The sequence below is a fragment of the Strongylocentrotus purpuratus genome, unplaced genomic scaffold (genome assembly GCF_000002235.5).
Source record: "Strongylocentrotus purpuratus isolate Spur 01 unplaced genomic scaffold, Spur_5.0 spur5_scaffold_18, whole genome shotgun sequence".
Classification (NCBI taxonomy): Eukaryota; Metazoa; Echinodermata; class Echinoidea; order Camarodonta; family Strongylocentrotidae; genus Strongylocentrotus; species Strongylocentrotus purpuratus.
The window spans coordinates 25869447-25941535 of NW_022145603.1; the positions used below are offsets into that span (position 1 = coordinate 25869447).

Here is a 72089-nt window from a genome sequence, read left to right on the forward strand (position 1 = left end):
CAGGTCTACGGTCTACACTCTATTGGGGGAAATGAGTATGGTAAAACCGGTCAATCAAAGTCAAACTGAGTCAAAGATTTTCACTTTTTTGAAACACTTCCTTTTCGTTTTTCGTAGGGCTTCAAAATTCAATCACAATCACACTCACTACTCAGCTCACTGAGCTGATATGATAACACGCAGACCCTATATACATGTATACGTAATATGTATCGCATCTCAGACTTGATTTGTACTAAAACTGCAAACATAATATTATAAACAAAGTCAATGCCTTTAAAAGTTTAAATACACTCACACACTTATGCGATAACGCAAAATCTCCAACAAACTAATAAGAAAGGATTCACGATAAAGTAATACAATAGCAACAACCGAATTCTTACCAAAACTAAGCTAGCAATCAGCACAACAGCACAACTATAAAACAGCAGTACTCAGAACTCATATGACCATGATCATGAGAATGTGCATGCAATTCGAATCGGCCAAAATCTTGGTCAGATTAAATTCGCCCTACAGACAATTCGCCCAGTATATTTCTCGTGCATATAATATTTCTCACGAAATGCATGATTTTGCGTGTTTAAGGGAAAAGGAATGTCAAAACAATGGATATCTGATACCTTGTCGTTTAGGCCATGTAAAAAGAATATACATGTTTAGCGTCCCCGCCCGCTTCCTTTTTGGGGGCCGCCTCCTATTATTTTTTTGATTATTATTATTTATTTTTTTTGATTTTTTTTTTTTTTTAGAGAAAAAAAAACATAAAATGTCGGCGGCCATCTTGAAAAGTAGCCCGACTGACAGGGAAAATGTACCGAGCAGCCATTTTGAGCGGCCATTTTGAAAGAAAAAAAAAAAAAAAAAGGGCCTCCCCCTTCCTATTTTTCCTAAAAACAGGACGCTAAACATTTTTTTTTTTTTTATTTGGCCTTATTCCATTGCTCCTTAATTTTCTCTAGCTCTTTCCGTTGCCTAGCTTTGGCTAGCTTTGTATTCTTATTTCACGTGCGTATACCTACCACCATTTCCTTATCCTCGATCTCCCGCTAGCTCTCTCCTTCCAAGATATGCGCATTTCTGATTCCTCGATCTTTCATCCCTCTGTCCAGCTCATGTATTTTTACATGACTATAACGTACCGTCTTCCTCTTTCCTTCTCTTTATTTATATCTCACCATTTTTCATTTTGATGACGTCATCATAGTGAAAATTTCGATTAAATGCGACATGTCAGAATTTTCGTAATTTGCGTGTCATGCCTACCGAAGGTGACTTTTTCTGAAATCTGGATTCTACATTCCTGTCTTTTGCGAGCAATATCGCCATTATTTCTGCTTGGTTTTTGTTGATTTTTGAGTATGTTGTAGCTGAGACTATATGTTATCTAAATGTTCCCTCATTTTTTCAATCAGATGTCAGGATCACGCTCATGATCATCATTATCTTAATGATGATGATCATCATCATCATGGTCTGAAATCTGGATTCTACATTCCTGTCTTTGGCGAGCAATATCGCCATTATTTCTGCTTGGTTTTTGTTGATTTTTGAGTATGTTGTAGCTGAGACTATATGTTATCTAAATGTCCCCTCATTTTTTCAATCAGATGTCAGGATCACGCTCATGAATGATCATCATCGATCACTATCATGATGATCATCATCAATACCATCATGATCATCATCATCATATCATCATCAAAATCATCAGGATCATGATCATGCATGATCATCAACATCATCATCATCATCATTAACATTATCATTATAATCATCATCATCATCATCACCATTACTATCAAGATCATCATCTTCATCATCATTATGATCATCATTGTTTACATGTACATGTCTATATAATTTCTCTCTTAATTTCTCTATATGGGAGATGACTTTTCTCAAATCTGGATTCTACATTCCGTTCTTTTGCGAGTAATATCGCTGTTATTTCCACTTGGTTTTTGTTGATTTTTAAGTATTTTGTAGCTGAGACTATAATGCTATCTAAATGCATGTCTCCCTCATTTTTTCAATCAGATGTCAGCATGATCATGATCATCATCAATATATTATATCATCATCATCATCACGGGCGTCTCCAACAATTTTTCTTCTTCCCTTTCTTTTTCTTTTTGACCTTTCACTGTACCATCTCCTTTGAATATTAACACGTATATCGCAAATAATGTAATAAACAACCATATTTACTTTATTATTACCCTATTATCACTTGATCCATTACTTTTTGCGTGTAATCCTTATGGGAGATGACTTTGTCTCAAAATCTCTACATTCTTGTCTTTTGCGAGCAATATCGCCTTTATTTTGGCTTGATTTTTGTTGATTTTTGAGTATGTTGAAGCTGAGACTATATACTATCTAAATGTTCTCTCATTTTTTTCAGTCTGTCATCATGGTCTAGCTGTTGATGATAATCATCAACAACATCATGATCATCATCATCATCATCGATCGTCATCATCATCACTATCAAGATCATCATCATCATGATCATCATGATGATGATCATTCTTTACATGTCTATATAACTTCTCCCTTTCTCAATATACAAAATATTATAATCTATCATAAGACTTGAAAACAGACCACCTTAATCGTCCTCGTGACGATTTAAAATCTAGTTTATTTATTATTATTATTATTATTTATTTTTATTTCTTCCCGTTTTTTGTTTATCGGTTAACTCAAGATCGGTTGTTTTAATTTCTTTCAATTTTGACACAGTCATAGGTCATTGTCATGAGACGTGACAGGAACATTTTCAAGGTCATCAGGTTATCGTGACGTCATCCAGGCGCCATTTTGTGAAATCACGTTATCCATCATATCTTCGTGATGCATAAGCAAAGGTCATTCATATTCATATCACATATACTTCAGGTCAAGGGTCAACAGGTCATGTCATCAAAGGTCACATAAAGTTCACGACGCGCGCGTACGCGTGCGTCAAAATATTAAAATGCTCAAAATCACTTAACTATCAAAGGAGAGTACGAATCAGGTCATTTTAAGCATTTCAACATTTTCCGTCCGTAAGTGTCCCCGCGCGCGTTGCGCGCGCTCACAACGCGCGGAAAAGGTCAAATTCATTTGTTTTACATGATTTATATTCCTCTTACCGTAAATGACAATTTACATTAATTTCAGTCACTCTTGACCTTTCATAAGGCCGTGAGCGCGCGTCAAAGTTCAAAATCCGCGCGTGCTGCTATGGGCACTATAATGCAAATTTGATCAAAAACATCCCATTTTAAAAATCAAAATAGCTCTTCAGATAGTCAATTGACCCCAACTTTTATATCATGGTTGGAAAAAACATGAGTTGGAGATATGATTTCATGTGTCATTTGACCCTCAATTAACTCATGACGCCATCATAATGGCCTCCGAACTCAAAATTTCAATTTGCATATTATGACGTCAACATATTTTTATAAAATTGATTGTATCTCTGTAAATATTAATTCATTTTCTTTCAAATTTTGATATGTTCTACCTGAGAATATTGTCTACAAATGCAGTAACCACGATATTTCATTTTGACAAGGGCATCATGGCGTATTTTTTGCGATTAAAGCAGGCATGTCAATTTTTCACATTTTGCGTGTATTCCCTATGAGACATGACTTTTTCTCAAAACTGGATTCTACATTCTCGTCTTTCGCGAGCAATATCTCCATCGTTTTATCTTTGTTTATGCTGAGCTTTGAGTATGATGTAGCTGAGAGAATGAGCTATCACGAGTGTGCCCTTTATTTTTCGATCAGATGCCGGGATCATGCTCATATTTCACTTATAAAGTAGGATTTGTGAATTCTATTTTCCGTTTACGTGTAATCTCTATGGGAAATGTTTTGGCATATCGGTAACGCACTTGACTTCCGACCTCGAGGTCCCTGGTTCGAGTCCGGGAGTCTCCAACAATTTTTTTCTTTTCTTTTTTTTTTCTTTTTTGACTTTTCAATGATCATAAAATTGAAAACAGACCACCTAATTCGTCCCCATGACGAATTAAATTTCTAGTTTATTCTTTATTTTTATTTCTTCCCGTTTTTTGTTTATCGTTTAACTCAAGATCAGTTGTCTTAATTTCGTTCAATTTTGACACAGTCATAGGTCTTTGTCATGAGACGTGACAGGAACATTTTCAAGGTCATCAAATTATCGTGACGTCATCCAGGCGCCATTTTGTGAAATCACATTATCCATCATATCTTCATGATGCATCAGCAAAGGTCATTCATATTCATATCACATATACTTTAGGTCAAGGGTCAACAGGTCATGTCATCAAAGGTCACATAAAGGTCACGACGCGCGCGTACGCGTGCGTCAAAATTTAAAAATGCTCAAAATCACTTAACTATTAAAGGAGAGTACGAATCAGGTCATTTTAAGCATTTCAAAATTTTCCGTCCGTACGTGTCAACGCGCGCGTTGCGCGCGCTCACAACGCGCGTAAAAGGTCAAATTCAAATGGTTTGCATGATTTAGATTCCTCTTACCGTAAATGACAATTTACATTAATTTCAGTCACTCTTGACTTTTCATAAGGCCGTGAGCGCGCGTCAAAGTTCAAAATCCGCGCGTACTGCTATGGGCAATATAATGGAAATTTGATCAAAAACATCCCATTTTAAAAATCAAAATAGCTCTTCAGATAGTCAATTGACCCCAACTTTTATATCATTGTTGGAAAAAGCATGAGTTGGAGATATGATTTCATGTCTCATTTGACCCTCAATTAAGTCATGACGTCATCATAAAGGCCTCCAAACTCAAAATTTTAATTTTCATATTATGACGTCAGCAGATTTTTGGAAAATTGATTGTATCTCTGTAAATGTTGATCACTTTTCTTTCAAATTTTGATATGTTCTACCTGAGAATATTCTCTACAAAGGCAGTATCCACAATATTTCATTTTGACAAAGGTATCATGGCGTATTTTTGCGATTAAAGGAGGCATGTCAATTTTTCACATTTTGCGTGTATTCTCTATGGGACATGACTTTTTCTCAAAACTGGATTCTACATTCTCGTCTTTCGCGAGCAATATCTCCGTCGTTTTATCTTTGTTTACGCTGAGCTTTGAGTATGTTGTAGCTGAGACAATAAGCTATCACAAGTGTGCCCTTTATTTTTCGATCAGATGCCGGGATCATGCTCATATTTCACTTACAAAGTGGGATTCGACAATTCTATTTTCCGTTTACGTGTAATCTCTATGGGAAATGTTTTGGTATATCGGTAACGCACTTGACTTCCGACCTCGAGGTCCCTGGTTCGAGTCAGGGCGTCTCCAACAATTTTTTTTCTTCACTTTTTTTTCTTTTTGACCTTTCACTGTACCATCTCTTTTGAATATTAAAACACATGCAATCGCAAATAATGTAATAAACAACCATATTTACTTTATTATTACCCTATTATCACTTGTTCCATTATTCTTCATTCATCAATTCATATCTCAATACATCATTTTACATTAACATCATTTTATTGGCTAATTGAATTGAAGATGAGCATGATCATAAGAATTAAAGACAGACCACCTAATTCGTCCCCATGACGAATTAAATTTCTAGTTTATTATTATTATTATTATTTATTTTTATTTCTTCCCGTTTTTTGTTTATCGGTTAACTCAAGATCGGTTGTGTTAATTTCTTTCAATTTCGACACAGTCATAGGTCATTGTCATGAAACGTGACAGTAACCTTTTCAAGGTCATCAGCTCATCGTGACGTCATCCAGGCGCAATTTGGTGAAATCACGTTATCCATCATATCTTCATGATGCATAAGCAAAGGTCATTCATATTCATATCACATATACTTCAGGTCAAGGGTCAACAAGTCATGTCATCAAAGGTCACATAAAGGTCATGACGCGCACGTGCGCGCGCGTCAAAATTTTAAAAAGCTCAAAATCACTTAACTACTAAAGGAGAGTACGAATCAGGTCATTTTAAGCATTTCAAAATTTTCCGTCCGTACATGTCCCCGCGCGCGTTGCGCGCACTCATGACGCGCGGAAAAAGTCAAATTCAAAATGTTTACATGATTTGGATTTCTCTTAACGTAATTGACAATTTACATTAATTTCAGTCACTCTTCATATTTCATTAGGCCGTGAGCGTGCGTCAAAGTTCAAAATCCGCGCGTGCTGCTATGGGCAATATAATGCAAATTTGATCAAAAACATGCCATTTTAAAAATCGAAATAGCTCTTCAGATAGTCCATCGACCCCCGATTTTTATATCATGGTTGGAGAAAGCATGAGTTGGTAATATGATTTCATACCACCCTGACTCGTACAAAGAGAAATAAAGTCATCATATTGGCATCTAAACTCAAACAAATGTATTTTGTTGATGACGTCATTTTTGTCTTTGTTCAATTGAGATTATCTCACTTATCTGTGATCAATTTTCTCTCAAATTTTGATATGTTGTAGCTGAGATAATTCTCTATCAAAAATATGCCATTTATTGTTCATTTCGATGACGTCATCATAGTTAAATATTCCATTAAAGGCGATAATGCATAATTTGTCATATTTGCGTGTTATGTCTATGGGAGGTCACTTTTTTCAAAACATGAATCTGCATGACAATGTGTTTTGACCAGTGTCTCGGTTGTTATTCATAACAGTTTTCAACCAAATCTTAATATGTTGTAGCTGAGACTTTATGCTATCTAAATATTTCCTCATTCTTTCAATCAGATGTCAGGATCATGCTCATACTCATCATCGTCATCATCATCATCAATATGATCATCATCATCATCATCATCAATGTCACCACCATCATCATCATCATGGTCTGAAGATGATCAACATTTCATCATGATCATGATCATTATCATCATCATTAACATTATCGTTTTTATCATCATATAACATTATCATTATCATCATCATCACCTTTACTATCATGACCATCATCATGTTCATCATGATCATCATTGTTTACATGGTATATATATTTTCTCCCATTCTCAAATCTATCATGAGACTTAGACAGACCACCTTATTCGTCTTCGTGACGAATTAAATTTCTAGTTATTATTTATTTTTATTTCTTCCCGTTTTTTGTTCATCGGTTAACTCAAGATCGGTTGTGTTAATTTCTTTCAATTTTGACACAGTCATAGGTCATTGTCATGAGACGTGACAGTAACCTTTTCAAGGTCATCAGGTCATCGTGACGTCATCCAGGCGCCATTTTGTGAAATCACGTTATCCATCATATCTTCATGATGCGTAAGCAAAGGTCATTCATATTAATATCACATATACTTCAGGTTAAGGGTCAACAGGTCATTTCATCAAAGGTCACATAAAGGTCATGACGCGCGCGTACGTGTGCGTCAAAATTTAAAAAAGCTCAAAATCACTTAACTACTAAAGTAGAGTACGAATCAGGTCATTTTAAGCATTTCAAAATTTTCCGTCCGTACGTGTCCCTGCGCGCGTTGTGCGCGCTCACAGCGCGCGGAAAAGGTCAAATTCAAAATGTTTACATGATTTGGATTCCTCTTAACGTAATTGACAATTTATATTAATTTCAGTCACTTTTCATATTTCATAAGGCCGTGAGCGTGCGTCAAAGTTCAAAATCCGCGCGCACTGCTATGGGCAATATAATGCAAATTTGATCAAAAACATGCCATTTTAAAAATCGAAATAGCTCTTCAGATAGTCCATTGACCCCCAATTTTTATATCATGGTTGGAAAAAGCATGAGTTGTAGATATGATTTCATACCACCCTGACTCGTACAAAGTGAAATAAAGTCATCATATTGGCATCTAAACTCAAACAAATGTATTTTGTTGATGACGTCATTTTTGTCTTTGTTTAATTGAGATTATCTCACTTATTAGTGATCAATTTTCTCCCAGATTTTGATATGTTGTAGCTGAGATAATTCTCTATCAGAAATATGTTATTTATTTTTCATTTAGATGACATCATCATAGTGAAATATTCGATTAAAGGCGACAATGCATAATTTGTCATATTTGCGTGTTATGTCTATGGGAGGTCACTTTTTTCAAAACATGAATCTGCATGACAAGGTGTTTTGACCAGTATCTCGGTTGTTATTCAACAGTTTTCTCCCAAATTTTAGTATGTTGTAGCTGAGACTATTTGCTATTTAAATATATCCTCATTTTTTTCAATCAGATGTCAGGATCATGCTTATGGTCATCATAATCATTAACATTATCGTTTTTATCATCATATAACATTATCATTATCATCATCATCACCTTTACTATCATGATTATCATCATGTTCATCATGATCATCATTGTTTACATGTCTATATAACTTCTCCTATTCTCAAATCTGTCATAAGACATAGACAGACCACCTTATTCGTCTTCGTGACGAATTAAATTCTAGTTAGGTGGTCTGTCAACGACAGACCACCTATTGTTTTCGTCAGAATTTTCTTTCTTTATTTATTAGGTGGTCTGTCAACGACAGATCACCTATTGTTTTCGTCAGAATTTTCTTTCTTTATTTATTTATTTATTTATTATTATTATTTATTTTTATTTCTCCCCGTTTTTTGTTCATCGGTTAACTCAAGATCGGTTGTGTTAATTTCTTTCAATTTTGACACAGTCATAGGTCATTGTCATGAGACGTGACAGTAACCTTTTCAAGGTCATCAGGTCATCGTGACGTCATCCAGGCGCCATTTTGTGAAATCACGTTATCCATCATATCTTCATGATGCCTAAGCAAAGGTCATTCATATTCATATCACATATACTTCAGGTCAAGGGTCAACAGGTCATGTCATCAAAGGTCACATTAAGGTCATGACGCGCGCGTATGTGCGCGTCAAAATTTTAAATTGCTCAAAATCACCAAACTATTAAACGAAAATACGAATCAGGTCATTTTAAGCATTTCAAAATTTTCCGTCCGTAAGTGTCCCCGCGCGCGGTGTGCGCGCTCACAGCGCGCGGAAAAGGTCAAATTAAAAATGTTTACATGATTTGGATTCCTCTTAACATAATTGACAATTTACATTAATTTCAGTCACTCTTCATATTTCATAAGGCCGTGAGCGTGCGTCAAAGTTCAAAATCCGCGCGTACTGCTATGGGCAATATAGTGCAAATTTGATCAAAAACATGCCATTTTAAAAATCGAAATAGCTCTTCAGATAGTCCATTGACCCCCAATTTTTATATCATGGTTGGAGAAAGCATGAGTTGGAGATATGATTTCATACCAACCTGACTCGTACAAAGTGAAATAAAGTCATCATATTGGCATCTAAACTCAAACAAATGTATTTTGTTGATGATGTCATTTTCATCTTTGTTTACTTTAGATTATCTCGCTTATTGGTGATCGATTTTCTCCAAGATTTCGATATGTTGTAGCTGAGATAATTCTGTACCAGAAATATGCCATTTATTTTTCAATTGGATGACGTCATCATAGTTAAATATTCGATTAAAGGCGACAATGCATAATTTGTCATATTTGCGTGTTGTGTCTATGGGAGGTCACTTTTTTCAAAACATGAATCTGCATGACGATGTGTTTTGACCAGTATCTCGGTTTTTATTCTACAGTTTTCTCCCAAATTGTAGTATGTTGTAGCTGAGACTATATGTTATCTAAATCAACCCTCATTTTTCCGATAAGATGTAAGAATCACGCTAATGGTCATGATCTTCAACATTATCATGATGATAATCATCCTCATCCACATCATCATCACCACTACTATCATGATCATCATCATGTTCATCATGATCATCATTGTTTACATGTCTATATAACTTCTCCCATTCTCAAATCTATCATAAGACTTAGACAGACCACCTTATTCGTCTTCGTGACGAATTAAATTCTAGTTTATTTATTATTATTATTTATTTTTATTTCTCCCCGTTTTTTGTTCACAGGATAACTCAAGATCGATTCAATCAATTTCCTTCAATTTTGACACAGTCATAGGTCATTGTCATGAGACGTGACAGTAACATTTTCAAGGTCATCAAATCTTCATGACGTCATCCAGGCGCCATTTTGTGTTTTTGGGGGTACTTTTTACTCATGATCATATCTTCATAACGGTAAAGCATTTCTCATTCATATTTATCATGATAAAGGTCAATATCCGTCCGGTCAATTAAAAAAAAAAAAAACGCGCGCGCATACGTACGTCCGCGCGTCAGCCCGCGCGCAAAATTTCAAAATGCTCAAAATCATATCAAATTAATTTTGCATAGGTTTTCGGCCATTTTAAGCATTTTGCAAAAAAAACGCGCACACGCACGTGCGTGCGCGTTTTCGCGCGTACTTGCATTTCGCAACATAGAATCGCGAAATTATCACAGCACAACGTAATATCTAGGGGCCGGGAGAGAAAGAGGTGAGAGGTATAAGGGGTAGCAGGGGTAGCAGCTCATGTTCAGAAAAGCATGGGTTATCGATCGCTTTGCAAATATGGGTACCCCCCCCCTCCCTGGTGTGCAATGCGCCAAAAATAACGCTCTGTGAATCCATCTGTTGTTTTTTTTTTCATGGGAGAGACCAACAGATAGAAGGAAGAGTAGGAGGGGGAGGGAGGAAGAGAGAGAGAGAGAGAGAGTGAAGTAGAGAGAGAGAGAGAGAGAGGGGAAAAGGGCGGGGAGATATATAGAGACAGAGAGGGGTGAAAGGATGACATCGAAGGGACAGGTGAAAACAACAAATACAGATGACAGGACCCTTTGCCGTAGCCCAGTGGTTAACCTGTTTATTAATTTCTATTTCATTGATTAAGAAATTATAATCCCCCTTGATACCAGTGTTTCGCCAGTATGATTTTGACATGCCCCTGCTCTCTTTCACATTTTCGAACCTGCCCCATGCATTTATTTCCCCCCTCTCTCTCTCTTCTCTTTCTCTCTCTGTCTTGTTCCTTCTGTACAAATATTGTAGCCTGATCTGAATCTAAGAACAAAGTTCTAGCTAATCCTTTTTTTTTATAGCGGTTTTAACAATTATCTTCAGATTAGTATACTAATACCTTTGTCAAACGTTTCAAAACAGGCTCACATGAAGAATTAGTATGAGGTTTTTAGGTTTATTAAAACGTATATGAAATTAAGAATATTACATACATGTATTTAATTGCAACACACAATATTTATAAAAGATTTGATAAGTGTCATCTGCTTTTGTACCTCAAAATTTGCTTAGCTACGATCAGCTAACATATCAAGCTGGCCACTCATCTGGCTCAAGAACCAATCTCGAGGCCCTAGTCCACTACGCCACGTTGCCAATTTGACGAGCGCTGATCATTTCCAAGTCATGTGTCACAGGTATTAGAAATTATATCGCTCTTTTGTTCAAATATTAACAATGGGAACTTCATAACCTTCGTCAAAGTAGATTGTGTAAATCAATGTTCAAACCCGAGCTAAAAATAGCCAATTCGAATGAAAATTTGATAAATGGTAGTACCCATAACCACAACCTGAATTCTTTGTTCAGTCTTGTCAAATTGAAATTAACACGCAGGGAAGGATGAGCATACTGACTGTTATAAACATTACACCGATGTGTGTCGACGTTCTCCTAATTACGTTTTATTTCGGTTGTATCCTGGCGCTGTTCCATACCGTGAGAATGATTCTAATGAGCACCCTAAATAATATATTTAAACATTTGGAAACTTTTCCATACATTCAGTTAAACGAGAAATTGCATGTTTGTTTGGCGATATCTTATTAGTAATGATTGAAATATTCACTTTTTTGTTTTCTTCAAGTTCGCATTGTCCATACAATGCGGCAAACATATCGATCGTTTTTGTATTAAATAATAAGAATATTTTGTTGGATGTAGTCAATGTAGTCAATTAGTCAATAAATCGAGTTGGTACCACATTTGGGAGAAAGAGACACTGCAATAACATCGAATTGATAAAGCATTTGATGTAATAATAATATAATATAATAATAGCCTAATAGTCTACTCCAAATTTTATTAAACCGAAACGGAAATTCTTTTTGCCCAATTGATCGTGAGCCCGGCAGTCACTGAGCAGCGCCAGATCGACGTTGCTCTATCCTTTATTGTTGAACGCCAAACAAGGTAGCAACAACTCCCATCTTTTAACGTCTTTTGGTATGACGCGGCCGGGGTTCGAACCCACGACCTCCCGGTTGTGAGGCGGACGCTCCATACAATGCGGCAAACATATCGATCGTTTTTGTATTAAATAATAAGAATATTTTTTTGGATGTAGTCAATGTAGTCAATTAGTCAATAAATCGAGTTGGTACCACATTTGGGAGAAAGAGACACTGCAATAACATCGAATTGATATAATATAATATAATAATAGCCTAATAGTCTACTCCAAATTTTATTAAACCGAAACGGAAATTCTTTTTGCCCAATTGATCGTGAGCCCGGCAGTCACTGAGCAGCGCCAGATCGACGTTGCTCTATCCTTTATTGTTGAACGCCAAACAAGGTAGCAACAACTCCCATCTTTTAACGTCTTTTGGTATGACGCGGCCGGGGTTCGAACCCACGACCTCCCGGTTGTGAGCTCCATACAATGCGGCAAACATATCGATCGTTTTTGTATTAAATAATAAGAATATTTTTTTGGATGTAGTCAATGTAGTCAATTAGTCAATAAATCGAGTTGGTACCACATTTGGGAGAAAGAGACACTGCAATAACATCGAATTGATAAAGCATTTGATGTAATAATAATATAATATAATAATAGCCTAATAGTCTACTCCAAATTTTATTAAACCGAAACGGAAATTCTTTTTGCCCAATTGATCGTGAGCCCGGCAGTCACTGAGCAGCGCCAGATCGACGTTGCTCTATCCTTTATTGTTGAACGCCAAACAAGGTAGCAACAACTCCCATCTTTTAACGTCTTTTGGTATGACGCGGCCGGGGTTCGAACCCACGACCTCCCGGTTGTGAGGCGGACGCTCTACTGACTGAGCCAACACTCCGATATGTGTACATGTAGATTCATTTACGTCATAATAAATGCCTGTAAAGCAAGAACAATAAAGTGATCAATATAGGTGGTATTGTAACCGGAAGCTCCCGGGCTCCAGACCATGGCAATTATGCAGTATCGCCCTGAGGTCAAGCATAACTCCTCATTACCAAGTCTATCGGAGAGGATTTAAAATTGTCGGTCCCCTGGTTGCTTATTTACAAGCAAATGCATGCTTCCATAGCATTTGGGGGAAAAAAAATCATCATCTAAATATGTTTTTTCAAGGCTTATATCATCTGAATATTTTTTTTTTATCTATGGAGGTCGAGTTTCCAGGGTTACACGATGGAATCCTTATTTTGTTGGAAATGGAAATAAAGGAAATGAAAAAAAAATGAAAATGAATCCTTTTTACGTAATAAAGGCTCTGGAAAAGGTTGGTGATCGAATTGAATTGAATTTATTTATTCACTACCATTGAAACATTGAAACAATAGTATAAATGTATAATGTCAATATAATATAAATACATGACATGAATTATAAAAATGTATGTTCTACAGCGATATCACATGTACATTATAACAAAATTAAAAATAGGTTTAAGTAATTTTAAAGTAAAGAGTTCGCGAATTTGTCATTCAAATTAATTTGTCTTGCGTTCAAATTCGACGGTTTTAGTGCAGTCAAGTATATTTCGGGTTCATATTCCTTTTTCTAGATTTCAAATTTATGGAATTTTCGTTAAAATCTACGTATGTTTCATTAAAATTAATGAACAATGTGCTTCTTTCGCTATTTGGTCATTCGATTTGGCGCAACACGATTAATATAAATAATAAATCTAACTTTATTCATCCACAATCTAGATTTCCTGAAACTTTCCTAACACCGGAAACACACTGAGTTGGGCCGGAGGGGAGAAGGGAGGGGGCACTTTAAAATTTTGATTTACTCTTTGAGTTCTATAATATTTTAGATATTGAAAATCGATAGTGTTTATATTGCGTAGCCTTAAATATTTATTTATACAACTAAACAATATGTCTTTCTATGTATTCACATTACGAGGTATAATGCATGGAAAAGTTAAAATCTTGAAACTCTTCATTGGCTTAAAGTGAAGAGCTTCTTGGTGCCTCAATATGGCTACGGATACATACTTTGTAAAGCTATTTTCTACAAACGATTTGGAATTTCGCTTTCTCACCATCTCGTACCCGAGAAAACAAAAAGAACGAGATTTGGGGTTTCGCCTTTTTACCTTCTTGTACCTGAGAATTCGAGAAGAGGAGATTTGAAATCTCGATTTCTCACCATTTGGTACCCGAGAAGTCGAGAAGACGAGATTTGGAATCTAGCCTTCTCGTCTTCTTGGACCCCAAAAGGCCGAAAAGACGAAATCGCGGTTCACGCCTTCTTGGACCAAAAAAGTAGAGAAGACGGAAAATTCATTATCTCGTCATCTCGGTGGCACTTTTAAGCTTCCGTAGTGGAGAGACCGCGCTGTGTGTGGGATCGATGCGTGTGATAGAAGAATAAAAACAAAGAACGGACTGAATCTGGACTATTTCCTTCGCGGCAGTGCTTTCTATTTTTCACGACGGTGCTTTTGTCGGTCACGTGACCAATGTTTGTGATCAGGTGACTAAATCAGGTACTAAATTCACAGTGCGCGAAAATCTGATAAGAAGAATGATATGAGGATGAGGGAAAGAGAAAGTGATAGAATGATAACAACAAAGAATAACATATTAAGAGAAGGTGATAGAAGGAAGAAACAAAGAATAACATAAGGAAAGAAAAAGAGAAAGTGATAGAACGATAAAAACAAAGAATAACATAAGAGAAGGTGGTAGAAGGAAGAAATAAAAAGAAATACTTTATCAGGAAAGACAGAATGAGAAAGTGATAGAATGATAAAAAAAAGAATAACATGAGAGAAGTTGATAGAAGGAAGAAACAAAGAACAACATAAGGAAAGACTGAAAGAGAAAATGATAGAATGATAAAAACAAAGAATAACATACAAAGAATGTGATAGAAGGAAGAAAAAAGGGAAGCGTAAGGAAAGAAAGGAAGAGAAATTAATAGAATAATAAGAACAAAGAATAACGTAAGAAAAGGTGATAGAAGAAGAAACAAAGATTAACATGATAGGAAAAATGGAAAGAAAAATGGTAGAATGATAACAACAGGGATTTCGAGGGAACTGCACCCACGTTGCCGTTTTCACACCGACGAGGATTCACGGAAATTGCCCCCGATTCCCGTCGTGTGATTTGGAAGAGAACGTGGGCCGAGAAGCTCGCCCATGCGCAGGGGGATAAATATGATGCCACGCGTATATAGTAGCCAGGCGCGTACGTAGCATTTTTTTCAAGGGGGGGGGGGGGGGGGGGGGTAAGAGGACACTTTTTGTTTGTTCTTTTGGTCCCTAAAAATCGCAACGACTCAGCCGACCGCTGAACAAGCGGGAGGGGGGGGGGGAGGGGGTAAGAGGACACTTTTTTTTTTTTTTTAATAATTAAAAAAAATCCAAAGGGGGGGGGGGTGATGGGGGGGGGGTTACACACATAAAAATACCAAGGGGGGAGTTTAACCCCCAAGTTATCATGATCATCAGGATTCTGCTCCATATGTCGTAATAGGGAGGATAAGTGCTCTGTAGATCCTGACTATGAGTCTCTTCACGTCATCTTCTATGGAAGGAACTGTGCTGCCGAGAAAGACAAATTTATTCACTTTCTCAATGTTGGTGTTGTTAAGTGAAGTATTTTGTTGATCCTCTGTCATGACTTTGCATTTTGTTGCGTTGATTTTCATTCCCCATCTTCTACATGCCTTCTCCAGTCCATTTGTTGAGATTTGGAGGTTTTCAATTACGAGTTCCATAAGGGTGGTGTCATCTGCATACCTGATGTTGTTAATACTGTCACCATCTGTATTCCACCATCTAGTTGTTGGATGTCCGATCATCTCATATTCCAGAAATAGATTGAAGAGTCTTGGAAAGAGGATGCAGCCTTGTCTTACCCCAGTTATGACGTCAAACCATTCAGATATCTTTCCATTCACCATAACCGAGCATTTGGTTTGTTTGTACATGCTATCTATGAGGTCAACTAAAGACTTGTCAACTCCAATGGAACTCAGACATTTCCAGAGAGCTTCGCGCCATAGTCAAATGCTGCTTTAAAGTCAACAAAGTTCAAGTGGATTGAAGTGGCCTTTTCGATGATTTGTCTAACGACAAACACAATATCTGTGGTGCTCCCAGTGGCGGATCCAGGGGGGGGGGGGGGGCGGGGCCCCCCCCCCCCCCCTTGAGAAAAAAAATCATGTAAAATCACGTGATTTTTACCTTTTTGGGGGGTTGGCCCCCCCCCCCTGGCGCTCAAGGGGGTGGGGGGTGCAAATTGAATTTTTTTGAGGATCAAAAAAAAAATGTGCTCACTACCCCCCCCCCCCCCCCCCCCTTCCCCCACTGAGCGAATTTCCCCCCCACTGAGCGACTTTTCGGCCGGCGCGATTTTCAAATTTTCGGGAGCAAAAAAAAAAAAGTTGGGCCCCCTCCCCTAAGAAATCCTGCGCCTGGGTGCCCCTACAGCTTCAGAATCCACATTGTTCCTCTGTCAGATGATTCTCAATGGTTACCTGTATTGTCATGAGGACCATTCTACAGAAAACTTTCCCGGGTATGGAGAGTAGCGTTATAGCCCTGTAGTAGGGTGGATTCAGAATATAGATTTATAGAATCACAGGTAAATTGTGTAAATCGATATTCAGCTTAAGGTAAGCATTTGATAAATGTATTCTTTGTTCAGTCATTTGTTCAGTAATTTCATACTTTCTGCATTCTATTTTTTCATATATTTCTTCAAGTTTCATACATATATAACTTTTACTAGGGTTGTATTATGCTCTTTAAAAGAAGTAAGGACACAGCCCGGCTCCGATGCCCCTGCGTGTGATCATTGCACACACACACTATACTGATCCAGCTAGCAGAAAGGAATGATAAAAACAAACTTATTTCTGAATTATTTTGTTCGTATCCAACCCCCTATCACTGATTACCCTAGAAGGCGTCACGATGAATTGAATTTTAAACGATACGTCTAGTTGGAGCCAATAGGGCGTTAGATTCATATATATTATCGTACAGTTCATGCCTTTCTGTCTCTGAAGGCGTGGGTATTAAAAGATATGTGTAGCAGGCAATCGTGCACGCACGTACAGGATCATGTTTCCGTTCGATAAAGAAGTTATTTGCGCAAACAAGTAAACATAGTTTTTAAAGGATGGTTCGGTATAAACGAGAGAGGGGGTGTGAAGAAATACACATTCGGCATAGTGTGCACTCGAATTTAATCAACCGAAGAATATCTTTTCAAAAAGATCTGTGACATGAGTAACCATGCGGTTAATGATAATCCGTTTGTACAAATATTAGCGTCCATCAATCAAAGCATAATTAATGTAATATCTAGGGGCCGGGACAGAAAGAAGTGCAGAGGTACAAGAGGGTAGCAGGGGTAGCAGCTCATGTTCAGGGAAGGGTTATCGCTTTGCAAATATGGGTACCCCCCCCCCCCCTGGTGTGCAATGCGCCAAAAATAACGCTCTGTGAATCCATCTGTTTGTTTTTTTTCATGGGAGAGACCAACAGATAGAAGGAAGAGTAGGAGGGGGAGGGAGGAAGAGAGAGAGAGAGAGAGAGAGAAGTAGAGAAAGAGAGAGAGAGAGGGGAAAAGGGCGGGGAGATATATAGAGACAGAGAGGGGCGAAAGGATGACATTAAAGGAAGAGGTGAAAACAACAAATACAGATGACAGGACCCTTTGCCGTAGCCCAGTGGTTAACCTGTTTATTAATTTCTATTTCATTGATTAAGAAATTATAATCCCCCTTGGTACCAGTGTTTCGCCAGTATGATTTTGACATGCCCCTGCTCTCTTTCACATTTTCGAACCTGCCCCATGCATTTATTTCCCCTCTCTCTCTCTCTCTCTCTCTCTTCTCTTTCTCTCTCTGTCTTGTTCCTTCTGTACAAATATTGTAGCCTGATCTGACTCTAAGAACAAAGTTCTAGCTAATCCTTTTTTTTTATAGCGGTTTTAACAATTATCTTCAGATTAGTATGCTAATACCTTTGTCAAACGTTTCAAAACAGGCTCGCATGAAGAATTAGTATGAGGTTTTTAGGTTTATTAAAACGTATATGAAATGAAGAATATTACATACATGTAATTAATTGCAACACACAATATTTATAAAAGATTTGATAAGTGTCATCTGCTTTTGTACCTCAAAATTTGCTTAGTTACGATCAGCTAACATATCAAGCTGGCCACTCATCTGGCTCAAGAACCAATCTCGAGGCCCTAGTCCACTATGCCACGTTGCCAATTTGACGAGCGCTGATCATTTCCAAGTCATCCAAGCGCCGTGTAACGTAACGTTTTCGGTGCGTATGTGTCACAGGTATTAGAAATTATATCGCTCTTTTGTTCAAATATTAACAATGGGAACTTTAAACAAAAAATCTATATTAGGCGATAACAAAAAAAAATTAAAGACATTGTGAAAGAATGTGAGGAAGTGGTCTCAGAATTCATAACGTTCGTCAAAGTAGATTGTGTAAATCAATGTTCAAACCCGAGCTAAAAATCGCCAATTCGAATGAAAATTTGATAAATGGTAGTACCCATAACCACAACCTGAATTCTTTGTTCAGTCTTGTCAAATTGAAATTAACACGCAGGGAAGGATGAGCATACTGACTGTTATAAACATTACACCGATGTGTGTCGACGTTCTCCTAATACATTACAGGTTGTAACCTGGCGCTGTTCCATACCGTGAGAATGATTTTAATGAGCACCCTAAATAATATATTTAAACATTTGGAAACTTTTCCATACATTCAGTTAAACGAGAAATTGCATGTTTGTTTGGCGATATCTTATTAGTAATGATGGAAATATTCACTTTTTGTTTTCTTCAAGTTCGCATTGTCCATAAAATGCGGCAAACATATCGATCGGTTTTGTATTAAATAATAAGAATATTTTTTTGGATGTAGTCAATGTAGTCAATTAGTCAATAAATCGAGTTGGTACCACATTTGGGAGAAAGAGACACTGCAATAACATCGAATTGATAAAGCATTTGATGTAATAATAATATAATATAATAATAGCCTAATAGTCCACTCCAAATTGTATTAAACCGAAACGGAAATTCTTTTTGCCCAATTGATCGTGAGCCCGGCAGTCACTGAGCAGCGCCAGATCGACGTTGCTCTATCCCTTATTGTTGAACGCCAAACAAGGTAGCAACAACTCCCATCTTTTAACGTCTTTTGGTATGACGCGGCCGGGGTTCGAACCCACGACCTCCCGGTTGTGAGGCGGACGCTCTACTGACTGAGCCAACACTCCGGTGTGTGTACATGTAGATTCATTTACGTCATGATAAATGCCTGTAAAGTGATCAATATAGGTGGCTCACTAGCTGTTACAGCAGTGGTATTGTAACCGGAAACTCCCGGGCTCCAACCCATGGCAATTATGCAGTATCGCCCTGAGGTCAAGCATTACTCCTCATTACCAAGTCTATCGGAGAGGATTAAAAACTGTCGGTCCCCTGGTTGCTTATTTACAAGCAAATTCATGCTTCCATAGCATTTTGGAAAACAATCATCATCTAAATGTGTTTCTTCAAGGCTAATATCATCTGATTATTTTTTTTAATCTATGGAGGTCGAGTTTTAAGGGTTACACGATGGAATCCTTATTTTGTTGGAAATGGAAATAAAGGAAATGAAAAAAAATGAAAATGAATCCTTTTTACGTAATAAAGGCTCTGGAAAGGGTTGGTGATCGAATTGAATTGAATTTATTTATTCACCACCATTGTAACATTGAAACAATAGTATAAATGTATAATGTCAATATAATATAAATACATGACATGAATTATGAAAATGTATGTTCTACAGCTATATCACATGTACATTATAACAAAATTAAAAATAGGTTTAAGTAATTTTAAAGTAAAGAGTTCGCGAATTTGTCATTCAAATTAATTTGTCTTGCGTTCAAATTCAACGGTTTTAGTGAGGTCAAGTAAATTTCGGGTTTATATTCCTTTTTCTAGATTTCAAATTTATGGAATTTTCGTTAAAATCTACGTATGTTTCATTAAAATTAATGAACAATGTGCTTCTTTCGCTATTTGGTCATTCGATTTGGCGCAACACGATTAATATAAATAATAAATCTAACTTTATTCATCCACAATCTAGATTTTCTGAAACTTTCCTCACACCGGAAACACACTGAGTTGGGCCGGACCACGAACCAAGTTATTGCCCGGAGGGGAGAAGGGAGGGGGCACTTTAAAATTTTGATTTACTCTTTGAGTTCTATAATATTTTAGATATTGAAAATCGATAGTGTTTATAGTGCGTAGGCTTAAATATTTATTTATACAACTAAACAATTTTCAAATTTTCGGGAGCAAAAAAAAAAAAAAATTGGGCCCCCTCCCCTAAGAAATCCTGGATCCGCGCCTGGGTGCCCCTACAGATTCGGAATCCACATTGTTCCTCTGTCAGATGATTCTCAATGGTTCCCTGTATTCTCATGAGGACCATTCTACAGAAAACTTTCCCGGGTATGGAGAGTAGCGTTATAGCCCTGTAGTAGGATGGATCCAGAATATAGAATTATAGAATCACAGGTAAATTGTGTAAATCGATATTCAGCCTAAGGTAAGCATTTGATAAATGTATTCTTTGTTCAGTCATTTGTTCAGTTATTTCATACTTTCTGCATTCTATTTTTGCATATATTTCTTCAAGTTTCATACATATATAACTTTTACTAGGGTTGTATTATGCTCTTTAAAAGAAGTAAGGACACAGCCCGGCTCCGATGCCGCTGCGTGTGATCATTGCACACACACACTATACTGATCCAGCTAGCAGAAAGGAATGATAAAAACAAACTTATTTCTGAATTATTTTGTTCGTATCTATCCCCCTATCACTGATTACCCTAGAAGGCGTCACGATGAATTGAATTTTAAACGATACGTCTGGTTGGAGCCAATAGGGCGTTAGATTCATATATATTATCGTACAGTTCATGCCTTTCTGTCTCTGAAGGCGTGGGTATTAAAAGATATGTGTAGCAGGCAATTGTGCACGCACGTACAGGATCATGTTTCCGTTCGATAAAGAAGTTATTTGCGCAAACAAGTAAACATAGTGTTGAGATTCAGAAATGACAACAGCTAGGGAGTCCAACGTAAACTTTAGTCTTGCATTTATTCACCAAAGAAAACACAGCCCCTGTACAAGAACAAAATTTGAACGAAATATAATTAGCATAAAGCCTCTGGAGCAAAATGTAATAACAAACAATTCATGGTTTCATTTGCTTTCTTCCATTAAACAGAACAAATTAAAGTGTAAACATTGCAATAGTTTCCAACTCAACACGAGTCATCAATTAATACATTATTCAATTTTCAATAATAATTCTTATTATGTGCAATATCATGAAAGGTAGCTTAACTGTTTTAATTGTCTGTAGCAGTATAGTTGCCATAATTAATTAGAACATATATAGGACAGAAGAATATTGTACATTTTACATCATTTCGTGCAATAATCGGTTTACAATTGCATGTATATTAGGTCATATATATATATCTATACACAATAGAGCCAAACTCCACTCACCGGCCAATACTATAACGACGAAGCAACACTAACGCTATATGCTGTCGTCCGACCCCTGATCATAAACAAAGCTTCCACCTTATTGTAGAAAGTGTAGTTCATCAAATAAGGAGATTTCACCACATGCAGCCCTAAAGGTAACAACAATAAAATAACAATTCTTACTTCACAATAATGACTTTGTGAAAACTGCATGACACAATGTAATTACATTCAAATATATATATATATATAAATCCTCTTTGGTAGTCATTCTTTTAATTGACTTTGTTTAACAGAAACATGTTTCAATCTATATAAAGACAAACTTAAAATTAATTTAATTTGTCAGAGTAATTATCATTTCATCATTATCAGAAATTCAAGCATAATAATCTACTTTATAAAGCATGATACATGTAATGCAAATGAAATAAGTTAATCACATTTATCATAAAGTGTCATTATATCAGTGTACATACAACATGGTTCAACAATCCTCAACTTTCACTATCTTATCTTCAGCAATTCATAAAATGTGACATCCATTAATAATATGAAATATATATAATAATCATCAGTTCCAACAGTATAAATCAACTTACATGAATTGTGATCTGCCAGAAGTAAATAACAATCTCCATTAGCAGGCACAAATTAGTGCTTCTCTCCTCTCTCTCCAATCTACAATGTCTCTCTGTCCCTGCTATAGCAGCTCTGGGTGCACAGACCCCGAACAAAAGAAAATCACTCATCCACTAAAACTTACAATAGGATCCCCAATCATGCCTATAGGGTATCAGTACATTGGGCAATACAGGTACCCCCAAAAAGGCGGGAAAGTAAGGCTATTGTCTGATGAGGAAGGGGGGGGGGGTAGCTTACATTGTAGACTGCTCCACCTACAATTCCTTATACACTAATGCACCAATACACTATAATACATTATGGCATAATTACCTCAACATTCCATATTACAACATATTCCCCGCAATTAATGTCATAATGTTTGATAAAAATGATACATTATTACGAGCGAAATTCCAAATCGTCACCTTTCCCCGCAATTAATGTCATACTGTTTGACCGAGATTTTAGCGATACATGAAAATATAAGCAATGAAAATCTTTCTATAATACACTTCCCCGCAATTAATGTCATAATGTTTGACCAAAATGTTTTTCAGTAGTATATGAAAATACAAAACAATGTTCTTTAAAACATTATGCATAGCATTAATAACACATCACATCTTAATCTGACAAGTAAATATTTAATTCTTGTCTTCAAATTCAAAACTCTCTTCTTTTTTTTTTACTCTTGTAACGCCGATATTGGAAGCCGCAGTGGATTTCTATGCTGGCCTTTAGTTACTCGATTAGACCTCCTACGCGGTACCTCGGGACTGGGGTTCTCAAGTTGAGAGTTGTCTATCTCATCAGGTACTATATCTCCGCTCAGATTGAGAACGTCATCCGTACCATTTTCTTCATTCTCAACATTTGCTCCGTCGTGGTCATTTCCCTCATCTGGAATATATTCATCGTCACGAATGTCTACTCGCAGGTTGTTCTGATCCCCTGGAATATTCATCGGTCGATCCCACAAGAAAGTGAAAGAGGGGGTGTTCTCTTCTATAGAACGAGTCGAGGGGTGTTGTGACGTGGTATGGTCACTTCTGCTTTCCTGAACAATATGAACTGGCATCTCTTCACGTGGGTCTGGAATCAGCAACCTTCTGTTCACTACTTTGGTTGGTCCTCCTAACATTGGTCGAATTTTGTAAACGTCACCCGTGTCATTTACCGCGGTGATTATGAAGGGATCTCTCAACACTTTGTCGTCAAGCTTGTGTCGACCCTCAAACGCGCACTTCTTGATCAGTACCCGGGTGCCAATGCTTAGTGTGGAACTCATTGGTAGAGCATCATGTCTGATCTTTTCACTTCTCAAGATCGCTTCCATGTTTTGCTTAGCAACCGTATGAGCATGTTGTAGCGACTTCGAATGCTCTGTAAGAAAGTCCTCATTCCAGTCTGCTTCGCTATTCCCAATTAGCTGGTCGATTGGTGTGTGCGGCTCTCTCCCATACAGGAGACGGTATGGCGATAGCCCTGTTGTTCCATGAGGGGTGCAGTTGTATAGGAAAACCAGCTGGTGGATCAGCCCAGGCCACTTTCTCCGACGATCTGGCTCAAGGGAACGAATCATGCTGCATAACGTTCGGTTGAACCTTTCCGTTTGTCCATTGCCTTGTGGATAGTACGGTGTGGTGTGTGTCTTCTCAATTCCGTACAGTTTGCATAATTCTCGGACAAGAGAGCTCTCGAAATTTCGTCCTTGATCGGAGTGGATACGTAGTGGAGCACCGTAGTGGACTATCCAACCATCGATTAAGGCACGTGCAACAACTGCTGCAGTCTGGTTCTTGCAGGGGATTGCTCGTGCAAACTTGGTGAATGCATCAGTGATTACCAAGACATCCTCGTATCCACCTTGACCCTTATCCAATTTCAGAAAATCGATTGCGATCAGTTCTAGGGGCTTGAATGCCAGCAAGTGTCGTCTTGGAGTTCGTATTGTCGGTGTTGGCGTCTTAGCTGCAATGCAGGCAAAGCACTTCTTGATGTGTGCTCTCACATCATTACACATTCCTGGCCAGAAACATCTTTCTCGCAGGATTGCTATGGTTCTGTTTATCCCTTGATGGCCCCATTGGTCATGAGCCATCTGTAGCATCTTCTCTTGGAGGCCTTTGGGAACTAACAACTGTCTTCTCTGTGGATGTTTGGAATCTGGTGGTCGTCTGTACAATACCCCTCCACAGTCTTTGAGGTACATGCGTTCTTTCATCCAGGACTTTCTCTCTCTGTTCTCGCTTTTCATTTCATCCTCTGGCTTCCATCCATCTCTTATGTATTGTCTGCAAGCTGACAGTGCATCATCTTGCTGCTGCAGAATCTCAAGTTTCTCTGTGGAATATGATGGGTATACTTCAGGAGCTGCCCGAGGTGCTTCTTCTGGCCCCTGATCACTGTTTACTGTAACTTCCACTGGTAAGACAGTAGTTACTGTCAGAGCACCGATCATCTCTCTCACCTCTTGTTCATCATTGCCAGGACAGCGGCTGAGAGCATCAGCACATTTATTGAGCTTGCCAGGGCGAAATCTGATGTCTAGCTGAAAGGGTGCTAGCTGGGCTACCCATCGTTGTTCAGTTGCCCCCAGTTGGGCGGTTTGAAGATGGGCCAACGGGTTGTTGTCTGTGTAGACGGTACACTTTGAACCTATCAGATATCCTTTGAACTTCTCTACCACCGCCCATTTCAGTGCTAACAGTTCAATCTTGAAGCTGGAGAAGTCCGGGTAGTTATTTTCAGCTCCACGTAGACTGCGGCTTGCGAATGAGATCGGGTGAAGGTGACCGTTTTCATCTGCCTGTGATAGACAGGCACCTAGTCCTTTGAGAGAAGCATCGACCTCGAGAACAAACTCTTTTCCAAACTTCGGATAGGTTAGCACTGGAGTTGAGGACAGTCTTTCTTTCAGTTTTTGAAAGGATTCTTCTGCTTTGTCTGTCCACACAAACTTTGGATCCAGCATAGTCTTCTCAGGCTTCCTCTTTCTCTTCTTTTGCGACTTCTGTCCGATTAGTGCATGAAGAGGAGCTGTCAGTCTTGTGAAGTCAGGGACAAACCTCCGATAGTACGACGCAAGGCCAAGGAAAGACCTCAACTCTGATCCATTCTGGGGTGTTGGCCAACTCTTGATTCTCTCCACCTTGCTTGGATCGACCATCACGCCCTTCTCGCTGACGATGTGTCCTAAGTGGGCAACTTCTCCCCTGAACAAGTGACATTGTTGGTAGGCATATGTGTCATGTTGGGACACTCCCTTATAAAGTGTCCCTTCTGACCACAATGAAAACATCCACTACTCACCCTCCTTCTCTGAGGTTTGGCATTTTTCAATCGTGTAACCTCCCCTCTCAGCTGTTCTAGTTCAGTCATAATAGTTGTCTGTTGGTCTACCATCTGTTGCAGAAGATGTGCAGAATCTGATGTGACCACCCGTCCGACCTCGACGTCCGCTTCTCTGATTCTGGTACGCTGAGCTGTTGGAGACTCCTGGAAAAGCTGGAGTGCCTCTGCTCTCATCCTATTGAACCCACTGGGCCCATGAGTTAATTGGATGCGTCTCAACTCCCTCCTGACCCAAGCCTCACGTGCGCCATTTACAAATTGGTCACTCAAAGCTTTGTCTTTTAATTGTGCCAAAGCTTCACCTTGGGCTTGGGTGATTGCTGCCTTCTCCAGCTTTATGTATAGGCGTATCAAGGCCCGGCTGAAGTCACAAAGCGATTCCCCTTCTCTCTGTACGCGGTTATGGAACTTGCTGCTCAACGACTGTGTATTTTCCTCGTAGCCAAAACATAGTTTAAGACATGCTACAACTTCATCAAAATCACGTCTTCGGGATTCACTAAGGCACATAATTTCCTCCCTTGCCGGTCCTGCAAGGTGATCTACAAGAAGTCTGGCCTTACTGCCCATTTCCATGTTGTGTTGAGCAGTGATCTCATAGAACTCCTCAAGCCATTCCGATAGTGCAATGTCGTTTGCGTGTTGTGGTATTCCCCTAAACTTGGGCAAGTTGCTCTGGAGAATGCTCTGTAGCCCAATGGAACGACGAAAGAACTGTGACAGCATGTCCATGTCTGAAGGTTGCTCCCTTGGTGTCATAGTAGGTCGTGTGGATGATGCTGTCGACGTGGTAGTTGTTGTTGTTGTTGTCACAGTTGTTGTCGTAGATGTAGGGGCCATTTTCCTGCACTTAAATGTGTTAATTATGAAATTCAACAGGAACAATAATATTTCACAACAAGCAAACTTAAACGAACAAATCATCAATCATGTGTATCATTACATGAACATGTTCTTCAAATTCATTAATGGTCACAATGTATCTGACCGAGGCTGTTGAATGTTCACTGTCTGTCCAATGTTCACTTTTGCCTCCGGACGTTGCTGACACCAAATATCGCCAGCCGACGACGTCACGGCCGCAAGAAGTTGGAGGTTGGTCAGTATCCGTGCAGATGATCTCAGTCCAGTTGTCCCTCGCCGTCAGTCATCCCACTTCTGACACCATTGTTGAGATTCAGAAATGACAACAGCTAGGGAGTCCAACGTAAACTTTAGTCTTGCATTTATTCACCAAAGAAAACACAGCCCCTGTACAAGAACAAAATTTGAACGAAATATAATTAGCATAAAGCCTCTGGAGCAAAATGTAATAACAAACAATTCATGGTTTCATTTGCTTTCTTCCATTAAACAGAACAAATTAAAGTGTAAACATTGCAATAGTTTCCAACTCAACACGAGTCATCAATTAATACATTATTCAATTTTCAATAATAATTCTTATTATGTGCAATATCATGAAAGGTAGCTTAACTGTTTTAATTGTCTGTAGCAGTATAGTTGCCATAATTAATTAGAACATATATAGGACAGAAGAATATTGTACATTTTACATCATTTCGTGCAATAATCGGTTTACAATTGCATGTATATTAGGTCATATATATATATCTATACACAATAGAGCCAAACTCCACTCACCGGCCAATACTATAACGACGAAGCAACACTAACGCTATATGCTGTCGTCCGACCCCTGATCATAAACAAAGCTTCCACCTTATTGTAGAAAGTGTAGTTCATCAAATAAGGAGATTTCACCACATGCAGCCCTAAAGGTAACAACAATAAAATAACAATTCTTACTTCACAATAATGACTTTGTGAAAACTGCATGACACAATGTAATTACATTCAAATATATATATATATATAAATCCTCTTTGGTAGTCATTCTTTTAATTGACTTTGTTTAACAGAAACATGTTTCAATCTATATAAAGACAAACTTAAAATTAATTTAATTTGTCAGAGTAATTATCATTTCATCATTATCAGAAATTCAAGCATAATAATCTACTTTATAAAGCATGATACATGTAATGCAAATGAAATAAGTTAATCACATTTATCATAAAGTGTCATTATATCAGTGTACATACAACATGGTTCAACAATCCTCAACTTTCACTATCTTATCTTCAGCAATTCATAAAATGTGACATCCATTAATAATATGAAATATATATAATAATCATCAGTTCCAACAGTATAAATCAACTTACATGAATTGTGATCTGCCAGAAGTAAATAACAATCTCCATTAGCAGGCACAAATTAGTGCTTCTCTCCTCTCTCTCCAATCTACAATGTCTCTCTGTCCCTGCTATAGCAGCTCTGGGTGCACAGACCCCGAACAAAAGAAAATCACTCATCCACTAAAACTTACAATAGGATCCCCAATCATGCCTATAGGGTATCAGTACATTGGGCAATACAGGTACCCCCAAAAAGGCGGGAAAGTAAGGCTATTGTCTGATGAGGAAGGGGGGGGGGGTAGCTTACATTGTAGACTGCTCCACCTACAATTCCTTATACACTAATGCACCAATACACTATAATACATTATGGCATAATTACCTCAACATTCCATACACGCACGTACAGGATCATGTTTCCGTTCGATAAAGAAGTTATTTGCGCAAACAAGTAAACATAGTTTGTAAAGGATGGTTCGGTATAAACGAGAGAGGGGGTGTGAAGAAATACACATTCGGCATAGTGTGCACTCGAATTTAATCAACCGAAGAATATCTTTTCAAAAAGATCTGTGACATGAGTAACCATGCGGTTAATGATAATCCATTTGTACAAATATTAGCGTTCATCAATCAAAGCATAATTAATGTAATATCTAGGGGCCGAGACAGAAAGAGGTGCAGAGGTACAAGAGGGTAGCAGGGGTAGCAGCTCATGTTCAGGGAAGGGTTATCGCTTTGCAAATATGGGTACCCCCCCCCCCTCCCTGGTGTGCAATGCGCCAAAAATAACGCTCTGTGAATCCATCTGTTTGTTTTTTTTTCATGGGAGAGACCAACAGATAGAAGGAAGAGTAGGAGGGGGAGGGAGGAAGAGAGAGAGAGAGAGAGAGAGAGGGAAGGGGGAAGGGCGGGGAGATATATAGAGAGAGATGAAATTGAAGGGACAGGTGAAAACAACAAATACAGATGACAGGACCCTTTGCCGTAGCCCAGTGGTTAACCTGTTTATTAATTTCTATTTCATTGATTAAGAAATTATAATCCCCCTTGATACCAATGTTTCGCCAGTATGATTTTTACATACCCCTGCTCTCTTTCACATTTTCGAACCTACCCAATGCATTTATTTCCCCTCTCTCTCTCTCTCTCTCTCTCTTCTCTTTCTCTCTCTCTATCTTGTTCCTTCTGTACAAATATTGTAGCCTGATATGACTCTAAGAACAAAGTTCTAGCTAATCCTTTTTTTATAGCGGTTTTAACAATTATCTTCAGATTAGTATACTAATAACTTTGTCAAACATTTCAAAACAGGCTCGCATGAAGAATTAGTATGAGGTTTTTAGGTTTATTAAAATGTATATGAAATTAAGAATATTACATACATGTATTTAATTGCAACACACAATATTTATACAAGATTTGATAAGTGTCATCTGCTTTTGTACCTCAAATTTTGCTTAGCTACGATCAGCTAACATATCAAGCTGGCCACTCATCTGGCTCACGAACCATTGTCAAGGCCCTAGTCCACTATGCCACGTTGCCAATTTGACAACCAATAATCCTATCCAAGTCATCCAAACGCCTGGTGACCAAAAGTTTCGGTGTGTATGTGTCACAGGTATTAGAAATTATATCGCTCTTTTGTTCAAATATTAACAATGGGAACTTTATAAAAAAAATCTATATTAGACGATAACAATAAAAAAAAAATTAAATACATTGTGAAAGAATGTGGGGAAGTGGTCTCAGAATTCATAACCTTCGTCAAAGTAGATTGTGTAAATCAAAGTTCAGACCCGAGCTAAAAATCGCCAATTCGAATGAAAATTTGATAAATGGTAGTACCCATAACCACAACCTGAATTCTTTGTTCAGTCTTGTCAAATTGAAATTAACACGCAGGGAAGGATGAGCATACTGACTGTTATAAACATTACACCGATGTGTGTCGACGTTCTCCTAATACATTACAGACGTTTTATTTCGGTTGTAACCTGGCGCTGTTCCATACCGTGAGAATGATTCTAATGAGCACCCTAAATAATATATTTTAACATGTGTAAACTTTTCCAAACATTCAGTTAAACGAGAAATTGCATGTTTGTTTGGCGATATCGTATTTAGTAATGATTGAAATATTCACTTTTTGTTTTCTTCAAGTTCGCATTGTCCATAAAATGCGGCAAACATATCGATTGTTTTTGTATTAAATAATAAGAATATTTTTTTGGATGTAGTCAATTTGTCAATAAATCGAGTTGGTACCACATTTGGGAGAAAGAGACACTGCAATAACATCGAATTGATAAAGCATTTGATGTAATAATAATATAATATAATAATAGCCTAATAGTCCACTCCAAATTTTATTAAATCGAAACGGAAATTCTTTTTGCCCAATTGATCGTGAGCCCGGCAGTCACTGAGCAGCGCCAGATCGACGTTGCTCTATCCCTTATTGTTGAACGCCAAACAAGGTAGCAACAACTCCCATCTTTTAACGTCTTTTGGTATGACGCGGCCGGGGTTCGAACCCACGACCTCCCGGTTGTTAGGCGGACGCTCTACTGACTGAGCCAACACTCCGGTATGTGTACATGTAGATTCATTTACGTCATAATAAATGCCTGTAAAGCAAGAACAATAAAGTGATCAATATAGGTGGCTCACTAGCTGTTACAGCAGTGGTATTGTAACCGGAAGCTCCCGGGCTCCAAACCATGGCAATTATGCAGTATCGCCCTGAGGTCAAGCATAACTCCTCATTACCAAGTCTATCGGAGAGGATTAAAAATTGTCGGTCCCCTGGTTGCTTATTTACAAGCAAATGCATGCTTCCATAGCCTTTGGGGAAAAAAAATCATCATCTAAATATGTTTTGTCAAGGCTTATATCATCTGATTATTTTTTTTTTATCTATGGAGGTCGAGTTTCCAGGGTTACACGATGGAATCCTTATTTTGTTGGAAATGGAAATAAACGAAATGAAAAAAAATTGAAAATGAATCCTTTTTACGTAATAAGAGCTCTGGAAAGGGTTGGTGATCGAATTGAATTGAATTTATTTATTCAACACCATTGAAAAATTGAAACATTGAAACTATAGATATATAAATGTACAATGACAATGTCATTATAACATAAATACATGACATGAATTATAAAAATGTATGTTCTACAGCGATATCACATGTACATTATAACAAAATTAAAAATAGGTTTAAGTAATTTTAGAGTAAAGAGTTCGCGAATTTGTCATTCAAATTAATTTGTCTTGCGTTCAAATTCGACGGTTTTAGTGCAGTCAAATTTATTTCTGGTTTATATTCCTTTTTCTAGAATTCAAATTTATGGAATTTTCGTTAAAATCTACGTATGTTTCATTAAAATTAATGAACAATGTGCTTCTTTCGCTATTTGGTCATTCGATTTGGCGCATCACGATTAATATAAATAATGAATCTAACTTTATTCATCCACAATCTAGATTTCCTGAAACTTTCCTAACACCAGAAACACACTGAGTTGGACCGGACCACGAACCAAGTTATTGCCCGGAGAGGAATAGGGAGGGGGCACTTTAAAATTTTGATTTACTCTTTGAGTTCTATAATATTTTAGATATTGAAAATCGATAGTGTTTATATTTCATAGGCTTAAATATTTATTTATACAACTAAACAATATGTCTTTCTCTGTATTCACATTACGAGGTATAATGCATGGAAAAGTAAAAATCTTGAAACTCTTCATTGGCTGAAATTGAAGAGCTTCTTGGTGCCTCGATATGGCTACGGATAAAGCTATTTTCTACAAACGATTTGGAATCTCGCTTGCTCACCTTCCCGTACCCGAGCAGTCTAGAAGACGAGATTTGGAATTTCGCTTTCTCACCTTTTTGTACCCAAGAAGTCGAGAAGACGAAATTTGGAATCTCGCTTTCTCACCATCTCGTACCCGAGAAGTCGAGAAAGCGAGATTGGGAATTTCGCTTTCTCACCATCTCGTACCCGAGAAAACAAAAAGAACGCAGAATTCATTATCTCGTCATCTCGGTGGCACTTTTAAGCTTCCGTGGTGGAGAGACCGCGCTGTTTGTGGGATCGATGCGTGTGAAAGAAGAATAAAAACAAAGAACGGACTGAATCTGGACTATTTCCTTCGCGGCAGTGCTTTCAATTTTTCACGACGGTGCTTTTGTCGGTCGCGTGACCAATGTTTGTGATCAGGTGACTAAATCAGGTACTAAATTCACAGTGCGCGAAAATCTGATAAGAAGAATGATATGAGGATGAGGGAAAGAGAAAGTGATAGAATGATAACAACAAAGAATAACATAAGAGAAGGTGATAGAAGGAAGAAACAAAGAATAACATAAGGAAAGAAAAAAGAGAAAGTGATAGAACGATAAAAACAAAGAATAACATAAGAGAAGGTGATAGAAGGAAGAAACAAAGAATAACATAAGGAAAGAAAAAGAGAAAGTGATAGAACGATAAAAACAAAGAATAACATAAGAGAAGGTGGTAGAAGGAAGAAATAAAAGAAATACTTTATCAGGAAAGACAGAATGAGAAAGTGATAGAATGATAAAAAAAAAGAATAACATGAGAGAAGTTGATAGAAGGAAGAAATAAAGAACAACATCAGGAAAGACTGAAAGAGAACATGATAGAAGAAAGAAAAAAGGGAAGCGTAAGGAAAGAAAGGAAGAGGAATTAATAGAATAATAAGAACAAAGAATAACATAAGAAAAGGTGATAGAAGAAAAAAAAGATTAACATGAAAGGAAAGATAAAAAGAAAAATGGTAGAATGATAATAACAGGGATTTCGAGGGAACTGCACCCACGTTGCCGTTTTCACGCCGACAGGGATTCACGGAAATTGCCCCCTGATTCCCGTCGTGTGATTTGGAAGGGAACGTGGGCCGAGAAGCTCGCCCATGCGCAGGGGGGTAAATATAATGTCACGCGTATATAGTAGCCAGGCGCGTACGCAGGATTTTTCAAGGGGGGGGGTTAAAATTCATAGATCGGGCCGAAAAAATCGCAACGACTCAGCCGACCGCTTAATAAGCGGGAGGGGGGGGGGGGGGGGGGGGGGTAAGAGGACACTTTTTTCTGGGGGGGGGGGTCTGGAAATTTTAAAAAATTGACATTTGGCTCCGTTGGGGGGAGGTTAGGTCACCTTTTTAGGTCAGCTGTGGGAACAATTTTTTTTTTTTTTTTTTTTTTAGTTAAAAAAAAAATCCAAAGGGGGGGGGGGGGTGTTTACACACATAAAATACCAATGGGAGGGGGTTAACCCCCAAGTCATCACGATCATCAGGATTCTACTCCATATGTCATAATAGGGAGGATAATTGCTCTGTAGATCCTGACTTTGAGTCTCCTAGAAATATCTTGGTTGGACCAGATGAAACTTTTCAGCCTTCCGAATGCCCATGCAGCCAGTTTTTGTCCGTCTCTTCACGTCATCTTCTATGGAAGGAACTGTGCTGCCGAGAAAGACAAATTTATTCACTTTCTAAATGTTGGTGTTGTTAAGTGAAATATTTTGTTGATCCTCTGTCATGACTTTGCATTTTGTTGCATTGATTTTCATTCCCCATCTTCTACATGCCTTCTCCAGTCCATTTGTTGAGATTTGGAGGTTTTCAAATACGAGTTCCATAAGGGTGGTGTCATCTGCATACCTGATGTTGTTAATACTGTCACCATCTGTATTCCACCATCTAGTTGTTGGATGTCCGATCATCTCATATTCCAGAAATAGATTGAAGAGACTTGGAAAGAGGATGCAGCCTTGTCTTACCCCAGTTATGACGTCAAACCATTCAGATATCTTTCCATTCACCATAACCGAGCATTTGGTTTGTTTGTACATGCTCTCTATGAGGTCAACTAAAGACTTGTCAACTCCAATGGAACGCAGACATTTCCAGAGAGGTTCGCGCCATAGTCAAATGCTGCTTTAAAGTCAACAAAGTTCAAGTGGATTGATATCCTTCTTTCTCTGGCCTTTTAGATGATTTGTCTAACGACAAACACAATATCTGTGGTGCCCCCAGTGGCGGATCCAGGGGGGCCCGCCCCCCCCCCCCCTTGAGAAAAAAACAATCATGTAAAATTACGTGATTTTTACCTTTTTTGGGGGGTTGGCCCCCCCCCCCCCTGGCGCTTAAGGGGGTGGGGGGTGCAAATTGATTTTTTTTTGGAGGATCAAAAAAAACAAAAAAAAAGTGCTCACTACCCCCCCCCCCCCCCCCCCCCCCCCCCCCCCCCCCCCCCCCCCCCCCCCCCCCACTGAGAGACTTTTCGGCCGGCGCGATTTTCAAAAAAAAAAAAAAATTGTGCCTCCTCCCCTAAGAAATCCTGGATCCGCCCCTGGGTGCCCCTACAGCTTCGGAATCCACATTGTTCCTCTGTCAGATGATTCTCAATGGTTCCCTGTATTCTCATGAGGACCATTCTACAGAAAACTTTCCCGGGTATGGAGAGTAGCGTTATAGCCCTGTAGTAGGATGGATCCAGAATATAGAATTATAGAATCACAGGTAAATTGTGTAAATCGATATTCAGCCTAAGGTAAGCATTTGATAAATGTATTCTTGGTTCAGTCATTTGTTCAGTTATTTCATACTTTCTGCATTCTATTTTTTCATATATTTCTTCAAGTTTCATACATATATAACTTTTACTAGGGTTGTATTATGCTCTTTAAAAGAAGTAAGGACACAGCCCGGCTCCGATGCCCCTGCGTGTGATCATTGCACACACACATTATACTGATCCAGCTAGCAGAAAGGAATGATAAAAACAAACTTATTTCTGAATTATTTTGTTCGTATCTAACCCCCTATCACTGATTACCCTAGAAGGCGTCACGATGAATTGAATTTTAAACGATACGTCTGGTTAGAGCCAATAGGGCGTTAGATTCATATATATTATCGTACAGTTCATGCCTTTCTGTCTCTGAAGGCGTGGGTATTAAAAGATATGTGTAGCAGGCAATTGTGCACGCACGTACAGGATCATGTTTCCGTTCGATAAAGAAGTTATTTGCGCAAACAAGTAAACATAGTTTGTAAAGGATGGTTCGGTATAAACGAGAGAAGGAGTGTGAAGAAATACACATTCGGCATAGTGTGCACTCGAATTTAATCAACCGAAGAATATCTTTTCAAAAAGATCTGTGACATGGTTAACCATGCGGTTAATGACAATGCGTTTTAACATGCGTGCGATGTTTTGTACAAATATTAGCGTCCATCAATCAAAGCATAATTAATGTAATATCTAGGGGCCGGGACAGAAAGAGATGCAGAGGTACAAGGGGTAGCAGGGGTAGCAGCTCATGTTCAGGGAAGGGTTATCGCTTTGCAAATATGGGTACCCCCCCCCCCTCCCTGGTTTGCAATGCGCCAAAAATAACGCTCTGTGAATCCATCTGTTGTTTTTTTTTCATGGGAGAGACCAACAGATAGAAGGAAGAGTAGGAGGGGGAGGGAGGAAGAGAGAGATAGAGAGAGAGAGAGAAGTAGAGAGAGAGAGAGAGAGAGGGAAGGGGGAAGGGCGGGGAGATATATAGAGAGAGATGAAATTGAAGGGACAGGTGAAAACAACAAATACAGATGACAGGACCCTTTGCCGTAGCCCAGTGGTTAACCTGTTTATTAATTTCTATTTCATTGATTAAGAAATTATAATCCCCCTTGATACCAGTGTTTCGCCAGTATGATTTTGACATGCCCCTGCTCTCTTTCACATTTTCGAACCTGCCCCATGCATTTATTTTCCCCCCTCTCTCTCTCTTCTCTTTCTCTCTCTGTCTTGTTCCTTCTGTACAAATATTGTAGCCTGATCTGACTCTAAGAACAAAGTTCTAGCTAATCCTTTTTTTATAGCGGTTTTAACAATTATCTTCAGATTAGTATACTAATACCTTTGTCAAACATTTCAAAACAGGCTTGCATGAAGAATTAGTATGAGGTTTTTAGGTTTATTAAAACGTATATGAAATTAAGAATATTACATACATGTATTTAATTGCAACACACAATATTTATACAAGATTTGATAAGTGTCATCTGCTTTTGTACCTCAAAATTTGCTTTATAGCTACGATCAGCTAACATATCACTGAAGCTGGCCACTCATCTGGCTCAAGAACCAATCTCGAGGCCCTAGTCCACTATACCATGTTGCCAATTTGACGAGCGCTGATCATTTCCAAGTCATCCAAGCGCCGTGTAACGTAACGTTTTCGGTGCGTATGTGTCACAGGTATTAGAAATTATATCGCTCTTTTGTTCAAATATTAACAATGGGAACTTTAAACAAAAAATCTATATTAGACGATAACAAAAAAAAAATTAAAGACATTGTGAAAGAATGTGGGGAAGTGGTTTCAGAATTCATAACCTTCGTCAAAGTAGATTGTGTAAATCAATGTTCAAACCCGAGCTAAAAATCGCCAATTCGAATGAAAATTTGATAAATGGTAGTACACATAACTATGGAGGTCGAGTTTCCAGGGTTACACGATGGAATCCATATTTTGTTGGAAATGGAAATAAACGAAATGAAAAAAAATGAAAATAAATCATTTTTACGTAATAAGAGCTCTGGAAAAGGTTGGTGATCGAATTTAATTTTATTTATTTATTCACCACCATTGAAAACATTGAAACAATAGATATATAAATGTACAATGACAATGTCAATATAACATAAATACATGACATGAATTATAAAAGTGCATGTTCTACAGCGATATACATGTACATTAAAAGTTAAAAAAAATAGGTATAAGTAATTTTAGTGTCAAGAGTAAAACAATAGATGCCTATTTACAATGAGTTTGTGATCGATGGTAAAATATAGTAAAAAATAGCACATGTGCTACTCGAGTCGGACTCTCGTTTCTAAAGCCTGAAATAAAGTTCATTGAAAAATACACGATGGGTTTCCAAATCATATAAAGGAGATTTGTGTACAGTATTACAATAAAAAAAAAAAAAGACTGGTTACTATATACAACTATATGATTACAAGGTTATAATTCGTGGTTTTCACCTAATAGTAATTTTGTAAGTTTTTTTTACGAAAAAGGGTTCTTGATCTCTCAATTCTTAGATCAGTAGGAAGCATATTCCAAAAATTACTACCAACAAACGAAACTGAAAACTTCCCTTGGTCTGTTTTGAATAAAAGAAGACGTAATTGTCGACCCGTTTTTGTCTTGTGGAATATTCATGTTGTATCATACTGCAATAATGTTTTAAGGATTGAGGTAATCGTGCATTTATCAAATCAAACACAAAAGTACAAATAGATAATTCATGCAATTTAAAGACATTCAACAATTAAATGTCATGAAACAGTGCATCAGTATGAGAACGATGTGGCTTGAAAGTTATAGCACGTACAGCGATCCTTTGAGTACAAAATATACAATTCAAGTGTGATTTATAAGTACTACCCCAAACCTCGATGCCATATGTAATACGTGGCTGTATCAGAGTTTTATACAACAGTATCAATATATGTTTAGGAACAAAGTGCCATAATTTAAAGAGGATACCGACCTTTCTCTCTGTATACAGTCATTAACAGATTTTATATGTGAATTCCATGTTAAATATCTGTCAATGGTAATGCCAACAAATGTCGCTTTTTCCACTTCTCTTAATTCTGCCTCAGATATTTTTAATCTCCCTCTAAGCACGGCCTTTCTTCTATGACTACTAAAGAACATGAAATTGTTTTTTGACGCATTGGTAGTAAGCTTATTTGCAGTGCACCAATTCTGTATTGATTTTAAATGTTCATTTACTTCACACTCATCTATTCGATCTAAAAGTATGAACAATATTAGAATCATCTGCAAATAGTCTGAAATTGAAATAACTTGTCACAGTTGGCAAGTAATTTATATAGATTAAAAACAGATTTGGTCCTAAGACAGAACCTTGTGGTTCACCACATTTGATATGTCTACTTTCTGATGATGACTCTTTGTATTTTCCAACTGCATTCTGTCACTAAGATAGCTTTCGAGCCATTTCTGTGCATGTCCGAGGATGACACAAAAGAATAGCTTTTTAAATAATATGTTATGGTTTATTGTGCCAAAAGCCTTTTGAAAGTCAAGAAAAACACCAAGCGTAACACATCCTTGGTCCATACTAATCATTACTGTATTCATAAGATTAATAACTGATTTATTATTAATTATAACTATTAATATTTATAATTGATTAATAATAATAGATTAATTATTTCTCAGCCAAGAGTTCTTGGTTCTTGACGTTTCGATTAGTATGCTCTTATCGTCTTCAAAAGAAGACATACACATTCAATCTGTTGGAATTCTCACGTATTCCGTATGAAAATAAAGATGTCTAGATTATATCTTCGTGGTCTTACATTTACTAGATTGTAGAGCCCAACGTCAGTATCATTGTATGTGTGTTTATTACATAATGTGTATGTTTGTGTTCATCTTTGCTCCTTTCATTGTACTTGGATTTCATTTTCAATGGCTTTCTTTTTATTCCCAATCTCTGATCCTGTTCTCTCCCTTTCCACTTCTTTGTTTCTTCTTCAGGGAAACAACAAAGAGTACTAAGGAAAGAAAAGAGGCATAGATGATAGAAGAGAAATTGATAGAAAGAACATAAAAGAGCGCAGTATATTCTTGTGACTTTATGGGGTATTGGAAGTGCTTAGGTCATTTTCTTTATGGGGGGGGGGTATATTTTCTCAATTCATGTTGTCCGGTTACTTCAAAGATTGAGGTCCATCTACAAGATTTAGAGTATTCTTTGATGTTCTAAGGCATTTAAGTTACGTAATATTAGGGTAATGTTCGTCGTGTAAATATATGCTGTTTGTGTTTGTATTTGTATTTATTAGAAAAGTTAATTCACATGATTTCGTTTTACAATACATTGGCATGATGTATATTACAAATGTATATACCAAAAATCAGTTAATAGATACAGGTACATGAAAACAATATAAATAATAAAGAAAAATCTCGACGAAATCAAAAGGTGATACGTATACATACCGTACATTTCACTCGTATTGTAAAAGCATGTTTAAATATTACTTCAATTAAGATTAGATGTTTAGAAAATTACAAACGGTAATGCATATAAACAAAATTGTGTTGATAATGTACCTGCCTGTGTATTGCATATTTCATAGCACATACTTTTAACGGAAAGAATAATACATTACGGAAATTAAAATGTAAGTTATTTTGGGGCACTGTTGTTCGAGGCTTGCTAGAATATTGATGAAGTGACTTCTGAATCAATAAAAAAGCAAGTGCTTCGGTGCATACCTTTTTGCTGAATTCTCCTAAACAACTTATTCTATGTGACGCTTACTCATTTTCTAAAGTAATGACAATTTGGGAAATGCTAAAGTATTCAGGACTATGTTTACTACGTTTATAATTTATTTACCTTAGGAGAACTGTTTACACCTATGTACGGTATTTGAGGCTAGGTAGCGTATTTGACAATTGATTTCAACCAGGAATTTGATGAAGGTTACGTGCAATATTTCACAAATCTTTTAAGACTTATATCATATTATAAATGACGATGATTTATAACGGAGGGGTAGAATATATATATATATATATTTATATTTACATATATCAGAGAGAGTGAGAAAAAAAGATAGACATTGAAGAGAATGACGTAAAAGGGAGAGACAGGCAGAGAGAATAATTACCAATTAAATATAAAATATTTTATCCGAAGGGGAGGCTTCAACATTTTCTTTTTACCATTATAATATAAAATCAATGGGAGAGTTTTGAAAAATAATCATACTGACTTGGTACCATCAAGTATTTGCATTAAAAAAAAAATCATTATCAGGTGTACAATTACACACACACACACACACACACACACATGCATTCACTTACACTATTATTACTGTGGATAACTTTTACACTATAAATTTAAAAATATCTCATCCTGATGCTAAATGAGAGTATTTCAACCTGGTATATCTGCATGGTTCTTTCTGTGTTAAAAAAAATGAATATCATGGAGAAATCTGAGAGTTTAGCGCTGTAAGTATCTGAAAAAATATAATCGCCAGTAACAATGAAAACAATTCCATAGTAAACGAAATTCACGATCGGAGCACAAATCACGCGTTACTATATTTTAATTTTAATTCATAAAATAATAATTTATTACGCGTCAATTCAGGAAGATTAAATATCATGAAAGACACTGGCACTGCTGTAAATTCCAAGTTAAAGCAACAACTGATGTCAACATTTATGGAATTCCAAAGGCTTAAGCAAAATGGAATGTTTACTTTTATTTAAACATACACTATCCTTCATTTAGAAATGAAGCGTAATACAAAAGTTGAGTAAAAGTAATAATAATGATGATTAAATTACTACTTCTACTATTACCACAACTACTACTACTACCATCTTCAGTGTTGTTCTTCATGAAGGCCCTTTAATTAGCACAACACCAACAATTGTCAGATACCCATTAACACCTGGGTGGACTGTAGCAATGTAGGATTATATGTCTTGCCAAAGAGCATAATTGCTGGGCTAGGATTTGAACCCTCAACCCTTGGAGTGAGAATCAATTGAATGAACCACTATACCACGACATATTCCCACGTACCTCGCTTTCACGCTATGGGTCTTTGGTTGAATTGTGCTATTTATCTAAAGTCGGTGTATCATTCCATAAATGAACATAAATAGGCTGTTGCCCATGGAGTTAAAATAAAATTCTCTTATCTCTTTCCATGAAAACATTGTAACAATACGATTTATTTGGTTTATATCTTTCCAGATTTTTATTGATCATTGTAATTATTGATTGAATATGTTCTGAGAAGATATATTTCTCAAGAATAAATCTCATTGTTACCATCATGATAAGAAAAGAATTTATACTAATTTTTACTCCGACTTCCTGAGTATAGATAAAACGAAACAGAGGTCGAAGGTTTATGAATGGTCAAGTTTGATAAAGTGGTAGTGAAGGTACCTTTATTTCTTATTTTAAATACATGTGGAAAATTCCGTTTGAAAGTTGCTGAATGGCAGGAAGCAAGATGATTGGTCACAATGGTGATGAATCATTCAATGATGATAATATAAATAATGATAATAATACAAATAATAATACACATGATAATATTAATAATGGTGATACAAATAACAAATACAGTAATAATAAATATAATTATTAATAACTATCATATTTCTGTCGGCACATTTCAGACTGAATCATTGATAAACCATATGAATTCATTTCCCAAAACATTTACGTAAATTTAAAAATCCGTTAACTACTGAATTCTCATGTTCCCTAGGACTTGTCGGAAACAGGAAGCATCCTGTTCCATTAAACAGTGGGTTATGGTCATTTTCACAGGGGCTAATGAAAAACAACAATTAATTAATGAATATTTTTGGTGTCTTTGCAAGTATTTTTTGGTGTGATTTATGAACAATAATGATATAGTCTTAGCCTTAGACGTTTTATCGCAGAAAGAATAGAGCAGTGGTCTCGTAACTGGGATTTCTGGGTTCGAAACCAAATCAATGCGCTAGTGCCCTTTGGAAATGCATAAATACTTATTACTAGGTCCCTTGGAGAGGAATTATTGCAGTTGGTCCCCTGATTGATTACTTATAATCATACAGATGCTTTATTAGCACTCGAGTAGAACAAACAACCGATATCATGAAAAGTATTTGTGGCAAGTATAATTAATCCAAATTGGTTGCCAAACAAAAATAAGAAATAACAACAATGACTAATGTGCGAAACAGGTTATAAAGTTTCCATCTGCACTTACATTACTAATACACCTGTAAGCCCGGATTATTAACATTGTACATATATTGCCAGATCATATATATATATATATATATATATATATATAACATAAATATACATCCTCATGGTTTTTATCAAATTGTAGATTGTTAGCTAAAAAAATAGACGAAACCCTGTGTCTCCCAAAAGAAAGTATTTATTGCCTTTCATATAATAATACCAGTATATATATATATATGAAATGAATGAATGAATAAATCATTCAGTGGAAGGTGAATTGATAATCATATTACAAAGGAAAATGTAAACGCAAAATGAGTATTCAATACATATAACAAAATGGCGCTACTTAAAGATAAAGTTTGGTTCTGGTCATGTGACTGGATTACGAAACAAAGTGATGGCGATTGGGAAAAATGTATGCAGATAGCAATTAACATACAACAATTGATGTTTACTGTTATGTTTCAGAATCATCAAAAATTATAATGGATTGCCCAGTTTTGCTGAGAGTCCACAAACTTTTGTAATTTATTTCGAAATTACATTGAACATATAGGTAGCTGAAGTAAAATTTGTTTCAAGAGGCATTTTTTCCCTTTGAAAATTCCTACGAACAGCTCATACACATTTTCTTTATAATTCCCAGAGCTTCTTTAAAAAAAAATAGATTTCCTGATCCAGCGTCTGAAAGATTTCTTCAGTAGGTGAAATAGTTCCGTTCAACCCCAACCTGTTCAATGTATAAACAAGAAGGAGAACAGATAATTTAACAAAAAGAAGAGAAAAAGAAAACGGAGTAGAAGAAGAGGAAGAAGAAGATGAAGAAGGTGTTAAAGAAGAACAAGAAAAAATGGAAAGAGAACAAGAAGAACAAAATAGGTTAAGCACAATTAAGTTTTCCATTTTCATGTTATGAATATGTATACACCTAAAATTACTGTGCAAGTGACAATTTTCTCATAAGTGTATTCATACTTAAACACAGCCATTTAATAGGTAGGTTTGCAGTTCCTTCTATAGATATTAAGTTTGTTATTACATGTTAAGCTGTAACAGATGTATTTAATGTCTTAAAATTTATGTGCGAATTGGAATTCCAACTAATGATTTTGTTTCAAAACCGAAATCCTATGCAACTCAGATAGTTTAACTTTGAATTAATCTAGCCCAACAACTTTAGTGCCATAATTTAGTTAATTCAGCCGAAAATAATCTATTATAGTGAGTTATTATGGCATTTTCATTATTGCTTGTAACAACCCCGACAGCCGTTTAGCTAGTGTAAAGTAAGTTAAATCTGCTTACATTGGTTTGGGCACTCATTTTACATAAGTGCATCAGTCTGCAATGTCAAACATAGCTATTAGCCTATGAGCACTTACTGCTGTCCGATTATTGCTTTGTGTTGCACCTGATCAAATCTTTAACATGGTCGCAAAGACTGTCAAAAAAAATCTACTCAAGGGCGAATTTTGATACCCTATCGATATCGCAAAAATGTCATGTTCAAATCCATTATTGTAATGTTGGCACATTTGAAGGGAAAGTCCTTCCTGATATTTATTTGAGTTTTAATAAAAGCATAAACATGAGAGATACAAATTAGTGAAAGTTTGAGCAATATCTAATTCAAAATAGGAACAATTTGAATTATTTAAGTTGTCATCAGTCGAACAAAAACACTGGGACATATCTTGCGAGCTCCTCTCCAATTTGCTATCTACAGAAAATGTCATAAACTTTTGTTTCCTTAGTTATTGATGACGTAATAAATTAAAGGAAATTCAAATTTTGGAAGTGTTTAGTACAGGGTAAATTGGAGGGGAGCTTTCAAGATATATCACAGAGTTGCCAATATGTATTTGATTTATCGCAACTTTAAAATCCATAACTTTCTCCTCTTTAAGCAGATTTTGCTCAAACTATCAATGACGCGCTTCTCTCGTTTTTCTGCTTCTATTAAAACCAATGGACAAGGCTATTGAATAGGTTGATGTTATAAAAGTATTTGCAATCGTGCTACAGGTTTACACAAAATTAGCGCCTATACAAGAAGATATAAACGTAATACAATTCAATGGTGTTTCTATTAGAGACTCACATTGTCATCTCCTCCTACGATGTATGGTGTCTGGAATTGTCCATTCTGAAAAAGAAAATCACATAGAAACTTAAAACGGCCCATCACAGACAAAGAAATGATCTTATGCCATTCTTATGGTATTTTTATCATATTTCCCCCAAAACATGTTAATGTCTAAAGTAGCCTATAGTTTTATTCAATTATTTCAATTCATATTTGAATTTATTAGGGTCTATATCAATTTTTCAGATAGGTTTCTTTGTATACAAATGTCAATTTGATATACATCTGTACAATTTTTCTAGTACAGTTACATAATTTGAATAATGTGAAATAAAGTTAAAATTCTGAATCCATACTAAATATAAAGTAGATAAAGCAGGGCTGGCTACAGCCTTAAGCATGGAGATTAATAATCTTGCAGTCCTATTTTGTCCACGTGAAAAAATAAAAAGAGTCAGAGTAACTTGCTATGAAGGAGAGAGAGACTAGGGAAAAGAGCATCGATTTTCTAAATGCGATAAAACTCAAACCTGTTAGTAATTAGGACTAAAGTGACTTACATAATGTTATCGGTGTTCACGGCCATAATCATTAATGTCATAAATGACTTGTCAGCCTATCCGCTGCACGATCTTTCCACCAAACTACTTATCCTTTTTAGTTAAATAGTTAAATATAAGTCATCAAAAGAATCCACTTAAAAAATAGACCCGGCCATTTTCCCTAAAATTAAATGTTCTGGTTAAGTTTTATCCCAAGTTTATCCAAGTAACTTACATCTTTTTCACTATCATGGTCCTGCCAGAATCTTTCTACCGCTTGGCCAACTGCATATTCACGGCGATCGAGAGAATTGTAGCTTCCCGATCTCTCCCATGGATCATCACTGTTAGAGGCAGGGGTTTCCCCGCTGTACGGACTACGGTACTCCTCTCTGTAAAAAGATCAAAATTGCAATCATCACAATAAAACTAAAATTATAATTTTGATGACAATTATAATAATATTAATAATGATGCTGATAAAATAATGATAATGGAAATAATAATTATAATGATAAAAATAATGATAATGTTAATAATATTAATTTTCATAATAATAACAATAATTAATATATGATTAATAATATTGATGATAACGATGATACACTGTTGGTCATAAAGGCGGAATAACTTGTTTTACCTCAATTTATGGAATGATTTTGACAATGATTTATTCCTAATAGATCTAGATAATAGTATACATTATCATATTTTATGTGTTTTTTCTCGTGAATGCTAAAGCATGTGTATGCTACTATGTTTATCCACTAGGGGACCTGCATCCTTAAGTCATAACTGACAGCCAAAAAGAAACAATCCTTAAGGCATGGTCTTACAGAGGAATTTTTCCTGTTGGAGACCAGGGGAAAATGCAATGAATTATTAATAATTTATTGCATTTTCATATTTGTGGGGGTTGCCCACTACCCTAGCCCCTGCTGCGTACTGTCATGATTTAGAGGCAAAGCAATGGCCTCGTAACTGCACTGTCAGACTAGGATGACGGCATACTGCATATGTTCTGTACTTTAGCTGCCCCGGACGCATCTTATTTTTTCGTACCACAGCGAGCCCAGATTCCAGTATGAACTCTTGTTCATACATAACTAGCTACAAAAGCTTCCAAAGAGGTCACAAACAATTCGACTTTGATTATTCATTGCTTTGCCTCACTAGTTATAAAGGCAAAACAAACTGAATAAAATACTGAGATTCGAACCCTCAAATCAACTCCAAAGTTTTATTGGTGTTACACTGTCTTTACCAATTGATCTAATGATGGGTTGAAGAAAGGTTGATTTGTATAATTACTATCACCCTGTTAACAACCCTACCGGATTCCATGTACGCATGCGCTGGTTTCCTTCGTGAGCTCAATCTGGGCTCGCCATGGTAAGAAAACATAAGACGAGCCCCCTGGACAGAGTCAGAGACTGATAGAGCTAGGCTGAAGGCTCTAATAAGTGAGGTGCCTGCAGACTCCCCACCACCTGGATTCACAGTGGTAATTGGCTTACCCTAGAGCAAACTTTGCTGCGTTCTTCCGTGATACCTGTATCAAGAGACAGCACATGCAGACGATGATGGAAAGAATACCTGCGACGATACCTAGCACGATAGCGATGATCAATCCATTAGACAATCCTTGTGGCTCTGCAACGTGGGAAAGGGAATAAAAGTTGTTGGTTTTAAAATTTATATTTTGATGACTTTATGAATTGTGAGTTCTAAATATAGTCTGTGGATAAATTGGTTACTTCTAAATGCTTAGTACAGATGAATTTGTGAATTTGTTAGTCTTAAATATTAATTTGAGATGAAGTTATGACCATCTTGATGAGATTTCTGAACAATAAACCTTTGTTGGGTAGGTTCTTTTACATAGTAAACCAAAAAATGAAATGGGATAGTTTTTTTCAGGTAAATTTTAGATGAATTAGTGACCACTTTGATCAGATATCTAAATGATAAGATTCGTTTTTTCAGAGCAGAGGTGCATGGTAAAAAGTATCACATTTCATTTTTGAGATAAATTTACAGACATTTTGAAAAGATTTATAGTTTTAGTGTATATTACTTTACTTCATGAATTTGTTTGTTTTTTGTAATGTTAATTTCAAATTATTTTAGAAATGCATTTTAAATTTTCATTTCAGAATTTATGCTCACTTTGATCAGTACAAGGAATAGACCTTTAATAGTGATGGTATGCATATTCTTTTTAAACAAAAGTTTCCTTTTACGACTGAAAAGCTTGCCTGAAGCTTGTCAGTCGTATCACGTTGTGTATTGCATAGTTGGTAACCAAGGATTTGGGAGAGAAACAAGCATAATTAAAAATACATTGATACATACATAGTAAAAAGGGCAGCATTTCACGAAACTGTCATACGTACAAGTTTGCCGACATCTGATTGAAACACGAGTTAATTTAATACACAGGTTTCAAAAGGATGTCCGTGAACTTGTACTTCTGACGGCCTGAAAAAGCTGCCATGGACCCTGTTTCATAAAATTGGGTATCAATAACAAGATTCCATAATTCTTATAAGCTACTGAAATGCCTATATTTGATTGGCTACGAGCAAAATTTTCAAATATCTGATTTTTTTTATCGTTAACTGCTGCTGCTAAAACAACAATAGCTACTACTACAATAAATAATAAAACTAAAACACATACTTCTACTACTACTACTTCTACTAATACTGTTGCTGCTACTACTACGCCTACTATCAATGCTACTACTAAAAGTATGATGTAGACTCTATGCAGGATAAGTAATGTTGTAATTGTTCTCTTTGTAAAAAAAACCTTCATAGTTTTCTATACATGTTTCAGTTTCATCTTCTGTTTATGTTCTTGTTATATTTTTATATACATGTATATTGTAAAGCGCATTGAAATGTCAACAGACATGAAATGCGCTATAAAGGAACAAAGTATTATTATTATTATCATTACTACCACTACTTTACTACTACTATACTACTACCACCACTACTACTACAACTACTACTTTACTACTACTTTACTACTACTATACTACTACCACCACTACTACTACTACTACTACTTTACTACTACTATACTACTACCACCACTACTAATACTACTACTATACTACTACCACCACTACTACTACTACTATTACTTTACTACTACTATACTACTACCACCACTACTACTACTACTACCACCACTACTACTACTACTACTACTTTACTACTACTATACTACTACCACCACTACTATTACTACTACTACTACTACTACTATACTACTACTAATATTACTACTACTACTACTACTAAAACTACTACTGCTGCATTCTACCACTATTACTTCTTCTATACCACGACCACCTCTACTGTCAAGACTAGAACAGGAAGAAGAGAAGAAAATTAAAGGAAGAAGAAAAAGAAGGAAAGAAGAAGAAGAAGAAAGCCCCCAAAAGATGAAGTGCGCCTACCTGTCGTTGTTTCTGTTTGTATTGTAGTAGACTCAGCTGTTGTCACCAAGCCTATGAAATGAACAGAGAAAGAAGATATACCACAATAATAATATTAATAATAATAATAATTTGTTCTTTTATAGCGCATTTCATGTCTGTTGACATTTCAATGCACTTTACAGTTTTACAATATACATAATTACTGTATATAAAGTATTATACGATCATTAATGGAAGATGAAACAAAAACATATATAGAAAACAATGAAGTGCTAACAAAAAGAATAATTATAACATTACTTATCCTTAAATACTATTGATGTGCTAATTTGAAGAGATGAGTTTTTAGGTCAGATATGAATGTTTCAGTATTGGATAAACAACATAATGAGTTAGGGAGGGAATTCCATAGAAATGGTGCAAAGAATACAAAGAATACTTAATATGTTTTGCATCCCTTACACTCTACCTGATGAGGATAGGACACTAAATTGAGGCCCAGTGGCCCGGTTTAATGTGTCACGTCTGAATAAGACTTAATACCGGATGAGGATATCGTGGGTAAATTTGGTCGCATTATTACACTGAAACTATATTATTATTACAACAAAAACAACTACTACTACTCCTACTACTACTACTACTACTTCTACTAGGTTTTACTAAAACTACTACATGTATACTTCAATTCCTTTGGAGCCTGCAATTTGGCTCGGTCAGGAAAAGCATCTGCCTATCGTACCAAAGATTGTGGGTTTGAATATCAACACAGGCAGATGACTGAAGCCTGCTTGTGGTACGTGGCTACGTACCCCTCCCCTGTTTCATAGACATAGGGTGTGTTACAGTGGAAAGCACTCTGTTCCCCAGAAAGGTCGTTATTATAATTGGGACCCTGTGTAGAGGAGAGTCACCACCTTTGCACGTTATTAACCCAATGCACTATGCCATAAAAGCAGGGTTACAATGATTCAGTTCGCTTTTAGCATCCAAGGCACATGTGACGCCAAATACTTAATAATACTAATGATAGTTCAAATTAATTCACATTGATTGGCAGTCATCCGCATTGAGCTTGCGAAAAACTTCCTAATACGGTTTTAAGACACAATATGTCCAGGTTCGTTCAAGTATGAAGAGGTAAACCGTGGCAGTGTTTTTAAATAATGTGTAAATGAATGGCAACTGCGCACAACGTTGTTCCTACCCGAAATTCACTTATAGCTCTGTGTTATCAGGTACCCAAAATCTGAAGCATGCACTAGCGTTAATATCATTATAAAGAAAAAATAACGCTGCGGTTTACCGCGTCATATCTGAACAGGACTAAATAACTCTACCAAGATCATTAAGTGGGAAAAAGGTATAAAGTCAATTTTACCGTTTGAGTTGACGTAGACTGGGAAGTATGTTTCATCGCCAACTACCGGTAGGTATCCTATATCCCTCGCGGTAACGATTCCAACATTATCCATGATGTTCTGTGCCTGGGAGGCGTTGTTAGCAGGGAAGGTCAAGTTAACATCTGTCAGTACACTGCCGCTTCTGAACCGTAATACTATGCATATGATAACGCCATTCGTCAGGCTCTCGAAATACTCAATCAACTGTATAGGGAAAAAAACACCCCAAAAGCTATACAATAGTCACTAAAGTTTTGCATGACCGATATACCACGATCTTTTTGTTTTAAGTTAAAGAATTATGTTTCCATTTGTTATCAGTTTCATATACAGTGCGTCCCGGAAAAAACAAAACCGATAATTATCGATATCATAACTTAATCACATTTATAATTGATAAATTATACATATTTGGAAAGCTTAGATCCTCCTCTTCCATAGCAACAGAGTTGACAACAGACTTAACTCCATTTAGTTGACAATCAGCCGTAGACATAAGACTTCATTCATGGCTGATTGTCAACGAAAGAGAGTTAAGTCTTTTGCCAACTCTGTTTGTTGCAACGCAGGCTCCCAGTGTATACAAATTTGTTTGATAAAATTATGGAAATGCAAGCACTACTTTAAACAAACAGAACTTTGTCATTCCTTGCTCATTTTTCCTGATTGAGGTGTCATATGAAGGGGCAGAACCTCAACTTTTTAGAAATGTGATTTTCTTTTTGAAATTCAGATACCGTCCGCCAAATGACTTTTTGGTTTCCTCTCTTCAAATTGCTTTTAATCACTTATGCGAGAGATATGTATTATATGAGTTGCATCAAATGAAAGAGGATCTAAGCTTTCTAAATATGTGTCATTTAGTAATTATGAATGTGACTAAGTTATGATAAAACATTGATAATTCTCGGTTTCATTTTTTTCTGGGACGCACTGTACTTGTATAGTACATGTATTTCCAACAAGTATTAATATTTACTAGCCAGGTTGAGCGTTCTTGGTCGGGGAGGAAAACCTGCGGGTTGTGCTGTTTCAATACCCACTGAGTTACTTTTGGGTCTACAACTAGTTTGTCTACTACCCAATTAGTCTGTTGCCATATGATCTACACCCAGCCCGTCTACTATCTATATGGTCCAATAATCAGTTCGTCTAATCTCAATTTAGTCTAATAACCAGTTAGTTAATTCCAAGTTTATCGAATGCACATTTTGTCTACCATACATATAAGGCCTAAAAATTGTATTATGATTAATATCAACCATTATGCAGTGAATGGCAAATTTTTTCGGACTTTGTGAGAGTGAGAATAAAAATGTGTTTCTTTTATTGAAGAACGCTACTGAACTTTGGTACAGCATGCAATATCATTGGTTGCCGATTTATTTTTTGCATTATTGAGTTTCTATCCAAGGAAATCTTATTGAAGAGAAGTTTGATTTCTGGTAAACGTGGAAATATTTGTTTTACTTTCTCATTCTTTCTTAGTATGTCAATCTAGAAGAAACTCATAGTAGAAATGTCCCCTGAAAAGGATATGTTTTTATTCACTCATGGTTGAAACATGACGACAACACTCACACCACAACTGATTGTTTTGGAAGCTGTCATAGGCACATTTCTTTTTTGTTTAAGTATCACTTCTGTTGCAAAGTAGCAAATCGTGCCCAAAACAACATTGACTTACACAAATATCCGTAGTATCAAAATGCCTTAATCAAATTGACGATCTTGCTATCATTTTATTTGGAAATCTTTCGCCTCCAATAAAAAAATAAAAAACTAGACTTTAATTCGTCACTTAGACGAATTAGGTGATACGTATGCTAATTGTTTACATAACGAAGAATGCAATACACGATATGTTATTTCATAAAATGCTTCTCCCATTATGATCTATCCATATGTCAAGTTTAAATTGTGTCCCCTTGATCATTAGGGATCTAGGGAAGATAGATTGAAACAATATATGACCATTGACCCTGTGCAGTAACCAGTTACAACTTGAACTCTAATTTACATCATGAAGAACACATTTTGACGATTTTTATCTTATTCAAAGAAATAAAAATGTTATTGATAAATGATTATCATCATTATGATCATGATGATCATGATCGTAAGCGTGATCCTGACATCTTATTGAATAAATGAGGGATGATTTAGTTTGTATATAGGCTCAGCTACATCATACTAAAAAATCAACAAAATCCAAGCAGAAATAACGGCGATATTGCTCAAAAGACAGGAATGTATAATCCAGATTTGAGAAAAAGTCATCTCCCATAGGGATTACATGCAAAAAGTAATGGATTGAGTGAAAATAGGGTAATAATAAAGAAAATGGGGTTGTTTATTACATTATTTGCGATTCTACGTGTTTTAATTATTAAAGGAGATGGTACAGTGAAAGGTCAAAAAGAAAAACAAAATTAAGGCATATATTGTGGGAGACACCCGGACTGTAACCAGGGATCTCGAGGTTTGAAGTCAAGTGCGTTACCGATATAGCAAAACATTTCCCATAGCGATTACACGTAAACGGGAAATGGAATTCTCAAATCCTACGTTGCGAGTAAAATTTGAGCATAATCCTGACATCTGATCGAAAAATAAAAGGCAATTTGTGATAGCTTATTGTCTCAGCTACAACATACTCGAAGCTCAGCGAAAACGAAGCTAAAACAATGGAGATTTTGCTCGCGAAAGACAGAAATGTAGAATCCAGTTTTGAGAAAAAGTCATGTCCCATAGAGAATACACGCAAAATGTGAAAAATTGACATGCCTCCTTTAATCGCAAAAATACGCCATGATGCCTTTGCCAAAATGAAAAATAGTGGTCATTCCATTTATAGACAATTGTCTCAGCTAGAACATATCAAAATTTGAAAGAAAATCGATCAATATTTACAGAAAAACAATCAATTTTCCAAAATTATGCTGACGTCATAATATGCAAATTAAAATTTTGAGTTTGGAGGCCATTATGATGACGTCATGAGTTAATTAAGGGTCAAATGAGACATGAAATCATATCTCCGACTCATAATTTATCTAAATATGAAAAAATATTGGGAGTTCCTATCTATTCTGAAGAGTTACAAAGAATTTTGTATAGGCATGTTTTTGCTCATGTATTGTGGATAAAGATAACGCAGGTCTGCGTGCTGTCAACTTTGACGGACGCTCATTGCGTTATTAAAAGGTTAACAAGTTATCAAAATGCTTGGAAAAATGTGCCAAATATGATGATAGAGAAAATTCGGCGATTCTATGTTGCAAAATGCTAGTACGCGCAAAAAGCGCGCGCGCATGCGATTGAGCATAATTTTTTGTCAAATGCTCCATATGGCCTGAAACGTATACAAAAAAATTTTGGGATGATTTAGAGCATTTTAAATTTTTGCACGCGCGCATTTGCGCACGTTTATTGACCTGAAATTGACTGGACGGATATTGATCTTAATCGTGATAATTATGAATGAGAAATACTTTTCCGTTATGAAGATATGATCATAAGTTGATTTTTCTTCCTCGAATTTGTTCGCAGGATATCTCAAGACTTAATAATTTATTGCATTTAACCCCGGTGCCTAACATAAAAAAAAAATCTGTGTGCCCATGCCTTGAGCCATAATGCATGGCCGTCAAGAGGATTTTTTTATGTTGGGGACCGGGGCAAAATGCAATAAATTATTGAAAATTTATTGCATTTTCTGTGTTTTTTTTAATTTATGGAAACTGCCCCCTACCCTAGCCCCCGCTGCGTACAGTCATGGTTTAGTGACAAAGCAATGGCCTCCTAACTGTTAGGCCCCAGGATCAAAACCGTGTCGATGTGCTATATTAGTGTCCTTTTGTGGGGCATTAATCCTCATTTCTGTCATTTATGACTTAAGGGCATAGGTCCCCTAGTTGATAAGCAAAGTAGCATACACATGCTTTAGCAGTCACGCAAAACACACATTGGCAAACTATTATTCAATAAAATCTGAGAATGTATACTATTATCTAGATCTATTATTTTTAAATTATTTTTAAAATAATTCCATAAATTGGGGTAAAACTAAAATATTCCACCTTTATGAGCGACAGTGTAAATAAAAAAATAAAAATCTTGACGAAATAAATAGGTGATACGTAGACTTCGTACGTATCACCGAAATATAAAAATTACAGATCTCATGTGTGCTTTTGGGGAGGTGGAGTCATCCTGTATAATGTAATGTGAATTTATGAACCTATGATGATGGATATGGACATAGTTAACAAAATCAAATCAAATCAATTAAAATAAAAAATACGTCAGGTAAGTTCTGTTGCAATATTTTCATGTACAAGTAATGCAAATGTATGTAGGTAATGCAAGTTTGTCAAATTTTTAATCAATGCATTCAGACAAATTGATATGAGGCACTCACTTTCTGATTTTTGTCTCCATTTGGTTTGCGAAATTATTGCTAAACTTAAAATTTATATGAAACATGTAACAATCAACTGCAACTGAAACTGAGAGGTTTAAATGTGTTAAAAAACTCACGCGGTTGCACACAGCACTGGCCAAATTGATGAACGCGGGAGACGATGAGTCTGCGAGATCACTCTGGTATGTGTTATTGAAGGTGATGACAAAAGAAATCACAACATCTGAAATTGAAGGAAGAAATCAGTTAATAATAATATTAATGAATAATATTAATGATGATTAGTAGATTTAATGACAACGATAATAATCATCATCATCATCACCATCATCATCATCATCGTCATCATCATCATCGTCATTATCATCATAATAATAATTGCCCAGAAACCCTAATTGTAACCTAAAACATAAGCTAACAACTGTAGCCAAAACCCTAACCCCACACCCAACTAAACAAGGCGCCAACAGCAATATTACCCCAATCACTGAATTAATTTTCGCAGAAGCCCTTATTTCAACTTAAACCATAACCTAACCTTAATTCTAAACCTAACCCGCGACAAAAATGGAACCAAACCCCTAACCCCATACACAACCGACCAAGGTGTGTTTACTTGATTATCAGTTGCTGTTTGGCTTTGGAAATGACAAATGTTGACACTTCTTACAAAGGCACTGGCCACGTGACATTCAGAAAACCCAACTCCTTTAAAGTACAGTAATGTGTCTCTCTTTAAAACCAAAAAAATATTGACCTTACCTGGTGTGTTGCCTGGTGTAGTACCTGGTGTTGTGCCTGGTGTTGTTCCAGGCACAGGCGTTGTTCCAGGCACAGGCCTTGTTCCAGGCACAGGCGTTGTTCCAGACACAGGCGTTGTTCCAAGCACAGGCGTTGTTCCAGGCACAGGCCTTGTTCCAGGCACAGGCGTTGTTCCAGGCACAGGCGTTGTTCCAGGCACAGGCGTTGTTCCAGGTGTTGTTCCGGCTGTCGTTCCTGGGGTTGTTGCAGGTGTTGTAGCTGGAGTGGTTCCAGGTGTTGTTCCAGGAGTTGTTCCTGAGGGAAAACATCAAAAGTTATATGTATTGATATAGAACTAAATAAGATATCTGCGCTTAGTTTACTTGATTTTCAGTTGCTGTTTGGCTTTGGATATGACAAATGTTCACACTTATTACAAAGGCACTGGCCACATGACATTCAGAAAAACCTAACTCCTTTAAAGTACAGTAATGTGTCTCTCTTTAAAACCAAAAAAACATTGACCTTACCTGGTGTGGTGCCTGGTGTAGTACCTGGTGTTGTGCCTGGTGTTGTTGCAGGCGTTGTTCCAGGTGTTGTTCCGGCTGTCGTTCCTGGGGGTGTTGCAGTTGTTGTAGCTGGAGTGGTTCCAGGTGTTGTTCCGGGAGTTGTTCCTGAGGGAAAACATCAAAAGTTATATGTATTGATATAGAACTGAATAAGATATCTGCGCTTAGCTTACTTGATTTTCAGTTGCTGTTTGGTTTTGGATATGACAAATGTTCACACTTCTTACAAAGGCACTGGCCACATGACATTAAAAAAAACCCAACTCCTTTAAAGTATAGTAATGTGTCTCTCTTTAAAACTAAAAAAAAATTTGACCTTACCTGGTGTGGTGCCTGGTGTAGAACCTGGTGTTGTGCCTGGTGTTGTTCCAGGTGTTGCTCCAGGTGTTGTAGCTGGCGTTGTCACAGGCGTTGTTCCAGGTGTTGTTCCGACTGTCGTTCCTGGGGTTGTTGCAGGTGTTGTAGCTCGAGTGGTTCCAGGTGTTGTTCCGGGAGTTGTTCCTGAGGGAAAACATCAAAAGTTATATGTATTGATGTAGAACTAAATAAGATATCTGCGCTTAGTTTACTTGATTTTCGGTTGCTGTTTGGCTTTGGATATGACAAATGTTCACACTTCTTACAAAGGCACTGGCCACATGACATTCAGAAAACCAAACTCCTTTAAAGTACAGTAATGTGTCTCTCTTTAAAACCAAAAAAAATTTGACCTTACCTGGTGTGGTGCCTGGTGTAGAACCTGGTGTTGTGCCTGTTGTTGTTCCAGGTGTTGTAGCTGACGTTGTCACAGGCGTTGTTTCAGGTGTTGTTCTGGCTGTCGTTCCTGGGGTTGTTGCAGGTGTTGTAGCTGGGGTGGTTCCAGGTGTTGTTCCGGAAGTTGTTCCTGAGGGAAAACATCAAAAGTTATATGTATTGATATAGAATTAAATAAGATATCTGCGCTTAGTTTACTTAATTTTCAGTTGCTGTTTGGTTTTGGATATGACAAATGTTCACACTTCTTACAAAGGCACTGGCCACATGACATTCAGAAAACCAAACTCCTTTAAAGTACAGTAATGTGTCTCTCTTTAAAACCAAAAAAAAATTGACCTTACCTGGTGTTGTGCCTGGTGTAGTACCTGGTGTTGTGCCTGGTGTTGTTCCATGTGTTGTTCCAGGTGTTGTAGCTGACGTTGTCACATGCGTTGTTTCAGGTGTTGTTCCGGCTGTCGTTCCTGGGGTTGTTGCGGGTGTTGTAGCTGGAGTGGTTCCAGGTGTTATTCCGGGAGTTGTTCCTGAGGGAAAAAATCAAAAGTTATGTGTATTGATATAGAACTAAATACCTACATTCAAGATATCTGTGCTTAGTTTACTTAATTTGCAGTTGCTGTTTGTTTGGCTTTGGAAATGACAAATGTTCACACTTCTTACATAGGCACTGGCCACATGACATTCAGAAAACCCAACTCCTTTAAAGTACAGTAATGTGTCTATCTTTAACACCACAAAAAAATTTGACCTTACCTGGTGTGGTGCCTGGTGTAGTACCTGGTGTTGTGCCTGGTGTTGTTCCAGGTGTTGTTCCAGCTGTTGTAGCTGGCATCGTCACAGGCGTTGCTCCAGGTGTTGTTCCGGCTGTTGTTCCTGGGGTTGTTGCAGGTGTTGTAGCTGGAGTGGTTCCAGGTGTTGTTCCGGGAGTTGTTCCTGAGGGAAAACATCAAAAGTTATATGTATTGATATAGAACTAAATAAGATATCTGCGCTTAGTTTACTTGATTTGCAGTTGCTGCTTGTTTGGCTTTGGAAATGAAAAATGTTCACACTTCTTACAAAGGCACTGGCCACATGACATTCAGAAAACCCAACTCCTTTAAAGTACAGTAATGTGTCTCTCTTTTACACCCAAACAAAATTTGACCTTACCTGGTGTGGTGCCTGGTGTAGTACCTGGTGTTGTGCCTGATGTTGTTCCAGGTGTTGTTCCAGCTGTTGTAGCTGGCATCGTCACAGGCGTTGCTCCAGGTGTTGTTCCGGCTTTTGTTCCTGGGGTTGTTGCAGGTGTTGTAGCTGGAGTGGTTCCAGGTGTTGTTCCAGGAGTTGTTCCTGAGGGAAAACATCAAAAGTTATATGTATTGATATAGAATTAAATAAGCTATCTGCGCTTAGTTTACTTAATTTTCAGTTGCTGTTTGGTTTTGGATATGACAAATGTTCACACTTCTTACAAAGGCACTGGCCACATGACATTCAGAAAACCCAACTCCTTTAAAGTACAGTAATGTGTCTCTCTTTAAAACCAAAAAAAAATTGACCTTACCTGGTGTGGTGCCTGGTGTTGTTCCAGGTGTTGTTCCAGGTGTTGTAGCTGACGTTGTCACAGGCGTTGTTTCAGGTGTTGTTCCGGCTGTCGTTCCTGGGGTTGTTGCAGGTGTTGTAGCCGTAGTGGTTCCAGGTGTTGTTCCGGAAGTTGTTCCTGAGGGAAAACATTAAAAGTTATATGTATTGATATAGAACTAAATAAGATATCTGCGCTTAGTTTACTTAATTTGCAGTTGCTGTTTGTTTGGCTTTGGAAATGACAAATGTTCACACTTCTTACAAAGGCACTGGCCACATGACATTCAGAAAACCCAACTCCTTTAAAGTACAGTAATGTGTCTCTCTTTAACACCCCAAAAAAATTTGACCTTACCTGGTGTGATGCCTGGTGTTGTACCTGGTGTTGTGCCTGATGTTGTTCCACGTGTTGTTCCAGCTGTTGTAGCTGGCATCGTCACAGGCGTTGCTCCAGGTGTTGTTCCGGCTGTTGTTCCTGGGGTTGTTGCAGGTGTTGTAGCTGGAGTGGTTCCAGGTGTTATTCCGGGAGTTGTTCCTGAGGGAAAACATCAAAAGTTATATGTATTGATATAGAACTAAATAAGATATCTGCGCTTAGTTTACTTGATTTGCAGTTGCTGTTTGTTTGGCTTTGGAAATGACAAATGTTCACACTTCTTACAAAGGCACTGGCCACATGACATTCAGAAAACCCAACTCCTTTAAAGTACAGTAATGTGGCTCTCTTTAAAACCAAAAAAAAATTGACCTTACCTGGTGTGGTGTCTGGTGTTGTTCCAGGTGTTGTTCCAGGTGTTGTAGCTGACGTTGTCACAGGCGTTGTTTCAGGTGTTGTTCCGGCTGTCGTTCCTGGGGTTGTTGCAGGTGTTGTAGCCGTAGTGGTTCCAGGTGTTGTTCCGGAAGTTGTTCCTGAGGGAAAACATTAAAAGTTATATGTATTGATATAGAACTAAATAAGATATCTGCGCTTAGTTTACTTAATTTGCAGTTGCTGTTTGTTTGGCTTTGGAAATGACAAATGTTCACACTTCTTACAAAGGCACTGGCCACATGACATTCAGAAAACCCAACTCCTTTAAAGTACAGTAATGTGTCTCTCTTTAACACCCCAAAAAAATTTGACCTTACCTGGTGTGATGCCTGGTGTAGTACCTGGTGTTGTGCCTGATGTTGTTCCACGTGTTGTTCCAGCTGTTGTAGCTGGCATCGTCACAGGCGTTGCTCCAGGTGTTGTTCCGGCTGTTGTTCCTGGGGTTGTTGCAGGTGTTGTAGCTGGAGTGGTTCCAGGTGTTATTCCGGGAGTTGTTCCTGAGGGAAAACATCAAAAGTTATATGTATTGATATAGAACTAAATAAGATATCTGCGCTTAGTTTACTTGATTTGCAGTTGCTGTTTGTTTGGCTTTGGAAATGACAAATGTTCACAATTCTTACAAAGGCACTGGCCACATGACATTCAGAAAACCCAACTCCTTTAAAGTACAGTAATGTGTCTCTCTTTAACACCCAAACAAAATTTGACCTTACCTGGTGTGGTGCCTGGTGTAGTACCTGGTGTTGTGCCTGATGTTGTTCCAGGTGTTGTTCCAGCTTTTGTAGCTGGCATCGTCACAGGCGTTGCTCCAGGTGTTGTTCCGGCTGTTGTTCCTGGGGTTGTTGCAGGTGTTGTAGCTGAAGTGGTTCCAGGTGTTGTTCCGGGAGTTGTTCCTGAGGGAAAACATCAAAAGTTATATGTATTGATATAGAATTAAATAAGATATCTGCGCTTAGTTTACTTAATTTTCAGTTGCTGTTTGGTTTTGGATATGACAAATGTTCACACTTCTTACAAAGGCACTGGCCACATGACATTCAGAAAACCAAACTCCTTTAAAGTACAGTAATGTGTCTCTCTTTAAAACCAAAAAAAAATTGACCTTACCTGGTGTGGTGCCTGGTGTAGTACCTGGTGTTGTGCCTGGTGTTGTTCCAGGTGTTGTTCCAGGTGTTGTAGCTGACGTTGTCACAGGCGTTGTTTCAGGTGTTGTTCCGGCTGTCGTTCCTGGGGTTGTTGCAGGTGTTGTAGCCGTAGTGGTTCCAGGTGTTATTCCGGGAGTTGTTCCTGAGGGAAAACATCAAAAGTTATGTGTATTGATATAGAACTAAATACCTATATTCAAGATATCTGCGCTTAGTTCACTTGATTTTCAGTTGCTGTTTGGCTTTGGAAATGACAAATGTTCACACTTTTTACAAAGGCTCTGGCCACATGACATTCAGAAAACCCAACTCCTTTAAAGTACAGTAATGTGTCTCTCTTTAAAACCAAAAAAAATTTGATCTTACCTGGTGTGGTGCCTGGTGTAGTACCTGGTGTTGTGCCTGTCGTTGTTCCAGGTGTTGTTCCAGGTGTTGTAGCTGACGTTGTCACAGGCGTTGTTTCAGGTGTTGTTCCGGCTGTCGTTCCTGGGGTTGTTGCAGGTGTTGTAGCTAGGATGGTTCCAGGTGTTGTCCTGGAAGTTGTTCCTGAGGGAAAACATTAAAAGTTATATGTTTTGATATAGAACTAAATAAGATATCTGCACTTAGTTTACTTAATTTGCAGTTGCTGTTTGTTTGGCTTTGGAAATGACAAATGTTCACACTTCTTACAAAGGCACTGGCCACATGACATTCAGAAAACCCAACTCCTTTAAAGTACAGTAATGTGTCTCTCTTTTACACCCAAACAAAATTTGACCTTACCTGGTGTGGTGCCTGGTGTAGTACCTGGTGTTGTGCCTGATGTTGTTCCAGGTGTTGTTCCAGCTGTTGTAGCTGGCATCGTCACAGGCGTTGCTCCAGGTGTTGTTCCGGCTGTTGTTCCTGGGGTTGTTGCAGGTGTTGTAGCTGGAGTGGTTCCAGGTGTTGTTCCAGGAGTTGTTCCTGAGGGAAAACATCAAAAGTTATATGTATTGATATAGAATTAAATAAGCTATCTGCGATTAGTTTACTTAATTTTCGGTTGCTGTTTGGTTTTGGATATGACAAATGTTCACACTTCTTACAAAGGCACTGGCCACATGACATTCAGAAAACCCAACTCCTTTAAAGTACAGTAATGTGTCTCTCTTTAAAACCAAAAAAAAATTGACCTTACCTGGTGTGGTGCCTGGTGTTGTTCCAGGTGTTGTTCCAGGTGTTGTAGCTGACGTTGTCACAGGCGTTGTTTCAGGTGTTGTTCCGGCTGTCGTTCCTGGGGTTGTTGCAGGTGTTGTAGCCGTAGTGGTTCCAGGTGTTGTTCCGGAAGTTGTTCCTGAGGGAAAACATTAAAAGTTATATGTATTGATATAGAACTAAATAAGATATCTGCGCTTAGTTTACTTAATTTGCAGTTGCTGTTTGTTTGGCTTTGGAAATGACAAATGTTCACACTTCTTACAAAGGCACTGGCCACATGACATTCAGAAAACCCAACTCCTTTAAAGTACAGTAATGTGTCTCTCTTTAACACCCCAAAAAAAATTGACCTTACCTGGTGTGATGCCTGGTGTAGTACCTGGTGTCGTGCCTGATGTTGTTCCACGTGTTGTTCCAGCTGTTGTAGCTGGCATCGTCACAGGCGTTGCTCCAGGTGTTGTTCCGGCTGTTGTTCCTGGGGTTGTTGCAGGTGTTGTAGCTGGAGTGGTTCCAGGTGTTATTCCGGGAGTTGTTTCTGAGGGAAAACATCAAAAGTTATATGTATTGATATAGAACTAAATAAGATATCTGCGCTTAGTTTACTTGATTTGCAGTTGCTGTTTGTTTGGCTTTGGAAATGACAAATGTTCACAATTCTTACAAAGGCACTGGCCACATGACATTCAGAAAACCCAACTCCTTTAAAGTACAGTAATGTGTCTCTCTTTAACACCCAAACAAAATTTGACCTTACCTGGTGTGGTGCCTGGTGTAGTACCTGGTGTTGTGCCTGATGTTGTTCCACGTGTTGTTCCAGCTGTTGTAGCTGGCATCGTCACAGGCGTTGCTCCAGGTGTTGTTCCGGCTGTTGTTCCTGGGGTTGTTGCAGGTGTTGTAGCTGGAGTGGTTCCAGGTGTTGTTCCGGGAGTTGTTCCTGAGGGAAAACATCAAAAGTTATATGTATTGATATAGAATTAAATAAGATATCTGCGCTTAGTTTACTTAATTTTCAGTTGCTGTTTGGTTTTGGATATGACAAATGTTCACACTTCTTACAAAGGCACTGGCCACATGACATTCAGAAAACCAAACTCCTTTAAAGTACAGTAATGTGTCTCTCTTTAAAACCAAAAAAAAATTGACCTTACCTGGTGTGGTGCCTGGTGTAGTACCTGGTGTTGTGCCTGGTGTTGTTCCAGGTGTTGTAGCTGACGTTGTCACAGGCGTTCTTTCAGGTGTTGTTCCGGCTGTCGTTCCTGGGGTTGTTGCAGGTGTTGTAGCCGTAGTGGTTCCAGGTGTTATTCCGGGAGTTGTTCCTGAGGGAAAACATCAAAAGTTATGTGTATTGATATAGAACTAAATACCTATATTCAAGATATCTGCGCTTAGTTCACTTGATTTTCAGTTGCTGTTTGGCTTTGGAAATGACAAATGTTCACACTTCTTACAAAGGCACTGGCCACATGACATTCAGAAAACCAAACTCCTTTAAAGTACAGTAATGTGTCTCTCTTTAAAACCAAAAAAAATTTGATCTAACCTTGTGTGGTGCCTGGTGTAGTACCTGGTGTTGTGCCTGTTGTTGTTCCAGGTGTTGTTCCAGGTGTTGTAGCTGACGTTGTCACAGGCGTTGTTTCAGGTGTTGTTCCGGCTGTCGTTCCTGGGGTTGTTGCAGGTGTTGTAGCTGGGGTGGTTCCAGGTGTTGTTCCGGAAGTTGTTCCTGAGGGAAAACATTAAAAGTTATATGTTTTGATATAGAACTAAATAAGATATCTGCACTTAGTTTACTTAATTTGCAGTTGCTGTTTGTTTGGCTTTGGAAATGACAAATGTTCACAATTCTTACAAAGGCACTGGCCACATGACATTCAGAAAACCCAACTCCTTTAAAGTACAGTAATGTGTCTCTCTTTAAAACCAAACAAAATTTGACCTTACCTGGTGTGGTGCCTGGTGTAGTACCTGGTGTTGTGCCTGTTGTTGTTTCAGGTGTTGTTCCAGGTGTTGTAGCTGACGTTGTCACAGGCGTTGCTCCAGGTGTTGTTCCGGCTGCTGTTCCTGGGGTTGTTGCAGGTGTTGTAGCTGGAGTGGTTCCAGGTGTTATTCCGGGAGTTGTTCCTGAGGGAAAACATCAAAAGTTATGTGTATTGATATAGAACTAAATACCTATATTCAAGATATCTGCGCTTAGTTCACTTGATTTTCAGTTGCTGTTTGGCTTTGGAAATGACAAATGTTCACACTTTTTACAAAGGCTCTGGCCACATGACATTCAGAAAACCCAACTCCTTTAAAGTACAGTAATGTGTCTCTCTTTAACACCCCAAAAAAATTTGACCTTACCTGGTGTGGTGCCTGGTGTAGTACCTGGTGTTGTGCCTGTTGTTGTTTCAGGTGTTGTTCCAGGTGTTGTAGCTGACGTTGTCACAGGCGTTGCTCCAGGTGTTGTTCCGGCTGTTGTTCCTGGGGTTGTTGCAGGTGTTGTAGGTGGAGTGGTTCCAGGTGTTATTCCGGGAGTTGTTCCTGAGGGAAAACATCAAAAGTTATATGTATTGATATAGAACTAAATAAGATATCTGCGCTTAGTTTACTTGATTTGCAGTTGCTGTTTGTTTGGCTTTGGAAATGACAAATGTTCACAATTCTTACAAAGGCACTGGCCACATGACATTCAGAAAACCCAACTCCTTTAAAGTACAGTAATGTGTCTCTCTTTAACACCCAAACAAAATTTGACCTTACCTGGTGTGGTGCCTGGTGTAGTACCTGGTGTTGTGCCTGATGTTGTTCCAGGTGTTGTTCCAGCTGTTGTAGCTGGCATCGTCACAGGCGTTGTTTCAGGTGTTGTTCCGGCTGTCGTTCCTGGGGTTGTTGCAGGTGTTGTAGCTGGGGTGGTTCCAGGTGTTGTTCCGGAAGTTGTTCCTGAGGGAAAACATCAAAAGTTATATGTATTGATATAGAACGAAATAAGATATCTGCGCTTAGTTTACTTAATTTGCAGTTGCTGTTTGTTTGGCTTTGGAAATGACAAATGTTCACACTTCTTACAAAGGCACTGGCCACATGACATTCAGAAAACCCAACTCCTTTAAAGTACAGTAATGTGTTCTCTTTAACACCCCAAAAAAATTTGACCTTACCTGGTGTGTTGTTTGGTGTAGTACCTGGTGTTGTGCCTAATGTTGTTCCAGGTGTTGTTCCAGTTGTTGTAGCTGGCATCGTCACAGGCGTTGCTCCAGGTGTTGTTCCGGCTGTTGTTCCTGGGGTTGTTGCAGGTGTTGTAGCTGGAGTGGTTCCAGGTGTTATTCCGGGAGTTGTTCCTGAGGGAAAACATCAAAAGTTATATGTATTGATATAGAACTAAATAAGATATCTGCGCTTAGTTTACTTGATTTGCAGTTGCTGTTTGTTTGGCTTTGGAAATGACAAATGTTCACAATTCTTACAAAGGCACTGGCCACATGACATTCAGAAAACCCAACTCCTTTAAAGTACAGTAATGTGTCTCTCTTTAAAACCAAAAAAAATTTGACCTTACCTGGTGTGGTTCCTGGTGTAGTACCTGGTGTTGTGCCTGATGTTGTTCCAGGTGTTGTTCCAGCTGTTGTAGCTGGCATCGTCACAGGCGTTGCTCCAGGTGTTGTTCCGGCTGTTGTTCCTCGGGTTGTTGCAGGTGTTGTAGGTGGAGTGGTTCCAGGTGTTATTCCGGGAGTTGTTCCTGAGGGAAAACATCAAAAGTTATATGTATTGATATAGAACTAAATACCTATATTCAAGATATCTGCGCTTAGTTCACTTGATTTTCAGTTGCTGTTTGGCTTTGGAAATGACAAATGTTCACACTTTTTACAAAGGCTCTGGCCACATGACATTCAGAAAACCCAACTCCTTTAAAGTACAGTAATGTGTCTCTCTTTAAAACCAAAAAAAAATTGACCTTACCTGGTGTGGTGCCTGGTGTAGTACCTGGTGTTGTGCCTGTTGTTGTTTCAGGTGTTGTTCCAGGTGTTGTAGCTGACGTTGTCACAGGCGTTGCTCCAGGTGTTGTTCCGGCTGTTGTTCCTGGGGTTGTTGCAGGTGTTGTAGGTGGAGTGGTTCCAGGTGTTATTCCGGGAGTTGTTCCTGAGGGAAAACATCAAAAGTTATATGTATTGATATAGAACTAAATAAGATATCTGCGCTTAGTTTACTTGATTTGCAGTTGCTGTTTGTTTGGCTTTGAAAATGACAAATGTTCACAATTCTTACAAAGGCACTGGCCACATGACATTCAGAAAACCCAACTCCTTTAAAGTACAGTAATGTGTCTCTCTTTAACACCCAAACAAAATTTGACCTTACCTGGTGTGGTGCCTGGTGTAGTACCTGGTGTTGTGCCTGATGTTGTTCCAGGTGTTGTTCCAGCTGTTGTAGCTGGCATCGTCACAGGCGTTGCTCCAGGTGTTGTTCCGGCTGTTGTTCCTGGGGTTGTTGCAGGTGTTGTAGCCGTAGTGGTTCCAGGTGTTATTCCGGGAGTTGTTCCTGAGGGAAAACATCAAAAGTTATGTGTATTGATATAGAACTAAATACCTATATTCAAGATATCTGCGCTTAGTTCACTTGATTTTCAGTTGCTGTTTGGCTTTGGAAATGACAAATGTTCACACTTTTTACAAAGGCTCTGGCCACATGACATTCAGAAAACCCAACTCCTTTAAAGTACAGAGGGAAAACATCAAAAGTTATGTGTATTGATATAGAACTAAATACCTATATTCAAGATATCTGCGCTTAGTTCACTTGATTTTCAGTTGCTGTTTGGCTTTGGAAATGACAAATGTTCACACTTTTTACAAAGGCTCTGGCCACATGACATTCAGAAAACCCAACTCCTTTAAAGTACAGTAATGTGTCTCTCTTTAAAACCAAAAAAAAATTGACCTTACCTGGTGTGGTGCCTGGTGTAGTACCTGGTGTTGTGCCTGTTGTTGTTTCAGGTGTTGTTCCAGGTGTTGTAGCTGACGTTGTCACAGGCGTTGTTTCAGGTGTTGTTCCGGCTGTCGTTCCTGGGGTTGTTGCAGGTGTTGTAGCTGGGGTGGTTCCAGGTGTTGTTCCGGAAGTTGTTCCTGAGGGAAAACATCAAAAGTTATATGTATTGATATAGAACGAATCAAGATATCTGCGCTTAGTTTACTTAATTTGCAGTTGCTGTTTGTTTGGCTTTGGAAATGACAAATGTTCACACTTCTTACAAAGGCACTGGCCACATGACATTCAGAAAACCCAACTCCTTTAAAGTACAGTAATGTGTTCTCTTTAACACCCCAAAAAAAATTGACCTTACCTGGTGTGGTGCCTGGTGTAGTACCTGGTGTTGTGCCTGATGTTGTTCCAGGTGTTGTTCCAGTTGTTGTAGCTGGCATCGTCACAGGCGTTGCTCCAGGTGTTGTTCCGGCTGTTGTTCCTGGGGTTGTTGCAGGTGTTGTAGCTGGAGTGGTTCCAGGTGTTATTCCGGGAGTTGTTCCTGAGGGAAAACATCAAAAGTTATGTGTATTGATATAGAACTAAATAAGATATCTGTGCTTAGTTTACTTGATTTGCAGTTGCTGTTTGTTTGGCTTTGGAAATGACAAATGTTCACAATTCTTACAAAGGCACTGGCCACATGACATTCAGAAAACCCAACTCCTTTAAAGTACAGTAATGTGTCTCTCTTTAACACCCAAACAAAATTTGACCTTACCTGGTGTGGTTCCTGGTGTAGTACCTGGTGTTGTGCCTGATGTTGTTCCAGGTGTTGTTCCAGCTGTTGTAGCTGGCATCGTCACAGGCGTTGCTCCAGGTGTTGTTCCGGCTGTTGTTCCTGGGGTTGTTGCAGGTGTTGTAGCCGTAGTGGTTCCAGGTGTTATTCCGGGAGTTGTTCCTGAGGGAAAACATCAAAAGTTATGTGTATTGATATAGAACTAAATACCTATATTCAAGATATCTGCGCTTAGTTCACTTGATTTTCAGTTGCTGTTTGGCTTTGGAAATGACATATGTTCACACTTTTTACAAAGGCTCTGGCCACATGACATTCAGAAAACCCAACTCCTTTAAGTACAGTAATGTGTCTCTCTTTAAAACCAAAAAAAATTGACCTTACCTGGTGTGGTGCCTGGTGTAGTACCTGGTGTTGTGCCTGTTGTTGTTTCAGGTGTTGTTCCAGGTGTTGTAGCTGACGTTGTCACAGGCGTTGTTTCAGGTGTTGTTCCGGCTGTCGTTCCTGGGGTTGTTGCAGGTGTTGTAGCTGGGGTGGTTCCAGGTGTTGTTCCGGAAGTTGTTCCTGAGGGAAAACATCAAAAGTTATATGTATTGATATAGAACGAAATAAGATATCTGCGCTTAGTTTACTTAATTTGCAGTTGCTGTTTGTTTGGCTTTGGAAATGACAAATGTTCACACTTCTTACAAAGGCACTGGCCACATGACATTCAGAAAACCCAACTCCTTTAAAGTACAGTAATGTGTCTCTCTTTAACACCCAAACAAAATTTGACCTTACCTGGTGTGGTGCCTGGTGTAGTACCTGGTGTTGTGCCTGATGTTGTTCCAGGTGTTGTTCCAGCTGTTGTAGCTGGCATCGTCACAGGCGTTGCTCCAGGTGTTGTTCCGGCTGTTGTTCCTGGGGTTGTTGCAGGTGTTGTAGCCGTAGTGGTTCCAGGTGTTATTCCGGGAGTTGTTCCTGAGGGAAAACATCAAAAGTTATGTGTATTGATATAGAACTAAATACCTATATTCAAGATATCTGCGCTTAGTTCACTTGATTTTCAGTTGCTGTTTGGCTTTGGAAATGACAAATGTTCACACTTTTTACAAAGGCTCTGGCCACATGACATTCAGAAAACCCAACTCCTTTAAAGTACAGAGGGAAAACATCAAAAGTTATGTGTATTGATATAGAACTAAATACCTATATTCAAGATATCTGCGCTTAGTTCACTTGATTTTCAGTTGCTGTTTGGCTTTGGAAATGACAAATGTTCACACTTTTTACAAAGGCTCTGGCCACATGACATTCAGAAAACCCAACTCCTTTAAAGTACAGTAATGTGTCTCTCTTTAAAACCAAAAAAAAATTGACCTTACCTGGTGTGGTGCCTGGTGTAGTACCTGGTGTTGTGCCTGTTGTTGTTTCAGGTGTTGTTCCAGGTGTTGTAGCTGACGTTGTCACAGGCGTTGTTTCAGGTGTTGTTCCGGCTGTCGTTCCTGGGGTTGTTGCAGGTGTTGTAGCTGGGGTGGTTCCAGGTGTTGTTCCGGAAGTTGTTCCTGAGGGAAAACATCAAAAGTTATATGTATTGATATAGAACGAATCAAGATATCTGCGCTTAGTTTACTTAATTTGCAGTTGCTGTTTGTTTGGCTTTGGAAATGACAAATGTTCACACTTCTTACAAAGGCACTGGCCACATGACATTCAGAAAACCCAACTCCTTTAAAGTACAGTAATGTGTTCTCTTTAACACCCCAAAAAAATTGACCTTACCTGGTGTGGTGCCTGGTGTAGTACCTGGTGTTGTGCCTGATGTTGTTCCAGGTGTTGTTCCAGTTGTTGTAGCTGGCATCGTCACAGGCGTTGCTCCAGGTGTTGTTCCGGCTGTTGTTCCTGGGGTTGTTGCAGGTGTTGTAGCTGGAGTGGTTCCAGGTGTTATTCCGGGAGTTGTTCCTGAGGGAAAACATCAAAAGTTATGTGTATTGATATAGAACTAAATAAGATATCTGTGCTTAGTTTACTTGATTTGCAGTTGCTGTTTGTTTGGCTTTGGAAATGACAAATGTTCACAATTCTTACAAAGGCACTGGCCACATGACATTCAGAAAACCCAACTCCTTTAAAGTACAGTAATGTGTCTCTCTTTAACACCCAAACAAAATTTGACCTTACCTGGTGTGGTTCCTGGTGTAGTACCTGGTGTTGTGCCTGATGTTGTTCCAGGTGTTGTTCCAGCTGTTGTAGCTGGCATCGTCACAGGCGTTGCTCCAGGTGTTGTTCCGGCTGTTGTTCCTGGGGTTGTTGCAGGTGTTGTAGCCGTAGTGGTTCCAGGTGTTATTCCGGGAGTTGTTCCTGAGGGAAAACATCAAAAGTTATGTGTATTGATATAGAACTAAATACCTATATTCAAGATATCTGCGCTTAGTTCACTTGATTTTCAGTTGCTGTTTGGCTTTGGAAATGACATATGTTCACACTTTTTACAAAGGCTCTGGCCACATGACATTCAGAAAACCCAACTCCTTTAAGTACAGTAATGTGTCTCTCTTTAAAACCAAAAAAAAATTGACCTTACCTGGTGTGGTGCCTGGTGTAGTACCTGGTGTTGTGCCTGTTGTTGTTTCAGGTGTTGTTCCAGGTGTTGTAGCTGACGTTGTCACAGGCGTTGTTTCAGGTGTTGTTCCGGCTGTCGTTCCTGGGGTTGTTGCAGGTGTTGTAGCTGGGGTGGTTCCAGGTGTTGTTCCGGAAGTTGTTCCTGAGGGAAAACATCAAAAGTTATATGTATTGATATAGAACGAAATAAGATATCTGCGCTTAGTTTACTTAATTTGCAGTTGCTGTTTGTTTGGCTTTGGAAATGACAAATGTTCACACTTCTTACAAAGGCACTGGCCACATGACATTCAGAAAACTCAACTCCTTTAAAGTACAGTAATGTGTTCTCTTTAACACCCCAAAAAAATTTGACCTTACCTGGTGTGGTGCCTGGTGTAGTACCTGGTGTTGTGCCTGATGTTGTTCCAGGTGTTGTTCCAGTTGTTGTAGCTGGCATCGTCACAGGCGTTGCTCCAGGTGTTGTTCCGGCTGTTGTTCCTGGGGTTGTTGCAGGTGTTGTAGCTGGAGTGGTTCCAGGTGTTATTCCGGGAGTTGTTCCTGAGGGAAAACATCAAAAGTTATGTGTATTGATATAGAACTAAATAAGATATCTGCGCTTAGTTTACTTGATTTGCAGTTGCTGTTTGTTTGGCTTTGGAAATGACAAATGTTCACAATTCTTACAAAGGCACTGGCCACATGACATTCAGAAAACCCAACTCCTTTAAAGTACAGTAATGTGTCTCTCTTTAACACCCAAACAAAATTTGACCTAACCTGGTGTGGTTCCTGGTGTAGTACCTGGTGTTGTGCCTGATGTTGTTCCAGGTGTTGTTCCAGCTGTTGTAGCTGGCATCGTCACAGGCGTTGCTCCAGGTGTTGTTCCGGCTGTTGTTCCTGGGGTTGTTGCAGGTGTTGTAGCCGTAGTGGTTCCAGGTGTTATTCCGGGAGTTGTTCCTGAGGGAAAACATCAAAAGTTATGTGTATTGATAAAGAACTAAATACCTATATTCAAGATATCTGCGCTTAGTTCACTTGATTTTCAGTTGCTGTTTGGCTTTGGAAATGACAAATGTTCACACTTTTTACAAAGGCTCTGGCCACATGACATTCAGAAAACCCAACTCCTTTAAAGTACAGTAATGTGTCTCTCTTTAACACCCAAACAAAATTTGACCTTACCTGGTGTGGTTCCTGGTGTAGTACCTGGTGTTGTGCCTGATGTTGTTCCAGGTGTTGTTCCAGCTGTTGTAGCTGGCATCGTCACAGGCGTTGCTCCAGGTGTTGTTCCGGCTGTTGTTCCTGGGGTTGTTGCAGGTGTTGTAGCCGTAGTGGTTCCAGGTGTTATTCCGGGAGTTGTTCCTGAGGGAAAACATCAAAAGTTATGTGTATTGATATAGAACTAAATACCTATATTCAAGATATCTGCGCTTAGTTCACTTGATTTTCAGTTGCTGTTTGGCTTTGGAAATGACATATGTTCACACTTTTTACAAAGGCTCTGGCCACATGACATTCAGAAAACCCAACTCCTTTAAGTACAGTAATGTGTCTCTCTTTAAAACCAAAAAAAAATTGACCTTACCTGATGTGGTGCCTGGTGTAGTACCTGGTGTTGTGCCTGTTGTTGTTTCAGGTGTTGTTCCAGGTGTTGTAGCTGACGTTGTCACAGGCGTTGTTTCAGGTGTTGTTCCGGCTGTCGTTCCTGGGGTTGTTGCAGGTGTTGTAGCTGGGGTGGTTCCAGGTGTTGTTCCGGAAGTTGTTCCTGAGGGAAAACATCAAAAGTTATATGTATTGATATAGAACGAAATAAGATATCTGCGCTTAGTTTACTTAATTTGCAGTTGCTGTTTGTTTGGCTTTGGAAATGACAAATGTTCACACTTCTTACAAAGGCACTGGCCACATGACATTCAGAAAACTCAACTCCTTTAAAGTACAGTAATGTGTTCTCTTTAACACCCCAAAAAAATTTGACCTTACCTGGTGTGGTGCCTGGTGTAGTACCTGGTGTTGTGCCTGATGTTGTTCCAGGTGTTGTTCCAGTTGTTGTAGCTGGCATCGTCACAGGCGTTGCTCCAGGTGTTGTTCCGGCTGTTGTTCCTGGGGTTGTTGCAGGTGTTGTAGCTGGAGTGGTTCCAGGTGTTATTCCGGGAGTTGTTCCTGAGGGAAAACATCAAAAGTTATGTGTATTGATATAGAACTAAATAAGATATCTGCGCTTAGTTTACTTGATTTGCAGTTGCTGTTTGTTTGGCTTTGGAAATGACAAATGTTCACAATTCTTACAAAGGCACTGGCCACATGACATTCAGAAAACCCAACTCCTTTAAAGTACAGTAATGTGTCTCTCTTTAACACCCAAACAAAATTTGACCTAACCTGGTGTGGTTCCTGGTGTAGTACCTGGTGTTGTGCCTGATGTTGTTCCAGGTGTTGTTCCAGCTGTTGTAGCTGGCATCGTCACAGGCGTTGCTCCAGGTGTTGTTCCGGCTGTTGTTCCTGGGGTTGTTGCAGGTGTTGTAGCCGTAGTGGTTCCAGGTGTTATTCCGGGAGTTGTTCCTGAGGGAAAACATCAAAAGTTATGTGTATTGATAAAGAACTAAATACCTATATTCAAGATATCTGCGCTTAGTTCACTTGATTTTCAGTTGCTGTTTGGCTTTGGAAATGACAAATGTTCACACTTTTTACAAAGGCTCTGGCCACATGACATTCAGAAAACCCAACTCCTTTAAAGTACAGTAATGTGTCTCTCTTTAAAACCAAAAAAAAATTGACCTTACCTGGTGTGGTGCCTGGTGTAGTACCTGGTGTTGTGCCTGTTGTTGTTTCAGGTGTTGTTCCAGGTGTTGTAGCTGACGTTGTCACAGGCGTTGCTCCAGGTGTTGTTCCGGCTGTTGTTCCTGGGGTTGTTGCAGGTGTTGTAGGTGGAGTGGTTCCAGGTGTTATTCCGGGAGTTGTTCCTGAGGGAAAACATCAAAAGTTATATCTATTGATATAGAACTAAATAAGATATCTGCGCTTAATTTACTTGATTTGCAGTTGCTGTTTGTTTGGCTTTGGAAATGACAAATGTTCACAATTCTTACAAAGGCACTGGCCACATGACATTTAGAAAACCCAACTCCTTTAAAGTACAGTAATGTGTCTCTCTTTAACACCCAAACAAAATTTGACCTTACCTGGTGTGGTGCCTGGTGTAGTACCTGGTGTTGTGCCTGATGTTGTTCCAGGTGTTGTTCCAGCTGTTGTAG

General features: G+C 38.1%; 2 protein-coding genes and 1 long non-coding RNA gene across 3 annotated transcripts in view; all 3 read right to left on the reverse strand.

The window, feature by feature from the left end:
• LOC105441740 overlaps positions 1-515 on the reverse strand; it is a 4231-nt gene extending 3716 nt beyond the window's left edge. The window contains exon 1 of the long non-coding RNA XR_972137.2: positions 387-515. This is a non-coding gene — a long non-coding RNA (uncharacterized LOC105441740). The remainder of the gene's footprint in view (positions 1-386) is intronic.
• A 25084-nt stretch (positions 516-25599) lies between these two features.
• LOC105445870 lies at positions 25600-28349 on the reverse strand. Its single transcript, XM_011681969.2, has 3 exons — positions 27987-28349; positions 27403-27533; positions 25600-27009 (listed from the first exon to the last, which is right to left on the reverse strand). Exon 3 carries the CDS (start codon positions 26680-26682, stop codon positions 25600-25602), a length of 1083 nt encoding a protein of 360 aa, XP_011680271.1. The 5' UTR covers positions 26683-27009; positions 27403-27533; positions 27987-28349.
• A 13715-nt stretch (positions 28350-42064) lies between these two features.
• On the reverse strand, positions 42065-57802 carry LOC105439251. Its single transcript, XM_030988884.1, has 8 exons — positions 57724-57802; positions 53856-53962; positions 49292-49517; positions 47929-47979; positions 45974-46109; positions 44692-44848; positions 43930-43974; positions 42065-42558 (listed from the first exon to the last, which is right to left on the reverse strand). The coding sequence occupies exons 1-8, from the start codon at positions 57800-57802 to the stop codon at positions 42526-42528; spliced, it is 834 nt and encodes a 277-aa protein (XP_030844744.1). The 3' UTR covers positions 42065-42525.
• Positions 57803-72089: the final 14287 nt, after the last annotated feature.

Bases quoted from the DNA above. Each gene is read 5' to 3' on its own strand.
- LOC105445870 (XM_011681969.2), bottom strand. From the start codon at position 26,682: ATGATTTGTTCGTTTAAGTTTGCTTGTTGTGAAATATTATTGTTCCTG.
- LOC105439251 (XM_030988884.1), bottom strand. From the start codon at position 57,802: ATGCCAGCTACAACAGCTGGAACAACACGTGGAACAACATCAGGCACA. The intron at 53,963-57,723 runs GTAAGGTCAAAT...CTTCAATTTCAG, and splicing joins AACACCAGGCATCACACCAG to ATGTTGTGATTTCTTTTGTC. The intron at 44,849-45,973 runs GTAAGCCAATTA...ATCTTTTTACAG, and splicing joins GCAGCAAAGTTTGCTCTAGG to AGAGGAGTACCGTAGTCCGT.